The sequence below is a fragment of the Pezoporus wallicus genome, unplaced genomic scaffold (genome assembly GCF_028554395.1).
Source record: "Pezoporus wallicus isolate ANWC-B61680 ecotype Strahan unplaced genomic scaffold, APGP_CSIRO_Pwel_v1 contig_5261, whole genome shotgun sequence".
Lineage (NCBI taxonomy): Eukaryota > Metazoa > Chordata > Aves > Psittaciformes > Psittacidae > Pezoporus > Pezoporus wallicus.
The window spans coordinates 8710141-8782024 of record NW_026642423.1 but is presented as its reverse complement, the minus strand read 5'-3'; the positions used below and the strand labels follow the sequence as shown (position 1 = coordinate 8782024).

At 46.0% G+C, this 71884-nt stretch overlaps 1 protein-coding gene across 1 annotated transcript; it reads right to left on the bottom strand.

The window, feature by feature from the left end:
* Window positions 1–36939: 36939 nt before the first annotated feature.
* Window positions 36940–40860, bottom strand: EN1 (engrailed homeobox 1). Its single transcript, XM_057430243.1, has 2 exons — window positions 40090–40860; window positions 36940–37440 (listed from the first exon to the last, which is right to left on the bottom strand). Exons 1-2 carry the CDS (start codon window positions 40745–40747, stop codon window positions 37124–37126), a joined length of 975 nt encoding a protein of 324 aa, XP_057286226.1. The 5' UTR covers window positions 40748–40860; the 3' UTR covers window positions 36940–37123.
* Window positions 40861–71884: the final 31024 nt, after the last annotated feature.

Below are 71884 nucleotides of genomic sequence, written 5' to 3'. Positions count from 1 at the left end.
GTTTGATACCTGGTCTTGCTATGTGGGACAAAGATAGCAGTGTTTGTGAAATGGTCTAGAAGTTTTTATATTTCTTTCAGTCTCTCCATCCTAAACTGATTTTGTTCAAGCCCTAATACATATTATTCTTATCAGTAAAAATGCTGCTAAATAGCAGATAAAAAAGATGCATCAGATTCTTAGTATTTCAGACATTATACCATAAGCAATTTATGCACTACAGAAATTATTAGATGTATCTCATATCCTCTTGTTTATCTTGCCCTGCGATGTCTATTCCCATGTGTCCCATTGAAGGTTTTCAGCTAGTGTGACTCAAGTCCCATACACTTTTTGCCTCTCCAAATCAGATAGTCCGTACCAGATAGATTCCTATGGAAGCTCCTGAGGGCTGAGACACTCATTTCTCCCAGGACAGCAGACATTCATAGAGATCTCCTGCACCCCACAACTCCTACCTCTGCCAGTGAGCAAGGCAGACTGGACATGATTAACGGAGGTTATGCCTCAGCTGATTCTCCTGCATTCCCTCCCAGATATAAACTACATGCAACAGCAGCCCAAGAAGCAGCTCTTGGCCAGACATGTCATAAAACTCTAATTACTACACAAAACTCTTTGTCTAAGGTCATATAGGATTGGTTAATCTGCCTGAGGCTTTCTTAAGGAGAGCTCTTTCTAGTGCTGAGAATTATGCTTATTCTGAATGTTTTTCACCCTAGCATGGTTTCTTGGTAGCTTTCTATTTGAGACGGCTACAGCTTTTGCAGAGGTGAAGATGACATTCCCAGCTGATTCTAACCAAAATAGTTCAATAACAGATACGAAGCATTCATCTGGCTTTTACTTTGCCTCCAGTCATAGTGCTTTATGGTGGTTTAACTGCAACCCCAGAGATCCCACCATAGGTTTCATCTCCTTCCTTTTGTGAAGCATATCTTGAGGCAAGTGAACAGTCTTGGAGAATGCCTGGACACCTCCTCCGTTGTGGCCCATTAATACAGATCAGTACTATTTCTTCTTTGATCTGCTCTCTCTTTCAGCAACCAGATGTAGGCTCAAAAATAGCAAAAAAAAATGAGCATCATCCCATTTACTTCTTTCACCATGAAGTATTGTCTTTGGGAAAACCTTTGATTTGTCCATGGGTTCTGAGTCTGGCAATAGGTTCCATTCTGGGAATATGTTTTCTCTGTTCTTACTTTACCCTCTATCCTTCATAATTCTGTTTTCGTTGTCTGTAAATTTTGAAGACCCAAAGTATTTTTTTCCAGTTGACATGGGTGTTTTCTTATGACTTTCTCTGCTAATTGTTTTACAGATTCATACGACCTATTCTAATATCCACTTAGATACCTCTCAAAAACTTGTCTTAGTCAATGAAATTAGCGTCCTTAATTAGGCCGTTTGCTTTGGAAGGCATTAGTGACATTGGAACAGGGCATTTCTGACTGATTACATTAGTTAGATCAATATATAAAGCAAAAACAATGTGAAACCAAACCCTGCACTGGTGGGAGGGAGCCAGGGAGTAGGGGAACATCTACATTTACCTGGTAGCATTTCCATTGCTAGGCATGCTGATACACTCTGCTGCATGTATCTCACATTAGCAGTAGCTCTGCTCTGTAAAGAAACAGCTGTCATGGCTTTATTGATGCTTAATTAATAAAGCAATTTGAGGAATCTATCATCACATGGGAAGAGTCCAGTAACAGCTCTTCCTTCAACTAGGTGGCTGCAAATGAACCAGCTACTTTGCTCTTCCTTTCCACTGGCATTACAAAATCAGATATAGTGTACTTGGGCTGTCACCTTCCCCAGTGTACTATTTTGGATTTCTCAACAGTACTGTAATGTTTTTGGATGCTTCTGACACTGATGTTATTTTGCTAGATACACAGTCTCCTCTCTCCATCTTATGGCATGCACATCCTCTTATTCTGTATTTGTATCGTGTCTCTATGGCTTTTCATGACAAAGAAAGTCAGCGCACTTAAGTGCAGTAACACCGTGGTTTCCAGATCCATCCATCCTTTCAATACACTCCAGCAACGGTCTTTAAACACTGATTTTAGCAGTACGTCTTCCTAAACTTTAGTAAACGTGAACTACTTTGTTCACCTATGTCTCCTCTTTAAACACTGATTTTAGCAAAACTTTTTCATAATTTTAACATAAACTACTTTGTTCCAAGACATCTCAGCTTTCTGGTTTGTAAACTGTTCTCAAAGTCATCAGATTTGTCCAAACAGCCAGTTCCATATTATTCCATTCTCCCTGCTCACTGTATACTCCTTTAGCCAAAAGATCTCTCCTGAACACATCGCATAGGCAAATTTCTTCATACAGCCTAAGGATAAGAAAAGAGAGGACTGAGCTCAGTAGTCCTTGTCTTTCCAGCTGGGAGGTGCATCTCCCTACCTACCTATCTCTTCACTCATGCCACCCATGGCCAGACAAGTTCAGCAGCAGCTCATCTGGTGGTCACTTCTTGGTTACTCCTAGCGGTAGAAGCAACAGCACATTCTGAAGCATGGTGTCCAAACTGCCCAGAGGATCTAGGGAGCAGAAGTCAAGGTACCCTGCACCTTTGTACTGCTTTCCTATGCCAAATGCAACAAGCTGACAGAATCTTGGTGACAGCATCTGCTGCGGTTTCATTCATGTAAATCAGGCTGAAAACACATTTTCAGATCACTCAGTACCCAGGGAAATAAGTAAATAAATTCAGGTTAGGTTTTGGGGTTTTTTTTGGTTGGTTGGCTTTTGTTTTGTTGTTTGGTTTTTATTTTTACTGTAACTATAGAAGATAAAAGCCAAGCATTGGCTGTTGAAAGGGGGCAGAAACAAACACCCTATGTGTTATTGTACCAAGGAGGCTCACAAATGGTTATAAATTCTCTAGCAACCTGGCATAGTTTATTCTAAAGATTGAAAGCTCCACTATCCAGAGACCACTCTTCTGCGTTCCTTAAGAGGATTTCTTAAAAAAAAAAAAAAAAAAAAGCCTTGCCAAAAGCAGCTGTCGGCTAATGTAATACACAGCACCACTGTAAGAATGGATCCATGAGCCCTGGCAAAACCTCAGTCCTTGTCAGTACCCATGAATGAAACTGTCCCAGGGAATCTGCAGAGCAAGGCTGCATATTTAGGAAGCTCAAAAGAGAGTCAAAACAAAACCGAGTGGAGCAGGAAAAACAGCGCAGACATGTCAAAGGGCTGCCCACATGGTTCAACCAGAGACTGACCTAAAGCCACCGCCATGCAATTGTTTGTGAAACTCACAAAGGAGCCAGATGCTCCTGTCAAAATTATACCTTCCGCAAATCAACATGGGAAACCTGCCACCATCCTGCCTAAAAGGAGAACTGATACTATTTTCTTGACTGAAATAATATCTTTTCAGTGAATTAGCTAAAGAAAGAACACGAGCTGTTTGCATTGGACTAGTATATTTCCAAGCATGTCATCCCCACAAAAGATCTTTTTTTTTGCTCTACTTTCATGCAACCCTGAAAGCAAATATCTGATGGATATGATCAGGCTGCCTCCACATCTCCAAACAAGGCCAGGGAGCTGATGGCAAATGGGATTCTTCCGTTGCTCTGAGCCAATAGATATTAGGGAGAAAAATGCAGTTCTTGTCTTGGCTGGCTTTGAAATGTACTTAACTTCATTCACTATATTCTTCTTATACCCACAAAGCTCAACAAGGCAGCGAATATCATTGGCCTGTTTCAGAGACAAGAGGAAAATGCGCTGCCTGAGGTCTCACACCACAGCAACAGGGGTATGGACAACGAACCTGAATCTCAGCCTCCATGTCAGATGGCATGATCACATGGCCCCAGCCCTTTCCAGTCCTTTCCATGGTGTTTTAAACATTGATCAAAATTTAAGTTCGCAAAGAGCACGCCTGAATCAGCTCATAGTCTCACAGTTTGTCCTAGTTCTCAGGTTAATTGTTCTAATTAGCTGCTCCACAGGCAAATATATATTGACTCTTTCCACATCTCAAACTTGGGGCCAAGAACAATTCAGAAAGCTGTGACTTCCTCCCAGAATTTGCCACCCATCTAAATTGTAAACATCACACCTCAACTCCCAGTTCGTAATACAAAGAAGCAAACTCACTTAGTGTCATGGCATGGTTTTCTTCTCCATTTTTTTCATTTCAGAAGAAGACCGTCTTAATAAAGTATATAAAATCTCATGCATTACAGCATGCAAAACTGCATTTCTGCAGCCATGTTGAGTCTGTTCTAATCTCAGGACAAGATCAGGAGGGGAGGTTGCCAACCTTTCAGCCTCATCTTGGAGACAGGAATGTTGAATAAGGTGAAAACTGGCCTAGGAAATTTTGGTGGGACAAAAGGTTCCAAATACAAAACTCAGATTTGTATGCTCTCATTTACAACATAGGAAAGCGTATTTTGGCACAGCCTCATCTGAACTTTTTGTTATATTTTTAATGATTTTTCAAGATTAGCGTGAGAAAGTAAGTACTGTATCTCCCACATAGTGTGTGCTTTGTGTATGTGTTAACTATAGATTAGATTGCATGGGCAGTGCACATACCTATTCTTTGTTAGTAAAGTATATAGTTTAACAGATAACTAATGATAGTCATTTACTTAACTTTGCTACATGCTCTAGCAATTCCCATCTCCCAGTCGTGTTTATAACTTCTTGTGCTGCTACTAAGCTGTACCTTGCCTTCCAGTGGCTTTTGCTCTTGCCAGACCCTCCGTTAGTTCTCTAAATGGGAATGAGGCATTAACTGCCAAGTCCAGAAATAACCACGCAAAATGAAAATTATCCATCTCAAGAAAATTATGCATGTTCGATGAAGAAACAAAGACAGTCTGATGATACACACAGATGATGTAAAGAATTATGAAAACGTGAAAGAGCAAAGTAAATCGTATATGTCAATTCACCGTTGTTATTAATATACAGATCATGTTGGGCTTATTTTTATGGCTCCTTTGTACTCACACTATAGCGTTTTCTTGCAGTGGCAATAAAGAACTTGATATTTTAAAATCTAAATAAGTACTAAAATTTGAACTTGAGTAGAAATGCATTTGAGAAGTCAAATATGACCTCAAATGATGTTTATTTTGTAAATTATGAACACCTAAAAAAATTAACTCCTAAATTTACATTGAAATTTGCAATTGAAATTTAAGAGGGAATCTCTTACATCATTTCATTTAATTACTTTGAACTAGTAACCTTCTAATAATTTCAAAGACTGTTGCTGGAGCTCTTATGGACTGAAATTGTTTTATTTTTAAAAGAGTAGTGGAGAAACAGACTTGGAAAGGTATTGTGCAGCAAAACCAGTGTACGGGTATTCATAAAACCAAAAAGATTTCTGTCAAACTTTATATGCATTGGGAAGGATCTCTGTTAATTAAAAACAAATCCAGAAAATTACAGCTGAACTGAAGAGTCCTGCAAATGCTTTTCATTTCAAAATCTGTTGATAATTACAACACAACTGCAATTGAGTTAAGCTTGTAAGGGAAGGACAGACAAACAATGTAACTGTTGGATGGCAAATAAATAGGTAAACACCTAAAAATGAAAAAATTATTTCCAGCAGAGGTAAACAGCCCAGATTCGAATTGAAATATTTCTGCAGAAGTTAAGCATGTCCCTGCCAAATATATTTTTCTGATATTAACTCTGTACTGCCCAAACATAGTTTCTCAAATCCTGCACAATTTGCCCAAATAAGGTCTTCAAAACAACTTGTAAAAGATAGATGTAAGGGTATCTGGGCAAAAGTGTATCACTCCATCAGTTTAGCTTTTATACGCAGCTCCTATCTATGTTGCATCTGTCTTCTTTAGTAGTTGCAAATGATTTCCATAGAGAAATCTCATCATCTTGCTATTTCCTAAGCCATCCTGCACACTTAATGCAAAGAGAGGATGTTATAAGATTGTATTTTACTGTTTGGTTCTCTTTTTCTTGTGCTGTAGGAGTGTGAGTGTGCCTGTGCACATGGATGTTTGCATGTATGGCGGTGCATGTGTGACATTAGATGCTCCGAGGCTGGCTGGAAAAGGAGTCGGTGGTGGGACCAGCAGTAGTACCAGTGCCCACTTTCCCAAGTGTAGCACTGCTCGCTTGTTCTTGTTCCCACAGACATTATTTACCTATATCCACATAGTAATGCAAGTTTATGCACTTTCATAGGCTCCTTTGCACATTCTGCATTAACTTCGCATTTTATTGATCATTTGGGAGCAGAATGAATGCTAATCATTAAGTTTTATATGAATGTTTCTATTATGTGAAATCTTATAGCATATGTGCTGAGTTAAGGGATGCTGCCTATGTAAATGAAAGATAATTCCACATTAAAAAGTCATTTTCTGGAGCATCTTTATTCAGTTAGATTTCAGCTGATCTAAAGGGCTCCTATCAGCACTAACACAGAGGGGTGAGTCTTAGGAATGTAAGTGTAGATAATAGTTTGCTAGGCCAGGATACTATTTGTCTGCCATGGAATTCAAAAAGACTTACTGTACATACTGGTTCTGGCATTTGAAACTCCAGGCTCAGTTGGGGGATGGGAACAGACAGAGGGGAAAAAAGCATTTAATATGAACAAAACATTTTTTGTGAAAGGCAGATCCCTTTTTGTTTCCATGTGTTGTAAAGTCAGCATTTTTTAAGTCTTTACTGATGCTTACATACAAGCAAAGTGACTCTTGAAAATGCACCATTACAACTTAATATATCTGGTATGTAATTTGTACTAAACAGAAAGATATTTAGGACCATTTGCCTCAGCCATAAGACTTTCAGCTGCACAGTGGGAGGTAGTGCTTCAATGAAACCTTTGTTTTTAATCTTCTGGTGCAGTCACCAAGGCAGTTGGCTGGCTCTTCTTTTTCATCTAGGGTTTGCAAGCAGTAGTTAGCTTGGGGCATTCACCGAAACATATCATTTCATGGGCAGAACTACCACCCTTTTTTAACTGTTGTGTAAGGCACACCAAAATCGGTATCTAAAAAAAAAGAAGGAAAATGAAGAAGGAAAATGAAGAAGAAAGCTTCCTGGTGAGCACGCATATTCTGGGAGACACCGTCCCAGCCAGCATGTACAGTGCAGCACAGCTCAGTCACGTTTACTTTGCTTCCTTCTCTTCCTAAAATTAGATTATGATTCCCCGAGTGAGCACAATGATGCTGAAGCTGGACAACCTTGGGTCTGAATCACTTCAAAGCAGCCCCATTTCCACCGAACGTCACCCGTCTGCTGCAGTCCTGCAGAAAGCGCATTGCTCTGCATAGCAAGTTGGGTGGCAATGGGTCCATAATATAAAACTGTTGCCTAGTGTTCCTCTAAGCTCTGCCCTCCTCTGAAAAAAAAAAAAATCCCTCATAATTCAGGCAACAGCTGGAAAGCTTAGCTTAATGGTCTGTGCTTAAATGTGGAAGGTCACAGGGTGCTGATCTAAGGAGCGGAGAAGTCTTGCTCAGCCGACTGTTGACACTTAGTAAACGGAGGAGGAGGGGACTGTGTGTGCATCTGAGAAAGCCATACCCCAGCCGGCAAAGAATAGGAAGCAACTTCTATTCAAGATTTGCAGGGGTCCTGGACCCAGTAGGGAAAAGCAACAAGGCCCTTCACTGCCTCTAGGTTACCTTGTATTATAACAGGATTAAAGTACATTTAGCTTCTCTATTAGCATACTTTAGCCCCATTTAGGCTTACTTGATGTTTCCGATGGCCTTTGATCAGCCTTGCATGGTGCTGGTCAGCTTCAGGACACAGCAGTCAAAAAGCGAGACTGTGAAATTATCCTGATGTTGAATCTCACAGGAGATATTTCTGGCTGTTTTCATTCACTCATTCCTAATATTCGAGTTTCTTTCTCTCTCTCACTCCCCACCCCCCTTCACTCAAGAAAATAATTTACACATTGTTAAAAAAAGGGGAGAGGGGGGAGAGATAAAGAGAGAGATATTAAAAGGAAAAGGTAGCTTAGTGACCAGTAATAATTAGCTCCTTCTTTGAAATCGGTGCTGGCTTGTGTGCCAGTGCTGAAGCATCTATGAAAAATACTATAATTTCTACAGTGCCTGGCTTTTTATTGCTTACATTTGCATACAAATTAAATCCATATTGTAGCTTTAAGGCAAGCTAGGCTTAGAACGCCGTACAGCTCAGGGTCCTATTGTTTTACATCTACTTTCTATACTGTGGTTAAATGAAAAGGGAGGAGAAAGTAAAGGAGGGAGAAACTCAGCTTTGTAGTATTTTTAATTGCTTCTCTGACAGTTATGGCCAAATTAATATTTAAACTTTGTAGTGCTTTGAGAAATGGTTTACGAAATCCACTTTCTGGTGTTAGGTGTTCCCTGCACCCACAGCAATATCTATATTGGAATCTTTTGCTGAAAAAAAGCTAAAAATAATTAAAGATAAATTCTGTTCTCTTCTAAAACATTTTATGGGAAAAAATGCTGCTAATTGAACTGTAAATGTTTCAAATAAAGGCGTGATCCTTATTCCCAATAGCAGCCTGAAAAGCCATTACCAGCCAAAATTTTTTCACCTGATATTGTTTATGCGCATGAAAAGATCATTTACTTGGTACGATCTTATTTTTTATTCTTCTTTTGCTTTATGCTGCCATTTCTGCTCAACTGACTTAGGTTGGCCTTTCTGAGTTCCCATTTCAGCATGGCTCAGAAATCCACAGGCTGCTAACGCTAACACATCAGGACAGAGCCTGGGAAGACAAGAGATATTTGCAAAGATGAGTAACAAGAAGCAAATGGCGCCTCAAAGTCTCCCTTTAAGAATTCTTTAATGAGATACAGTACAATTTTTTTTCATTCTTTTCTTGGGCTAATGCCTAGTATGTACCAACCACTGGGCCACATTTTTAGGAAACATCTAAATCAAAAGTCAGAAGATTACACAGGGACATAAGAAAATCTTAAAATGGCAGGAGGCCAGGAAGCCCAGCTAGGCCTACCCTCTCCTCCGGTTAACTGTTGTTCTCCATAATATACTGGTTTTCTCCCCCTCTCTCTCCATATGCTTCTTGCTCTATTTGAAATCTGGTCAGTTCAGTCACTTCTAGAGCAGCATCTGGTACCTTACAATATATACCCTCTGGAAAAAAAAAAAATGTATTACATTTGTACAGTGCAAGACCTCACTGGAGCCGTGTCCCTCGTCCTCCTATTTGACATTAGCTCTAATAACTGCAGCATTGCTCTTTGCAGTTCCCCCCAGAGCCCTCTGCAGCTCAGTGAGGTCCCCTCTTAATCTTTTCTCTTTGAGAGGGATACAGACCTAGTTTCACTAACCATTTTGGAGCCTCCAATTTCAAAGTCATTATGGGACTTCATTGTACTATTTCCATTCCTGCAATATTCCTTCCATAATTAGGTAATCAAGACTGTGCATCTTTCCCATGTGGCCTTGTGAGGTGGATTTTATTTATCAGCTTATTTATCCCTTATTACTGATTTTAAAAATTCTGGTTGCAATACCATCAGCTGGGCACATCGCTAGTCTACACAGATGTCTGCTTGCTATTGTAATTTCCTTTTTCCTCTTTCGCATCACCCAATTGTTTGTTCTGTCTGAATTTTGCAGCTGTTCATATTAATAGAGGATTCACAAGTGCTTGCAGCCTAGTGAATCAAAAGTCTCCTATAGACACCAACAGGAGCATGGCAAGGAATGACCTGTGTGTGAAGGTTTTGGTGGGACTCATTTGGCATGAGTTCTTCTGGGCAGAGATAATCTCTGGTTATGTGATTAGATGATACCTTGTTCGAAGAAGTCCTGCTCCTGTTTACGTGTTTCAGCACTACCAGGCTGGCAACCACTCATAGCCGGTTTCACACACAAGAGCAGGGCTTGCCAAACCTACATTAGCACTATAAATATTCTTCCCCAGGCAATTGACTATAGCCTGGATTGTACTGCAACAATAAAAGTCTCACTTCTCATTTCCACCACAATAAAGTAATTGCCTTTGACTCATAGATACCCCTCTGTATGTTCAGAGCTTTCTTAGCAGCTATAAAACAACACTCCTAAAACCTTCTCTTCATTAATCTTTGGAGCAATACAATTGATAGCTGATATAAAGCTCCATTTACTCCCTCACCTATCATAATCTTGTACCTATCCTCATACTTTGGTTTTCTGTAGCCTCTGCCCATTGCTGGGTGAGTGTCTCCTTCTCTTCAGAGCACTTTGGGTCAAGCTTAAGCTCTATTTCTATAGCAAACTTCCTCACTATTGCTTTTCTGCTGTTCAAGACTGCCACTGTAAAAAACACAATGTTTTGGTTTCAGAGGTAGCTGCATGGTTACTAGTAACCCATGTTGTGATGACATTTCAGCACCCGCTCAATCTATGACACCCCCAACCCCTCCCATGCCCCTCCCATCATCAACCTGGCTATGGTTGCTAGCCTTAGGGTAAATGAAGATTGAAACTCTGCTAGGGTCCTTCTCCTGGAGATCCTGATACATTTCACTGACAAGACTCACAAAAACCTGAGGATCAGTAAGAAAATACAAGCGGTATCATTTTGCAGGTGAAGGAAAGCAAGAGAAACCTGCCCCTGGGGGGGGAAGGGTCCCTGTTCCCCCAGGCCACGGAAACTAAGGACAGCCCCATGCCTCACTGGACACATGGGGTGCAAACTTCATGTCCCATTCAGCCCAGGACCAATAAGCCTGGCTTCTTGAAGGGGACAAAATGTGCCCAGATTCAGGCTGTCTGAGCACTTCAATCTGTCAGACCTAATTTGCAGAAAGGCTTTTTCTTTGCCACCAAAAGCTGGCTGTTACAAGATTAATTCTCTAGCCCTGTATATTGTACTAATGGACCTTGAAAGACACGCCATCAAGCTTTAAGAACATACAGATTCTGTAGCTACATATTTAAAGATACTTAATCTACCTTTTGCCCATATCAACCTATTAGGTTTTTTGTTAATTCCTGGTCTTATGCTTGATATAATGCCCGTCCTACCAGTGCAAAGGTAACTGTGAAAACGGCATTTATTAAGCTTTTTTTGTGCATTGATGCCATTTTTAAATGTTATAATTTCGAGCCTCTCTCTCACTATTTCCAAAAAAGGGATAGTGAATAAGAGAGCAAGACTCTTGGCAACACTGTCCAAGGCTTCAACCATAACCAAACACAGCTTATTTTGAGGCTTAAAAAGGTTTGGTTCCTTGTTTGCCGTTATCTTTGTTCCTTTGTTGTTTCATGTTCCTGCTTCATGTTGGGCTGTATCAGAGACCCATGTTCTGCAATACGCCTGAAAGAGAGGTCACTCAAAATGTCCCATTCTGAAATTTTCAGTCTTCACTTGTTGACCTACTAGACTTAAACAACCCAGACAACTGCATTTAATAAGAGCAAAATAAATTGAGTCCAAACTTCACGGCATTTTATACTGCCCTATGAGCGGCTTCAGTGTTTGTTGGTCCTTCAGGTTTTAGCTTTGTGTGTTACAAACCCCATCTTCTGGCAGATTATCAGGTGTCTCCAGTATTGGTTTCAAAGCAGATATTAAATACTGCTCTCGCTCCTTGTAGCTGCAGTCATTTCCAAACGTATTGAACAGCTTTTCTGCTCCTCATCCATCAAAGATTATACACTGAGAATAAATTACTCAGCTGGATGCATTGTTTGCAGGCAAACCTGGGCAGTGACAGTATCAGTAGTCTCTGTGTTTAAAAGCATGTACAACACTTTCTCTTTTTCTCTGCTTTACATTGTGAGCCTGGAAACAGCAGCTCAGCTACATCTTCTGCACAAACAAGGATGCTGGCAAAGATGTCTCAAGGCATCACAGCTGTCAGCCCAGTCCCTCAGCCTTCGTGCTATGGATGAACCCCTGGCTTGGGAGTGAGAACCCTGAGGGAGTAGGGTGCTACAAAGGACATGGTGGCATCCAGCTGCCACCCCAGGCAAAGGAACTGTCCCCATATCATTCCTCCCAACCCTTGGTGACTGCTAAGCTTTGTTGCTCTCTGGTTTTAGTCTCGATCCTCACAGAAAACAATCCACAAAATTACCAGTGATCTCCTTTCACTCATCACACCTTGGATTCTCTTTAAATTTTTCTTAAAATAATCATAATAATACTAATAATGTGCTTACTGAGTACAAATTAATGTTTAAAACATCAGACAGCTTTCTGAGGTTTCCCTTAATTTTTTTCACTTTTGTAATTTCTTATTACAAGACGCACATTATCTGCTGCATCAGTGTATCGCTCTGCTGTCCTTCAATGACAATATCATATTTCCTTTGAATTGCTGAATAATTATGAAAGACTGTATTCACAAACCTGGTACCAGACTAGAAACCAGGCCAGAAGTTGTTTTATTGATCTTCTTTCCTTTCCACAACCCATGCTTCCTAGGGTGTTTTCATACAAATGCTCACAAACAGTGAACTTTGCCTTAAAGTTGAAAACAATTTAGTCAAGATTTGAAATTTGTCTGAGACAGCAGCAGCAACAGGTCATAAATGCTACATGAGTTTTTTGAAGATGAAAAATGGTGTCTGAGTTAACATAAACAGTCACAAAATATCTCAGATACCTTTAACCAAATTTTAAGCCCCAGATCTGCAAGAATTTTTTTCCAGAGGGAACAGAAAGAGGTAGGTACAACCAAAGGGAATTCATTCCTTCCTCATCCTCAATAGAATGAAACACCTTTTTAGGACACCAGGTTTTCTCCCTTCAATAGCAAAAGGCACTTGGAAGACAAGTTTAGGTGTGTCCTTAATTTTCAGCTGGCTACCTCAAATATCTTGCTATGGACAGATAATCACAATGACAAATAATCCATAATTCAAATATGTTCTCAGAAACAATTTGCCTAACCATTTTCACATAGCAAACTTGAAGAGAAAAAGAATTCTGCTTGCTGTCAAACTGCAAGCGTAAAAAAAGATTACTAAACTCCTGCAATTAAAAAATCAGAGTAAATACTGCTGTTGCTGATATTAACTATGTTTGTGAATGAGGAATAGTTTAAATCAAACCTTACATATAATAAATACAGGAACAGGCTTCTCACTGTGCATATGATGCCTTCATTATCGCTAAATATAAATCTGATTTATTCATCATTGACTACTAAGGACTGGAGAGCTATTAGGGGGTTTTGTTATTTTGGTTTTGTGAGTTTTTTTAATACACCCTAAAGTCAAGAAACAGGCATTTTCTTCTCCTGTTTTGCTTTACTTTCTTCATATTTCATGTGTCCTTTGGATATTCTTGATTCTGCCTGATACACAAGACAACCTTCCAGGTTAAAAGAGGGAGTGATGTTGCATGCTTATTTGCTCATGTGCTTTCTTATAATAGCTGTGATCTCCCTGTTACTTCAACATCTGCAGAAGATCATGAGAAAAGACTGTCTGACATGATGTGCTGCACCTTGTCCAATAGATCAGGAATATAAACAAGAAAATTCCTTCAGAGAAAGTTTCCCATTTGTAGGTGTTTTCTAACGTTCCTGAAAACAAACTCTTCTTCCAGGTCTTTTATGTCTGCATTGCTCAGTGTTAACAGCTTCTTGGAGAAGGGTCAGAACACTTTCAGGGAAAGAAATGCAAATATCCACAGGTAGTTTGCCCTTTTCTAGTCCTTGCTCTTGCAGCTCAGCCTAATCAGATATCCAGTGTTCCATCACTGTCACGCAAATGTCTTAACTTGTCTCAAATTTAAAGCAAAAGGACCCATTAAAGGTTTGTAGCTCTGGCATTCAGTATCAGTTTGTTCTGGTTAATATGAATATTGGAGACGTGAGGAGAGAAATCCCTTGAAATAAAGACAGTCAGGAAGAGAGAGTCCCAAAAGATGTTTCAAAAATAGATGCCGCCATTTTTATTAGTAAAGTACAGAAGCAAAAGTGGGGAAAACTTTAGAAAAATCACTTGATTACTCAAATACTATTGAGAAATTTGCTAAGATAGTCCTAAGCTTAAATTACACAGCAGACTTTAAGATATTTTGAATTCTTACATGGCAGAACAAATTCTCTTTCCCATACTAATGGCTGTCTCTGTCTGTCTGTCAGCTTAGAGTTCAATCAGGTATTCACAATAAAGTATGGGTCAAGTCCTAGAATGTCTGTATCTTATAGTCTTACTCTTGGCTGACAAGTGCTACATCTAAATCAGTGTATGGCATTAAGTTATAGCCTGAAAGCAGGCTAGACTGGTAAGACCAGTTCAGATGATGAACGCTTCTTGTTCCCCCCAGCCCTCAACCTTGCCGAGACCACTGTTGCTCAAAGACACAACTTCCAGCATCATTTATCTAATTGTAATTCTACAAAGTGAAAGCAGAGCTCAATAATAATGCTGTATGGGTCTTGTTTGGGGGAGTTCCTATCTGGCATGAGTCAAAAGATTACACACCAGTAACAGAAATTTATTCAGAGCAAAGATATCCTAGCATAATAAGACCATCTTGCTTCATGCAATCATAATTCATACATCCAGAGACAGCTGTCCATCAGATATATTGTAATAGCTGTCTTTGATTCTTATAATGAGTTTTATTAGTATATTTATGAGGAAGAACAGTGGCATATAAAGAAATTATGAATAAGTTATTATGTGTGCAGAACCAATATTTGGGATCTTCTATGTCTTGCAGAGAAGCCAAAGTCTGAATGGATACAGACACTGATATACTCCCCAGTACATAATCCATGTAGACCTATTTCATAACACACAGCATCAGCACTACCGATTGCTTTGTTTCGTATCCATTAAATGGTTGGATATATGTAAAAGAGAAGTCTAAATGGGGTCTGAAAAAAAAACCAAAAAAAAACAGTGAACAAGAATGCCAAGGTTTAATTTATCTTTTCTAATAGATTGCTGTGGTATAAAAGGATCCTTCTTCGAATACAAGAACTAGCACTATTTGCCTCCATTTCCCACGTGAAGCACATTCAGGCGATGCTAGATGAGATACTTTGAATTTAGAGAGTTTCAAGAGAAGATGATTGATTCTTCTGCCAAAAATGGTGAAAAGTGATGGAAATGTGGGACCAAAGTGAAAGCCACTGAAATAAATGTTAATGAAGACCAAGAGAAAACAACAGTCATGGAAGTGGTTAAGTGATACAGAGCAAGGTAAAAGGAGTAAGCACTAAGTCTTGACAGCTCTGTAGATATATACCATTGGAGACAATTTTCTATAGGCCAAATACATATATGTAAAAGTCATTACAAAATCTATTCAATAGTTAACTACACTTAATGGTTTTGAAGCCTGAAGTGAGACAGCTGATTTTGAAAATGTTTCTCCTTCAACAGGACAGCCTTTAGGGCTGTACTCACTGATATCTGTAACCCTGCCTGCTCCTCCTCAAAGGTTTCAGAGAGATGCCTTCTGGAATGATAAACTGTCCACCTCCCTGTCCTCCAGGTCTTCAAGCCATGTCCAGACCATCCCTCCCATGCTGGCAGACTGGGAGACATCAGACAACTGAAAGCAGCTGTGCAAGATCTGAGGGAAAATTAACCCCCATTCCAACATACCCTGGTAAAGAGTGTCCTGTTGCCCAAGTGTACCTCATTAAAGCAGTTTGTACAAATACTTCAGGTTTCCTCAGCTACCAGACAAAAGACCAGATCCCTCATGTAGCTGAAGTCCAGACCACACACCATTGTCCTTCAGCTTTTCAAAATGCACCACCAACAGCTGGTGCAGTATTTTCTGCATGAAACATTAATAGGTAGGGCTAACACACACTCTTCACAAACCCCAGAGATCTATAAGTGATCCTTATATAAAATGTCTGTTTCTAAGGGGAGAACTACAAGAGTAATCAAGGCAAGGTCTGATTAATAACAGGGTATGTACACAAGGGAAAAGGATGCAGCATGCTTGCACAAATAACAAGAATAGCCGGGTACTGCAAAAAGCCCAAAACGTCATCTGTGCCCCCTAGATAGTCCACCAAAGCAAGAAAAGAGATCAGATAAAAGTCCTCAATTGAACTACAAAACTGGGCAGCCTCTCCTCTAGGAGTCACGAGCAAGTCTATCAACATCCATTATCCGAGTCTACCTATCCAACATCATGCTTTGCTGGCATTAGCTGATCACATTCGCTGTGGCAGTAACTGAGGGTGAGGTGGCCAGTCTGATGTTTAGATTCCAGAACAGACTTCTGCTTTCCTGATCAAAAATGCTACATTGACAAAAAAAGAGTTCAGCACGCAAGACCAGCTTGATGTCACCACTCAACTTCAACTTCACCTACTGCCTAGCTACCAGGTTAACCTGTGAGTTTCAGTAAGAAACCAAGCAATCCAAATATTTTGGATCTTCCATAAAGCTGAGACTTTCCAAGGAGGCAGTAAAAGGTTATTAGAAAGACTTTAGCAACTGCTTATTTGACAAAGAAGATAAATTGCTGGTAAGCAGTGGGTCCTGTGTGACACCTCACAGGACTCAGATGGGATGTAGCCTCAGTATCCTAAGTATTGCCTGAAGGAATAACCTCCAGGAAGACCTATGGTCCAAAATTGTAGTAAAGATTGTATCTGACTGTCAAGAACTTATTTCATCTTCAGAAATAAAGAAAAAAACTGTGTGATGCTGAATAATCTTATCAGGACAGTAATTGGAAAGATCCCCACAGTAAGAGATGCTCAACTGTCACCATGTGCAGAGCCTTGATTAGCCAGGTTGTTTACTGCTCACAACCACTGAGCTATTCACAACTTTACTGGCATTATGGTGAAGGGCATGGCAGCAGTTCTTGGCCTCATTCCTAAACACAACGTATTGTTTCCATAACCCTTTATGCTACCATCACTCCAATTAGGAGCTAGAGTGCCTTCACAAATGTTCTGTCCTCCCACTTTGTCAGAGAGAGATGATCTGAATACCACAGAAGCCTTTGAGATGGGAAAATGACAGAAGAGGGTATTTAGGGATGATAATGGCAATGAGCTGCAAGAACAGATGATTACAGAACTTCATAAATTTTAATCAAAATATCAAAAGAGTATATTGTCAATGCAGAGATATCCTTCTGCTAACAGGAGGACAAACTAAAGCAGTAGCTTTATAACATCCTTTGATTCCCTAGGATAGCAAGACCCCAGGAGCAGAATGTTGAATCCCACAATAGTTCGTTAGTATTGAAATTCCTAATTCCTTTTATTGGATCTGACTTTTGGCTTTTAAGATCTGAACACCGAAGAGCCAGAAACTTCAGAGTGCTTTTTGCTACACAATTACTTAGTTTGGGAATTTAACTCCACAGTTTTAGAAACAACATTTGTCTTTGCCACAGAAAAGAGAAAGGAATAACCATGTTATCTCTTAGCAAAATATTATTAGCATCACTCAGGCAAAGACCTCTACCACCAAATCATCTTTCATATTGCTGTTCTTTTCTAACTGTGGGGAAAATACATCTATATTAGAGCTGAAAATTAGAGATAGTAGGATGGAGGTTACATCTTCTGCTTCTGGCTATGCATTTTACTCAAAATAGAATTTTGTGACTCACTCTCTTCTAGTAGTGACTCCTGCACAGAGAGGCATTTTCCACAAGTGAATCTGAAGGAAGCATCCACTGAGTTAGAAAAAATAAGTAACTCCATTGTCTTACGTATTAGATTAAAAGGAAAATAAATAAATAATAGTGCTCTGACTACGGAGAGCTGCCAAGCACGTTATCTAGAAACAAGTATCGGTAACAGCCTACCAGTCCGACCCTTCAGTCTTTGCACGCTGTTTACTTTTGCCTCACATTTCTCACTTCATTGTCCCATAGAAACTCCCATAGAAACCCACTCACTTAAAAAACGCTGAAAAAAGTATTAATTTGCCTTCCTTTTTTATTTTTCCCCAGTTCCCAGTCCCCAGACAACGAGGGAATGAAGGACCAGACTCATGTCCCTTAAAACCAGGACAAAGTAATGTACTTTGATGATGATGAGAAAGGGAAGAGTTAACAAGGTTTATAATTGTTTCCAGAGAGTAATTATTCAGTCCCTAAAAATGCTGGTAGAAGAACAAAGTGGAAAATTAAGATGGTCCTAGCAAATTACTAATATTTAGGAAAGGACTATAGTAGATTTTTATCCAAAAGAAAGGGAAAAGAGCATTTTCACAAGATTGGTACTCACACTGTGCAAACTCATTAGATTTTGGGATTACCATCTTGCATAAAAAAATGAATGACATTCTATATCCACTTGTTTTGAAGACAGAGGTTTATGTTTGCATTTGCTTTACCAGCGTCTGTGTTCATGAAGAGGGGCACACACAAGTATCATGAGCCCTGGCAGCCTTGTGGTACCAAAGCAGAAACACAACCTGGAGCAAGAGCCAGGCAAATAACCAAGAACAAAACATGCAGCTGATTAACACTGACAGAGAATTTTTATACAGAATGCTGTTTTTCTTTAATTTTCCCTTCCCTCCGCAGCTTTCCTCAGAGCAATATCAGTGAATAATCCCCCCTCTCCAGCTGATTGGGGTGCAGCTTCCTGCACGCAGCTAATATTGGCACGGTGACATTTTAGCTGTTTTCGGTGGACATGAGCAGGTGCAAAGCATGACCCTCGGGAGCAGCACTGCCCATCCCTGTGAGAACATGGAGGTGCCGGGAAGGGAGTCTGGCAACGTTGCTGCCTGCCTTCAGCCGGGACTGATAGTTCCTGCCTGTGCCTTGTACATCAGCTTTCATGTTTAATAAAGTTGTGGCCTCTTGGCTTTCACCACAACACAGTTTCCAGTTTTATTTCCCAAGGGTTCATAGCAACAGCAACACACAGTAGTTATAATGTGTCATAAAATAAATATTAGCAAAAGCACATGCGAATCTCCGCCGGTTTGGAATTTGGTTGGCATCACACATCTCCTAATGCATGCCTCTAAAAGCAAAAGTTATCTGCTGGCAGAGGATGTTTGTTTGTTTGCCTTAGTTTTGTTTTTTCCTCAGTCGGCTGGGCTTACACTACTGTCACAGCTAATAAAGGTAAGCACTGCTACAGCACTACCTTACACATTGCCCTAATCACATTGCTCTTGAATTTAAGTCTGTCATCGCTTCGACTGTAAACCCGTATTGCGAGACCTTAATAACGCCAGTGTGAACAAAACAAAATTACTTCTAGACTTAAATCTGGTGTGCAAAACTTCTGCCCATGGGGCCACATTTTATTTGTTGCAGGGAATATAAAGAGCATGCCCCAAATGGTTTAACAAATGGAATACATGAACAGAGAGACACAGTGTATGTGTGTATACATGCACACACTGACATATATGTGCACACACATGCAAGTAACCTCGTGGTATATTTTATAACCCTATCTACACTGCTTGTACAGGAAGGAAGTAAATTGATCAGGATCTTCTGACTCCTTCCTGTTAATTTTGTCAGGTTTTAGACTAATTTCAATTTCTACTTTTCTGAGTGTTTTTTTCTTTTCCCATGAATAATAAATTTAACTCACCCACCACAAATTACACTGGCCTGAACCTGAGGCAGCCGAGGCAAAACTCCATCCTAGAGAAGAAGCAGTTGCTTTCTGTATCAAAATGTCCCATCTTTGAAGATGAGTCTTAATAATGTCTTGCAGGAAAGCCCCAGGGCAAAGCCTTTCTCTGCCACAGACTTTTTGTACAAATTTGGGCAAATCATTTAGATCTCTACTCTTCAGCTCCACCAATGAAAAATTAGAATAATTAAATTGCCCTACTTCATCAAACAACAGTAATAATAAATACACTACAAAATGCTCTGAAATGTCTGTGTTGAAGAGTATCTGCTGTATGGAATGATACAGAGCTAGAAAGGTAAGCCTTCTTACTATTCTAATTTTTTGGCATTTTTAAGTCTAGAAGTGTTGTTCTAAACCAGTTTCAAAATTTATTTTCTTAAGAAGATATGATCAAATAGGTTTTTCTATAAAAACATTATACTTTTTTTTAATTATGAAATAATAATGTAGATTGCATGTGTGGTATGACAGAGATTTGCCCACACAGCTTGAGATGGCAATGCTGGAGCTGATGGGGCACATGTGATAGATCTGAAGAGCACCAATGAAGCTGGTTTGCTCTCGTCAACATTGCCCTTCCTTAATACCTGCTCTTGTAACTCAGATGACTAGTCACAGGAAATTTGTCTGCCCTCAGAAGGAAGGGCAGAAAATAACTGTGCCTGGGGCTCATGGTACCCCAAAACCAGAGTGTCCCCTTTCATCCTCATCATGATCTCACCAGAGAGTCTCTGGACCCAGAGCAGGAGGAAGGGGAGGCATCATGCAATGGCTCTGGGGCACAGTCCTGGAAGTTCATGCTGTCACTTGGATGGCTCATGCACCAGAAGATGACCCCCTCAATGATCACAACTGTGGGAGTGGAGCTGTAGCTGCAAAAGAGCCTGGGGAAACGGGTGCTGCCAAAGGCAGAGGACTTCTCTGCAGAAAGGACAGGTGAAGTTGGATAATGCTGCAGCTGATGATATGGACAAAGGGAGGGAAAACGGCCAGTGTTGAGTTAAAAAGAAATTAAACACAGACTCAACACATGGCATAGTTATGTTCGAAGGAGTGACCAACACAAAGGGATGAGCTGTCCTAGCAACATGCAGAAGTTGGCTCAGATTTTTGCCATCAAACCCTCCAAGCCCTCATTTTCCTTTTGCCTTGCCTCCTTTTTTCTGAGGTCTCTACCCAAGTTCTGAGTTTGAGAAAAGCTCACAGCATGTATCTTCCCATCACTCTGTACAAACGCTACCTCCCTTAATCATCAGGTCCCTTGCAACCCCTTGCAATAAGTAAAACATTGGGACCAACCCAAAAGGGTTTCCACAGATCCATTTTGGACACAGATGGCCACAGCAAAGCAGCACGGTCAGACAGTGCCCATGGACAGACGTGTTTATTTGCCATGCTAGCCATGTACGGGGCACCAGCTGGGAAAGCCTGGGGTGCCAGGGCAGGGTCTCCAGGGTGCTGGCTCCTATAAGTCCTCCACCCATCAATCTTAGAACAGTATGCCGTCATGGTTAAATAGCAGCTGTTGCAGTAAGCTCATCGGATAACAGGCACATATATTAAAGTACCTTTAGCACACTTACTAAAACATATATTTAGCTAGGGAAAACAATCTTGCCCTGCCTATAAAAGTCAAAGTTTGCCTTTATAAATAACTCCAGGAACCCTGCACACATCTCAGGAAATGGTGATGGTGTGCATGCTCAGACTCCTTCCCCAGAAAGATCTCTGAATAAAATATAAACACACTGAAATATAAAGAACAGTTTGGTGAAGATAATGAAATCTAGTGAAGCCAGTAATTTACTCTGCAAATCATATAGCTATTTCTTCCTTGCAGTTGCCTGCCCTGATTTACATCATGAACCTTATTTCCGAGCTTCTCCCCGCCTTATTGCAAGCACGGGAGCACTGACTATAGCTTCTGCATGTCTTTGTGGCTGATAAAAAACATCTATTTATACACGTGAAATGTTCCACTCTAAATATGCCACATTAGCTCAATACACTTGTTCTTTTTTTCTAGTCTTCTTTCAGGTCTTCCTGAGAAGGGAAGGAAATGCAAGAATCCAAAAATGCCTGTTTTGCAACCATTCTTGTTATCACAGTAGCTGGAAATGGGAGCAGTCCAAGTGCTGTGTTGGTGCTGGCTTCAGGGAGCTGCATGTGGCACCCCCAGCCTCCCCAGTGTCCCCAGTGACTCCCCAGTCTCCAGCGTTGCATGGCCCTTTCCCATTTTATTCATGGTATCAAACCTCTTCACATTAGCATACAAAGACTTTGAACTCTTGAGCTTTCCTATATTGTACACAATATCTTAAGAAGGGTCTGGAACTAATTGGGTGCTATTGCCTCAATAATGCCGCTGTGTACACTTGCGTATATGGAAATCCGAAGTAGCACCAGACACTCAGGGGTAAGTGGTGAGCACTGTGTACCACGGATCTGCTGCATAGGGCTTAGCCCCAGCCTCATTTTTTATTCACGCCTCTCCTTTAAGTCTAACCACTCTTAGGTGAGGCTGTATCTCTATGAATTCAAGTACATTTGTCTCCTGGTGTATGCATGAACATTAGGCAGGCATATTGTGCACACATATTGCTCTGCCTGCATCTATGCCGGAATAGAGACTGCAGGGAAAAAAATATATCTAGACAATTCTTTATGATGTGTGTTCCTTCAGTATTAAGATCTCTTTAGGCTTTGTATATCTGATAATATTGCTCTCATTTTAAATTCTGCTAGTAATAACTTAAACCTGGTGTGCAAAACTAAATTGTTTCAACTGCTGTTGATTTAAAGCTAATGTTTAGCCAGTAACGGGTAATTGTATTAGACTAAAAACAGCTTCTGTAAAGTTAACCCCAGTCTGATTTTTAATTTACTTCATCATCAGCTACTTTTATGATACCATTTAATCTGCTAAAGTAAAACTATTGCTCTATGAGTATCTCTAACATTGAAGAAAGATTGTTTTTAGCTATTCTGCTCTTGGGGCTGAAGGGTTGTTATTACATGAATAATTCCTGTGAATAAATTTATTTGTATTTGTTTCAATTACCACAATACTCAGAGAAATAACGTGTTATATTTCACTATGAACTCGCTTTTAACCCTGAAACTAGGAAGGGCAAAATGCCCATCACAACTTCGCACACATATCAAGTTCATAAAATGCATCCTGCATTTCCATGGGGGAAAAAAAATAATGCCAAAACAATTTCCCTTTCTTTTTTTTATCCCCTGTAAGGACCTGCATTGTGCTCAGCCAGGCTGGTCGTGTTCACAGCTGCACACAGCACAGCAACTGCAAAGCTGCAAGAGCAACTAGCACTGCTTTTGACAGGAGCCTGGTTTACATTCCCAGGACCCTTTTTCAAGTGTGAAGCAGCATGGAGGCCTGATCCTGCTCTGTCCTCCCTGTATTCCTGATAAATGCAGGGAGACCATAATGGTAGGTTTGCCCCCTTGAGTATTAAGAAATCAGCCCCAGAGCAGTTGTTTCAGTCCCACCAGCATTGATAGAAAGACCCCTCCTGAATTGAGTGGGCTTTAGATGGGTCCCCATTGCCTCTGCATGGGTATATTCATGCATGGAGAAAAGGCTTCTGAATTACCTTCATATAAGCCACAGCAACCAATGTTACAAATAGACATTTTTATGCTTGTCTTGTTTATTAACTTCCTGCAGAAAATAACATGCATCAAGGTCATGCAAAGTATCTTTATGTCTCTGCCTATACCTAGCATCAGTCACCTTCCCAAAACAGTACACTACTAAATTAAAACAGCATCAAAAACATGTTGCTGCTCCTTTGTGGATGAAAAAGAAATCTTCATTAGGGAAAAAAAACAAATAAAAATCTATCACAAGAAATAATCTTCACCCACCTAGTAAAAAAAGAGGGCTGTTCTCTTTGCTACTCCTTCTGATAAACAGCAGGCTCTCTTAAAGATTACCTGGGAGATAAGTGTGTCTGTTGGAAGAAAAAAGACTCAGGGTGTGACCAAAAATGTATATTTGTGGCATGTGAGTTGCTGATTTTTAATGCTCCTAATAAATTTATAATGTAGCTTTAGGTTTATTTACCCTGATAAATACTTGATTACCTGCCTGCGACTACTAGGGGAGAAGGCTGTTGTCAAATCTATTATAATATGATCAAGCAATAGTTACAAGATAAAGTAAGGTAAAACAACTCATTCTTAATGCTGTGCAACCACCTATTATTTTACCCAAACAACTTCTGGTTTTGTTACCTCCTTATGGTGAAATGCTTATTCCCTGGAAAGAGCAAAGTCTCTTTTTACCTCAGTAATTAGTTTGTTTAAAAGCTCCCACAAATTCTTCCTATCATAAATTTTGCATTGCTCTATGAACAATAATGCACATAAAATTAAATAAACAATTTAATTAATTTAATTAAAATTAAATATTAAACATATTGTGTATAAGAAGCCCGTGTCTTTGATTTAATTGGGCAGGAGTACCCAAAGCAGTTTGGGCAACAGTGAAAAATAATTAAAAACAACAAGTACGGTAGCCTCTGGGTACGAAGAGTAGTTGGGGGCTTTCTCCTGAGAAAGGTTTATTTAATTAAAACTAAACTAATCTTTGGAAAACACTTGATAAGCATTTCATAATACAAATCATAATCCAAAAATGAAGCTTATACTTCGACTACACGATACTGGAAAATAATATTAAATAATTCAATTCTGCCATGAGCTGCTTTCCCAGCACTCATAGAATAATTCAGCAGACGGCATGTTTACCACCTTTAAATTTTCTGTAACATTTAGTTCATCTAGATGAATATTATAAAATTATATGAAGGCATAATGGATCCATAAGTGATAAGGCTGAGAATTAATGCTTTATTTTGTCTGTTTATGACTTCTTGTCGATATAAAACCAGACAAGAAAAGCACAGCTAACTTACTTACAAGGCTAGCTGTGCCTGCATTGGCAGGTAAGCCTTTTGGCTGTGTTCACATTTTCTAACCTATTCTTCAACACCTTTCATTCACAATAGGGAATATTATTTCCAGGATATCATACCACTGGAGAAGGAATAGATCCTTATAGGGTGGTGCCTCTATCAATACTTCATGTTGCCAAACGCTAGTATTTCTGTAGCGCCTGGTGATAATTTCAGCTCCCTGAAAAACTTGGATCCTGCCCAAAGTGGCAAACTATCTGCCTGGACATCAAACAGACTGCCTTGCACAACCTCTCACAAGCTGGATTGCAAATGCTGACAGGCTTTATAGGTCATTTCAAAAACAAATGCTTCATTTTAGCACCTTAGACTGCAGCAGCTACTACAACAAGCTGCTGATGCCAACTGGCTTTTTCAAAAGTGAATATATCCAAAGAGATCCTAATTGACACTTTCAGGCAAGTGCCCAGCATAACTAAATATTACTGAGGTTTCTGGAGCGTGGTTTTAAAGTGACCATATAATTTAAGTGAACTTTGGATATCATTTCAAAGGCTACCATAGAGCCCAATTCCTCTCCCACTGAATGGGCTTCATCAGTGGGGAAACTCCCATGGATGTTAATGAGGGCAGGAATGGGCACTTCCCTACTTACTCCCCCAAATTATCCAGGTTGCTTTATTCGTAGGTGCCTTATTTTTTTACATTTTTGGGACGATCCTGTTAACTGACTTGTTACTTTGGTTCATATCACACCACAGCTTTTTAGCAGAGAATTGTGTGATTTAGCAGAGATTTCTGTTGAACAGAGGTATAATAGGGCCCTCGACAGGGTGTGAGAATTTCCTGCATGTTGATTAACCTCATACTGTAAAAGACCATAGGCCAAATCCTTCAGTCCTCATGCAGGCAGAAGTCCACATTGACTTATCCAAAACCTCACTGCAAACCCTTGTTAAAGTCAACAACACTTTGCCTCGGTAAGAGCCGGGGATTTGGCCCAGCAGTTGTCTTTGTGATGGGGCATCACCAGGAGAAGGGAATTACCACAACCAAGCCCACATTAGGGACTGACTTTCCCCAGACTTCATGCCCTAGCTGCCCTCCAGACACAAAACCCCACAGTAATATCACACTGTTGATGACAGCCCTGTGCTCCAGTGTCCAGTGCTGAGTGATGCTCAACATCACCCCTTGGGCCACCACCCTGATACCCCCACGGTGCCACCCCAGGGAGCCCTGCCACCCAGCTTGCCCCACAGAGCAGGCATAAAGCAGGCAGGGTGTTAGCCACCAAACCACAAGTCTCCTATCCTCCTCACTGTAACTGCTATCAAACAAAAATCAGGTTTACATCCCCTCCGAGACAAGATAGACAGTAATTTAGAACTACTTTAGAGAAGGGTACATCTATCCAGAAAATAATAGAAATATAACAAAAAAAGTGGGCTACTTTCTGTTTGTTTGTTTTAGCCGTATCATAGCTCAGACCTTCCTTGCCATTGTGGTTCAATATTTACTGATCAAAAATATAGACTAGCTGTGAGTCACAGCATTTGCCAGAAAGAAACATTATCATCAGAAAGAAATGGGCATTAAAAGAATAGCTCTTCCATTTCCAGAATATAAAACAGACATTCAGAAGAACAAACAGAGCAGAGAAGAAATGATGGTCATTTGCAAGTAAAATATTACTGAACAATATAACATTGGATTAACTGTTTCATGTATTTATTGTGAAAGAATATATAGAACTTTACATGAGAAACTACCAGTACAAGCAAGAAACAATGCAGCCTTTTACACAGCTTGCTTTTAAGTATAATGCTTCTGCACGTAGACTACATGAGCTTGTTTCCACTGAAGCCTATGCAACACTTCCTGTTAAGTTCAAAGGGGTCAGGATCAGGCCCCAAGGTTTTTAACTTTCAGTAATATTGCAAAACCCCGGGTCTCAGTAACATTAATGTTACAATATTAAATGTAACAATATTAATGTTACAATATTAAAATTAATATTGGGACATATTTATGTGCAATAAAGCAAAGAGACACCATAAGATGCATAAGGGTGGGGGGTGAGGGGATCTGGACCCGAAAACTGTGGAGCAACTTTTTCCTTCTACATACATTTAAAATGAAAAGCAAGGGGTGGACAGGCAGAATGAAGGAGGGAAAAAATAAATAAATGAAAAATGCAGGCACATATTGAGTCCAGTCCAGCATTCGTGTGAACAAGCCACTGAGCACAGCAGAGAGGGCTTGACTGGACTGGACAAAACCTGACTCCATTTACTGCCTTTTGTTGTGGTGTGCCAGGAATGCAGGAGCTGTAGCTTTTCTGGGGCTGGCTATGGGGATGGTTTTGTGCTCCCAGGACCTGTCGATCGATGAAAATTGGTGCAGCTCTGATCTCTGGCTTCAGAGATTTTTCTTCTTTCATGGCTGTGTAATAATTTCAGTAACTCTATGCAAATAATTCATTATGTGAATTTGTAAGTAGTTTTCTACTTAAAACTGGATTAGGTTTATATTCTTTTACCCAAAATACAGAAATCAAAAAAAGGATTTCTAACAAATTTGATATACAAGTCTATTCTAGCACTTGTCTTGGCTTACTCAGAAATCATTCTAAAACATTCGCCATTCAGTGAATGGTTTAACACTGACAAAAATTAGAACCGAGTTAATTCTATTATGTAACTAAATATTAAAAAGTTACTGAGATTACTACACAACTATATTTTTAAGTTATTTATTTAACTGACCAGAAAACCCATTTAACACAAACATTTTCCTGGGTCTTATTCTGAATGAAAGAACCTTTGCAGAAACAGAAACACAGAAAGAATTGCAGTGGCACAGCTGATCACTGCTTTCCTGGTAAACACAGTAACTGCTTATTGAGATAATTAAAGCACCAGTAGAGATGCATAAGATAAGAATGGAGAAATTTAGGGCTGGATTAATGCAACCTTTACTCTGTTTGATGCAAAGGGTTGGGCCAGATGACTCAAGAAGTTGTCTCCACACCTGTCTTCATTCTATGCATAGGGAAGAGTCATATTCCTTTTTAGTGCTTGAACTCTCCCTGCAAGTGCACTCACTCCATCCAAATTAAATAAACTCTTAAGACTCTTTAGAATTGCATGGAAACAGATCCTGAAGCCCTGATTTACTTTCAGCTTCACACACACAAAATTCCTAGTGATTTCAAGGATGATTTTGCCAGACTTACAGAAATTGTGAATTCATTTCTCAGAATCTCTTTTGCTGTAAGAATGGATATATGAAGAACCCAAAATAAAGGAGTCCCTGAAAAAAATATAAATAAAATAAAACACACACAGGATTTGGCCCCTAATATGTATTAATAACAATAATGCTGTCATTCATGTTCAGTCATGAACATGCTTTCATAAATCATTTTTAATAATTTATTGGATATAAAGAAGAGCTTGAAGTGTGACAAGCTTCTGTAATTTAAAATAAAGCTTTCAAGTAACTTTTCAAGTTCAGGGTGGTGAAACCCACTGAGTAATGTGTATCTAAGCACAACAATCCACAGCAGAGGTGTAAGCCTTCTTGAAAGGCAGAAGCAGGGGACGTGTGCTCTGTCCTCCTCTTCACTCAGCATCACCACTGCAGGGACTTACCCAGAGCCGGTGTAAACCAGCATACGAAGGAAGGGAGCTCGAGCTGCCTGCATTCACTTTGCTGCAGAGCTAAACAACTCTAAATCAGTTCTCCAGTTAAGACACTTCCTTCAAAACCAATTCTGTGATGGATCTCAGGGGCAGCGAGGGGAGCACCGAGAAACTTCAGGCAGTGATTAAAAATTAGTGAATTAAAAAGAATCTGAAAGATCCTGAAGATTTCTATAGCACACTGGGTTTCACTTTTTTGGTGAAAAAATCTTTCAGCTTTGCTACTAAACTCCCTGGGAAGTTGGAGCTTGCCCCTGCCCTACTACCAACCACACCGCATCTCAGCCAGCTTACAGAGGCTCAGCATTCCCACCAGACTCAGACCTCAGGTGGGAAGATTAGGTGCTTGGCTGTACTGTACAGGCTATGAACTGTAATTGTGCCTTCACCTGGACACTCAGAAAGGTACAATATGCAAGGCAAAGAAGAATGCTCTGCTTTCTCTTGGCACTGATACATGCCTGTAGTTTTTGCCAAGATTTATCCTATCTACAGCAATATTCAAGCCACTAATCTATTGTTGTAGCTCAGGCTAAGCTGCTGCTCATTTTTAAATTCAACCTCAGGAAAGCTGACAAATCCGCATTTGTGTATCGTTTGTCTCTGCTTGCAATCTTGCATGCACACACACTAGCACAGGGCAACTCCCCTGACCTCTGTCTGGTGGGGTTTTATTCCTGACAGGCTAGATGTGAATAAAATCATATGGAGCTGTGTTTTTACAGCTCAGCCTTCTGAGTCCCATCCTCCTGCCATTGAAATCAATGGCAAAACTCCCAACTTCACTAGTCATATCAGATTAGCTTTGTTCCACAGGCTGAAACAATCTAATAGATACCAGGTGTCCTCAACAGAGCCTGTGTGGTCTTACAAGTAAGTGGAACATATTTTAAAAAGTCAAATATGAAACATCTACATCACAGAACCTGTAATAACCCCAGACTGATACTGTTGTCTATGGAGGACATGATCAGTATCTGAAATGTGACTCAATATATATTTATATGATGCATCCTATAACAGATGTGTTCTGGGGCAAACTCAGTTGCATGGTAAACCACTACAGAGATGGATCCATATTTATGCTCATTTCCACAAGAGAGTGTGGCCCTCGTGTGTTTTTACTTAAGAAAGAGAGCCAAAAAAAACCCTAAATTTATCCAAAAATCCACTTTAATTATATAACCCTGCATGTAAAAAAAAAACCTATGGAAGTTAAAGGCTGCATGTGAAACCTCTAGGCTACTGCTCTAACATTTATCATCCTTCATGTTCCAAGCTGCAGACTTCTATCGTGAAATTCCCTACCTGCTTTTCTACAGCCATGGAGCCTCACCAGCAACTCCAGTAACATGGACTGGAGGAGACGACACAGTGCTACAAATGTCCAGACCTGGGCTGCATCAAGACAACCATTGCTGTGCAGTGGGTATAGCTGGAAGATCTGTAAGGAATTCTCTTGTTCTGCCTCCTGGTGCGTATTGTGGCCCAGGAGCATTACCTGGCTCAGGCGAAACTCTCAATGCCCTGCTCTGCATCAACATGAACAGAAATTGCGCTGCCCACTCCAGGGCCTGATCCTGATTCACAGCACCTCTAGACTGGGCCTTCAGCGCAGCTTCAGCTTGTTTTGCCCAAGGGAGGAACTGAGTTTTCAGCCCAAGACCCATCATACAAGTACAGCCAGGTCAATAACCTAGGACACACAAATGGGGAATTCCCAAGGGAAAATTCAGCCCTTCCTGGAGAACAACAAAAGATACTCATCATTTTTCTAATCCAATTAAAGGTTCTCAAATGTGGCAAGGTCGAGCCTGGTTACTAGCCAGGGTATCTCCTTGGGCCAGTTTGCATGCAAGTCCTCCAGTCTTCTCTATTCTTGCCCTGCTATGTTCTTGGAGGCAGATTCGACTGATGCTCCTGACTACAAAGTTAGCCTAGGGCTCTTGTGACAGCCCTAGCATCTGACGGATGGGGAGCTGCCGTCAGGAAACTTCAAAACTCTTTTTCCCCTCTTTCTGCTAGGGAAGCAGGAGCAACCTTCATACTGAGCCTCCGTCAACCATCCCAGGCACTGACTATTGTCTCCTGCCGCTGATGGGCAGCATGTGCTTGCCCCAGCCTGGCTTTTTGGGAAGCATCTTCTCAGCTGGGATCCAGGTGTCGCTGCAACAGTCCCACAGGAGGGGACCACAGCAGTATCCAAGATGTGGCAGACACTCCCAGGCAACGTTTTAGGCAACAGAAGCTGCCAATGGAAAGGGCGAAGTTGACGGCTCTCTGCAGCAAAACTGCTGCTAGAGTCAGTGCCCAGCCCCTGGTACTGAAGCCGAAGGGTATACATTTAAGTATTTTTGTTTAAACCTTCACCAGGGCATCAATAAAGCACCAAGCCCCATGAAAAGGCCATGATACAATTGGTATTTAACTTTGTATCTGAAAATCTAGTTTTATCTCTAGTCTTATCTTTTACCAGCCACCCTCCTTCACTGTAGAATAGTCTCCTTAAGAGGCTGAAATAATTGTACTTTTCCAATAAATATCTTGCAAAGTATGTTCAAGGGTAGCTTATTTTACCATTCATCACATTTAACAAGGCTTTTACCAGAGCAGAGAGAACGTGTAACTAATTGTTGGAAGATACGGTCAAGTTTATTGTGACGGGTAACTGTCGGGCAATTATGATTTATTTATTCAGAGGGAGATAAGGCATGCATTGTTCTCTGGGAGAAGAAAAAAAAAAAATAAGGCTGATCTTAAAGTTAATGTTATTTCCCATGCCTTCTTCAGTCTTTTCATAAACTGAGGAGACGCACCAAAGCACAACCCTCATTGGCTCCGTCCATTCAAAATTTGGGGGTTTAAGCTTAACCTCTCCCCATCCTGCCTCCTGGGCCCGGCAAGGCCATGCAGACGCATCTCCTCCTCCACCTAGTTCTTAAAAGGTTTGTGTCATGAGGAGGCACCTGAGCGCGCCGGTATCCCCCACAAGGTCGCCGAGCCTCGGTCCCCGCCGGAGGACTGGGTGCCCTGCCGGAGGCACAGCGGGGAGCCAGCTGCCGCCCGGGGAGGGAGGCAGGGGTAGGAGGTGGGGGCTTTTTAATCTGGCAATCAAAGAAAGGAAGACGGACAGATAATGAAAGTGCCCCATTGCTGCCACCGTTCCTCGGGGCCCTGCGTTGCCCTCGCAAACGGAGACCCCGACGAGCTGGCGGGGAGCGTCTCCATCGACACCGGAGGCGGCGGGACGCACGGCTCGGCCCCGTGGCCAGCGTAGCCCTTTCCTACACCCCACGCGCGCAAACATATCCCGGCAGCTGCTGGCGACGGCTGAGGTGGGTGGGAGGCGGCCGCCCTCCACCGATGCCAATGGGGACCCCGAGCCGGCGCCCCGGGGTGCTCCTGCCCCTCTTTGTCTGTCCCTGTCTGCTCTCCCTCCCCTCGCCCGTGCTGTGCCCGGGTGACCGATGCCAGGTGACTCTGCCTGGCCCCGGGGAAGCCTGGGGCTTCGCTGACCGGGGAGGGCTCTTCCTACGTGCCGAGGGAGGCTCGGCTGCAGCCCCGAGGGGGAGCAGAGCCCCGCGGTACCCCGGCAGCGCCTGACGTCGGGGCTGCCTTCAGTTCTGCCGAACGCTTACTGTTCCCTAGTCCGGCAGCTCCAGGCAGCCCAACCGAGGACGGGAAAGGAAGGAGGGGCAATAAAAAATAAAGAAAAGGTGCCCGGGCTCGCCTGGCTCGCCTGTGCTCCCGCACTGCCCTGGTGTGGCGGTTCCTTGCCGTGCTCCGCCAAGTCCCTCAGCAGCAGTCTGGGGCAGAACGGAGCTGCCACCAGTGTGTGCTCCCAAGAGCCCCTCGGAGCCCCCCACGACCATTACGGCGTCGCCCTGGCCAAGGGCCACAGCGGGTTCGGCTCTCCATCCCCTTGCCCCTTACCCTCTACCCGCTCCAACCCTCCCCACCCCCCCCACCCCCCCCCCCCGACGGCTGTGCTGCTGCCGTTGCTAACAAAAGTTTTTATTCTCATCCTCGTTATCTCCAAACTGGCAAAGTGACCAAGAACAAACAAAAAACTTGTTTTAATGTAAGGGTTGCTCACCTGGTGCAGTAAAGGTCAGTTCTCAGAGCAAAGGACTTCCACTTCCAGCAAAGTCTGGTTTCCCGGCTTACTCAACCGGAAGAAAGAGCTCCATTAGCTATTTTACATACACTCTTCTAAATCTGTTTCAAAGGCATTTGATGTAGGGTATAAAGATGCACCTTGCACTGCTGTCAACACCCAGCCAGAGGCTGGGGCTCGGGCGCTACGTGTCTAACTCCCCCACAGAGGCAAAGTAGCAGATTTTTTTTTTTTTTAAGTCAAAATTTATAACCCTTTTCACCAAATTTCAGCCCTTGGACACTCGGCAAAGCTTTTTCCAAAAGGTTTTGGATTTAATCGGAAACCATTTGAGGTGTGTTTTGATCCGACCACTGCTTTGCCTTCATTTGTTGTAAGACAAAAGTAAAATCGAACCGGTTTCACAGACAAGAAGCCGGAGCCCGGGGTTTGGGGTGTGCTCAGGGCCGAGCCTCCGTTGCCAGGACCCTCCCGGGGCGCGGCGGAAAGGGGTGAGCTCCCTGCCGGGACCGCCGACCTCAGATCCCCCGGGATGCCGCCGGCGGCTTCGGACGCTGCTCGACGGTTCGAGGTGGGGGGCGCAGCTGGGGAAAGGCCGGTCCCTATAACCCCCCACCCCCCGCCCCTACTCCGGACCACCGCCTCTTTGGAGAGCAGAGCTCCTACCTCAGCCTAGTCACTGATTAGTGCTCCCTCGGACCTGACGGGGCAGGAGAGGTGCAATTCTTGGCAATAGGCAATATTCACCGTAAACCACTGTGATGTTCAACCGCTTAATTCTGGCGTGGCCTTGAGCACCGCAGGAGGGTACAGAGGGAGCCAGGGGTTGGGGCCGGGCCCCTGAGGCCCCCCCCTGGGGCCGCCATTCGGTTGCCAGCGCCTTTCGGTGGGACAGGCGCGGCACTCGGTGCACAGGGGAGCGCATCCCCCCCGGCTGGGGCCGAGGCGAGGCCCCGCCGCACCCACAGCTCTCCGAGCAGAGGGGAGGGAAGTGGAGCCCTCTTGTAAAGCTCCCAGCGGTGGAGCCCGCAAGATAAACACCATTAGAAATCATTGTAATTGGGATTGTGAAATCTGACCTCTGACCCGCCGGGCTACGTGTCACAACCGTGTCTGCTTTGATTCCTCGAAAGGCGGCACAAAGGAACAAGCTCCGTGACAGGAGGCAGCGGGATCTGAGCCCCGGCCCGAGAGGACCGACAGGGGGGACACGCGTGGCCTCCTCCTTCTTCCCCGAACCTCATTTGCATATGCAAAGCAGCAGGCTGCCGGCCAGCCCCTCCCGGAGGGTGGTCGTCGGCCCGGGGCCGGGATTCTGGAAGCGGTTGTACCCGGCTCTCCGGGTGCTTTAGAGGGAGAAATGAGCGTCCAGCGGAGGGAGGGGGGCAGGGGGTCATCTGTTGGGTGTTGGCTGAGATTCACACCGCATAAACGTGCTGCTGCCTCGGGAATCGGGGGAGGGGGAAGGGAGAAGGGGAGCTAACCCCTTAACAAGAAGGGACGGGGAGTTACCACTTCTCTCCCAGGACTTTTCCGCCTGACTTTGTGGGTCCCCCTCCCGAAGCTGGGGCTCCCTCGTCCCATCCGCCCCATCCAGTCCCCAGCTATCTGACCGGTGGCCCCAGCGTGTGTCCCACACCTCCCTGTTCTGCTGTGCTCACACCTGGTCCCGCTCCAACGGGGAGGGTGCTGCGGCCCCTGCTTTTACCTCTGAGGTCCTCGCAGTCTCCCGCGGGGCTGGTGCTGAGCCAGGGGCGAGGGCCCCCACGACTACTGGCCGAAGGGCATCCCCCGAGGGGCTGCGTGTTTCGGCAACCCGCGGGGGACAGAGGCCTCTCAGGGAACCAGCGAGAGCAGACCTGGACCAGGCTCGCCTGCACCAGTCCCCTCATATTCCCTGCTCAGCTGCTCTCGACGAGAAATCCTAAAAGCATAATTACATTAAAACCCCTGATTTGTTTAAATAATCCTCTTTAGGCTCCTCTTAATCTGCCCTGTATTTCCCTGGTCGTCTTTATTCCCGACTTGTCCGCCTCAGCTGAGCTTGGCCGGACACCCCGAGCCTGAGGAACCCCCTTTTCATTCCCTCTTCTTCCGGAGCCCCCCATCCTGAGGGCGATCCCCGCGCCCGGCAGCCTGCCCCTGGCTGAGGTAGACAGCGGGCCCGGGGCCCTAGCTGCGGGTGGTGGAAGGCAGGGGGCCTGACAACCCCGCTCGGCCCAGCTTTGAAAACCAGCCTGAGCACCACCCGTGTCCCACAGGCCGGTGTCTTGTCCCCTCTGCATGGCCCGGCTGTGTCCGGCCGGGGAACGTTCTCGGGGAGCGTCGTTACCCGATTTTTAAGAATTTACATTTTTTCTCCTGTACAGCTCCGGGGGACTGCTAGGCGAAGTGTATGTGAGAAGGCAGAGAACTGAACTGAGATTAGAGCGGGGCGGGGCGATGACCTCTCTGCGTTCCCCCGACAGCAGGGAAGGGTAGGGGGACGGGGGTGTGTCTTAACGCGCACCCCGAAACCTGTAGCTTCCCCAGCGGGGACCCCAGCAAGCACTTCCTCCCCCCCCCCCCAGCTCTCACTTTGAAGGACGGTTTGTTTTCCTCAGTGAGGAAGATTTAAATTCATGTTTCAAACTCAACAAAAAAAATAGGAGAAAGAAATGCAGAACTTTAGATGGCGCTGTACAACATTTATTTAAGCCCTCCAAGTATTCCCAGCTGCTCGGCCTGCAGAGAGGAGCACAGGCCTCTGCGAGCAGAGGAGGGCTGAGCTGGGCGGGGATGCATGGGGATGCGCTGGAGTGGGATGCGCTGCGGTGGTATGGGGTGAGATGGCGTTAAGTAGGGGCTCTGCTCAGCTGGCAGCGAGGGCGGACGGCAGGGGACTCCTGCGCCTCCGTTCTCGGTTGTTGTCAACTGACGGCAGCCCTAAGGAGAAACAGTTAAAAAGCACAGAAAAATGAGAGGCCATCTCTGTTCCCCTTATCCTCGAACAGACGGAAACCCCCTAGTGCCTACGACGGGGCAAGGAGGGGCGAAGCTGCAGATTTGATGGGAGCTGCAGGCTGTGCCGGCCGCGGGTGCTGCTGCTCGCTCACCTCCGCGCCCCAGCCCACCCTGTCCCTCTCCCCCGGGCATGGCCTCGACTTCGCCCCCGTCCTCCAGAAGTGGTGCAGAATAAGGTCGCACCCCTGCTCTAGCTCTGTCTTCTTCTACCCTCCGCTCCGCCTGCTGCGGCACCCGGGAAGGAGTTCAGAGGAGGTGAAAGAAAAAGAAGGGAGAATAAAACCCGACAGACACCCCTGTCGGGCGCCTGGCAGCTCTCCGCCGCCCCGGGAGCCCGGCTTCTGTAGGGACCGAAAGAAGCGGACCCCCAACTCCTGCGGCTCCGCGGGGCTCCACGCAAAGCACGCGTGGCCGTAAGGCCCCCGCACGGCGGCCCTCGACGGCTCGAGGCCAAAGCCACGGGCTCGTCGGTGTTCTGGACGAGGAGCAGAGCGTCCCCGAATTTACCTGGCATGGGTGAAAAAGCAGAGCAGGGGCCGCAGCTGGGAGTCCCGCCGCGCCGCCGGCCCTCCGCGACCCCGCGCTTCCCACGGGCAAACGTGAGCCCTAGCACCGCTCCGATAGGGGAGCGGTGGGCAGCGCCGGGAAGCGGGAGCGCTCCCGGGCAGCGGTGGCGAAGCTACCGTTGCCGAGCGGCAATCGCTCCGGCAGCGTCTCCTCTCCTCGCCCCGGCTCTGCCCTACCCGGGTAAATATCCTCGCTGGAAACTCAGTCGGGGAGCAGACAGACCCCCTCGGTGCGAGGCAAGGAGCTTCCAGGCAAATAAATCCCTTTTCATCGTATCCCGGAGTTCTAACCATCCAGACGGATTCAGGCTTTTTTTTTCCTGCAGGAGCTGGTGATACATTATTACCATTATTACAGGGTGGGTTTTATTTCTTGTTAAAAAGGGAGATGGCGGGAGGTGAGGCAAGACCGCAACAGCAAAAGAATTCATTTTTTAAGAAGGTAGGAAAATAAAAATATTAAAAAAAAAACAACAAACGAAGGTCTCAAGGTTTTAAGCAAAGGATGAGCAGTTTAAAAATTGCCGCACTGTTCTATCGAAAACAAAACCTAAACACGCCTCTGCAATGGCACTATATACACAGCATATCGTGTATATATATATATTTATTTTTTATATTTTTGTATATATATACATATATACAAACGTCCACACACTAAAACAAAGAATTACAGGCACTCTGGATCCTGAACACAGTCTACACTTTATTTCAGACTACAGATTTCTGAACATAATAAAATCTTTGGCTTGTAGCGGCGGGTTCAGTCTCGCAGTCTGTGGATCAGAACATTTTTATTTTTTTTTCCTCAGGAAAAATAAAAAGACAGAAATTCACACACGCACACAAAAGAAATGAGATCAAACGAAAGATCGGAAAAGTCGGACAATTGCTGTAAAACAAGAGCGACGGACATCGAGAGAAAAAAATAAAAATAAAAGAAAGCAAACAAAATGAACAAACAAAAGAGGGGGGAAGAGATAGAAGGGGAAACTTTCCAGCAAATAGAGATCGCTACACATATTTCTTACCTGAAATTAAATATATACAAGGTCATATGCTGTTTGGCTATATATTTTTTTTTTAAGTGTTCATATTTTTTTTCGTGATTGGAGTCCTTATACTATGGATAGACAATAGATCTGCTTTTAAATAACACCTGTCTGCCTCCCGGCCGGCGGGCCGGCGCCGCGGCTCTGGGCTGGGGGGGTCATTCGCTCTCCTCTTTGTCCTGCACGGTAGTGGTGGAGTGGTTGTAGAGTCCCTGGGCCATGAGGTGCAGCGCCAGTCCGTTCTTGATGCCCGTCGCTTTTTTGATCTTAGCTCGTTTGTTCTGGAACCAGATCTTGATCTGGGACTCGTTGAGGCTGAGCTCCTGGGCCAGACTCTGCCGCCGCTGCTCCGTGATGTATCGGTTCGCCTGGAACTCCGCCTTCAGCCGCTGTAGCTGCTCGGCTGTGAACGCCGTCCGCGGCCGCTTGTCCTCCTTCTCCGTCTTCTTCTTCTTAAGCTTCCTGGTGCGGGGGCCTGCGGGCAGGGTACACACATGCCGCTGGGCAGGGCAGGGCCGCGCCGCCGAGCGACCGACCAACCGACCGCCGCCCCCCCCCCCCCCCCCCCCCCCCCCCCCCCCATCCACCGCCGGCCGCCGGAAAAATGGCCGACGGCGAATTTATGCCGGTCCCGTGTACCCCGTCCTCCACATATCCCTAATCCCGGCACCGCAGTCCCCATTACAGCGGAGAGAAGGATGGGGAAGGAGAGGCAAGGTCGGGGCCGAGAGCGTCGCACCAACCGCGTACCCCCCACCGAGCCGGCCCCGCCGGTACCTGCAGTGCTCCTATCGCCCCCCGCCCCGACACAAGTCGGGAAGCCGCTCCCCCGCCTCGGCAGGACGAGCCGCTCTCCCCTCTGTACGGCCCGACACCGGAGTCCGCCGGCCGGGCACTCCGCCGGGCAGCGCAGGGGGCGAGGGCCCCGCAAGCCGGCACCGCGGAGCCGCCGGGAGCAGCAGCCTGGCCGGGGGCTGCGCCAGTCTCTTTGGGGTGGGGCGGGGGGGAACAACCCCCACCGCATGGGCGGCCCAGTCCCGGGGGAGCCTGCTCCTCCACCACTCCAGAGTCCAGACGATGCCCGGTCCGGGATGGCCAGCGGCCGATCTTTGCCAAGGAGCCCCGGCTCCGCCTGCGACTCCCTCCACGAACCTCAGTCTAAAGCAGTGCCACCCCCGCCCCAGGCCTGGATGGGGCCGTGCGAAGTGTCACAGAGCTCGCCGGGAAGCAGCCCGGCTCCGGGCCGCATTCTGATGGCAGTCCCCGGCCGGGGGAGGGAGGTACCCCAGGTGCTCTGCACGCCAACCCGGCCCGGCCAGGGGGGAGCAGAAAAGGGTCGGAGCCCTTAAGAGGAGGAGAGAATGATCTACAAAAATCACCCGACAGATGCCTGGCTCGGCGGGCGGTCCCGGGTCCTCAGCCCCCCGCCAGCAGCAGCCGCAGCCGGCAAGGCCTTCTGGCCGCCGAGTAGGCCGAAAGCTTCTCTCCTCCTCTCCCGGCGCAGACCTTCCCCAGGAGGGGAGTTCCCCGCGTCTCGGTGGTGTCTGCTGGCAGGGAGAGGGAAGGGGCCCGGCGGGATGCTCCCGGGCTTGGCCGGCGGAGGGGCAGAGGATGAGGGGAGGGAGTCGCTGTGCTCCAGTACCTTGCAGCGGGGTGCCGGCGCCTCCGACTACTGCAGCCCGCTGGTCGCCGAAGCAGGGAGAAGCGGCTGGGACCAGCGGACAGCTCTGAGCACAACAAAGAGGGCGACTGAGCAAAGCCGAGCCGCACCAACCTGCCCTCGCCCTTCTTTCTCCTCTCCGGACTGGGGCAAGGAGAAACCTTCAATGAGGATATAGAGGAATAATCCTATGTCCGAAGAAAGGGAAGGAGAGGAAACGAAGGCGCAAGTGCAAAACGCCTGGCGCACGGAGGCCCTGGGAATCTGTAGCAAAACAGCCGTGGCCGGGCCGGCCGGGAGCGACGGCCACGCTGTCTGACAGCTCTATCACTCCATCAATCACAGGGGTCAATCAAAGTGGCTTTTCTGAGTTTCAAGTCGCTGGACGTGTCAATAACAGGGGATGGAGATGGCTAGGTAGGAAGCGCCGCATTGACCGCAACCAGCAAGCCGCAAAGCCGAGCTGGGGCCGGCCATAGCCGCCTTCTCCGCGTCCTGAAACGACCCCGGGGAAGCCGGCCCCGTGTCCCAGGCGAGGCACAGGGGAGCCGAACCCGGCCCCGGCTAGCGGATCCCTGGCTGCTGGCCTCAGGAGTCAAAGGGGAGCCCTCTCTCCTCGCCTTCTGCTTCTTTCAAAAAAAAAAAAAAAAAAAAAAAAATTGGAAACAGAAACTAACGGTGATGAAACAAGGGGCTGCCGGGGCATGTGGGGGAGTTTTAAGTTCCTTGAAGGGGCGACAGAACGGGCTGAGGCCGGAGAGCCGGGCAGGCGGCTCCCACCGGGGCAGCCCCAGGCAGAGGCACGTCCCCTCCCGAGAGCCGGGCCTCATACCACGGCCGGGAGCACCGGCTCCCGCGGCAAAGCGCGGCCTAAGGGCCTCAGACTCGTTGCAGAGGGCCCGGTAAACAGCCTCTCCGCCACCTTCCTAAAAAAAACCCACTAAATATTTTTCTTCTCTTTCTGAGCAAACAGATCTCGGCACGTACCTCCAGCAGCCACTCAACATGTGGCTCAGGACTCGCCCCCGCCGCCACCCCTGAAAGGCCACTAGCACCCAGGGAAAAAATAAAAGGGGACAAATAGCCCCCAGACACGGAAGCAGCCGAATCCGCGGCCGTTTTTCGCAGCGCTCCCGCCCCACGCCGCCGCGCTGCGAAAGAACCCAGGCTGCGGGGTTGAAGGGGTCGCTCCCCGCCGGGTCTCCGCATGAAAACGCGGCCGAATCGGAGCCCCGGCGTCACATTCAAATTTGGGAGATTCGGAGGAGGAAGGAGGGGTGGTTGGGGGGAGCACGCGTTTCCTCTCTCCCCGGGTGACCCAAGACCATCCCCCCTCCCCGCGCCGCCCCACGCGAGGTCTTTAGCAGGCCGGGAGCCAAAGCAAAGGGGAAGAGGGAAGGGAGGGGGGGGGGACACGACCTTGTCACGATTTTAACAGCTCCCAGATGCGCCGCGGTTCCTTACCCGAGGACGGTCTGTCTGAATACCTAGTGCAGTAGACCCAGGCAGGCCACACCAGCGGCTGTTGCGAGTCGGGCTTTATAACAGGTCCTCCATTATTAGAGCCCATGAGGAGGATGGCGGGGCTGCCGTGCTCCCCGTACTTCGCCGGGTGAGTCTCGCCCCCGTCAGCGGGGGGCTTGACCGTCCCCGACGCCCCCGCCGCCGCTGTCGCCGCGGCGGGGCTGGCTTTGGCGGCTGCTGGCGGCGGTGGCGGCGCGGGGCCGTCAGGACGGCAGTTCGAGTCCGGGCACAGGAGGGAGGGCGGGTTGGGCGGCCGGGCCAGCAGCGGGTTGACGTTTTCTCTACCTGAGCTCTGCCCCCGGTCTCCGTCCCGCTCCCGGCTGCCTCCTCCGCCGCCGGCCGGCGCGGGCGGCTCCTTCTTGCAGCCGAAGTCCGGCCTCAGGATGTTGTCGATGAAGAAGTTGGTGGTTCGGTGGGGCGGCGGTGGGGGGGGCGGCGGGTGGCGGCGACGGGGCAGGGGCAGGGAGCAGGGCGCGGCGGGGGAGGCGGGCGCGGGGCTCGGGGACACAGGCACGCTCTCTCCATCGCTGCCGCTGCCGCTGCTCGCCGGGCCAGGCGCCGCTTCTCGGTGGCCGTGCCCCTCCGGCGGCTCTTCCATGCTCAGCCCCCGCCACGGAGCTCGCTGCCTCCTTTCCCCCCCACCCACCCGCTTTACACCCACCCCACTTTGCCGGTGGGTGGCGGGGTGGAAAAGGGGGAAGAAAAATATGAGAAAAATATATCTATTAAAAAGAAAAAGAAAGAATGAGGGAGAGAAAAAAAGAAAAAAAGAAAAAAAAAATCCACTTGTTGGGCTGGAGCTGAGATGTTTTTTCTCCCCCTTGCACGGATGGATCCAAAACCGGGGAGACACTCGAGAGCTTCTCTCCCCCTTCTCCCGATCAGCTTATATTTCCATCAAAAAAAAAAAAAAAAGTGAAAAAAGAAACCCCCCTACACTGACCCCACAAAAGTGTGCGGCGGCAGCTCCGCTCGGGCCCCAAAAAACCCGCCCCAACAAAAGCCGTCAAAATCTGCCCATCGCCCCGCCGCCGCGGCTGCTCCGCGCTCCCCGCTGTCACGCTCCGCTCTGCCCACGCCGCGGCTGCTGGGGCCCGTCCCTGCCAGCGCCCTGCTGCCCGCCGACCGGGCCGGGATATTAGTAATTAATTTTTTATATATATATTTTCCCTTTTTTTTTGGTGGTTTGGGTATTTTTTTTGCCTTGAAAAAAAAATTAAAATTAAAAAAAAAAAAAAGCCCAAATCTCTGACAGCTCCGGTCCGTGCAACAAACTCTCCCTAAAAAATCCCTCAGCCACACTTTTTTCACTCGCACCGGAAGCACGTGAGGTGGCCCCGCACGTGGGGACGGCCAATGGCGCGGCGCCGCCGCCGCTGACACCCCGCGCAGCCGCCAATGGGCGCCCGTCGGGCCGCCGAGATAAATACCGCGTGGGGACGGACCGGACGGGACGGGACAGGGCGCGACGGGGCGGAGGCACCGGCACCGGGCCCCGCCGACAACGGTGTACAGGCACCCCCCAACCCCCGCCCAGCCCTGTAAACAACTTCTTCCAGCCGCGTCGTGTCTTGCGCTGAAGTTGGTCATCGGCCGCTTCCCTATCGCCCCCCCCAAATAATACCCCCCTCCCCCGAAATCTCTTGAGTCCTCTTTTCGTCTTTTGCGCTTCTTTTTCTACTCCCCCGCAGCCGGGTTTGGCAGCGAGGAGAGGTGGCGAGCGCGATGAGGGTTGCGAGGCATCAAAACTTCTTTTTGAGGAATGAAAATTATTATTAATAGCAATAGTAATAACAATAAATAAAGGCAGGAGCCGCTGCCGGGGTGAGCTGGTCTTAACAGCTGCAGCCGCTCGACTGGTTTGTTCCTCTGTTGGGATTTTGGGTTGTCTTTTTTTCATTCTTCGGAATATGAAGCAAATTAGCTGACAGGTCACAGCTCAGTTCGTATCGTCTGTTTGGGTTAGGTTTGCTGCTTTCTTTTTCATGTTTTCTTGTTTCTTTGTTTTGTTTTTTTTTGTTGTTGTGTTTTTGGGGGGGGTTGGGGGGATTTTTTTTTTCCCTGGATGTTTCTGGGGGGTGGGGTTGGGTGGGGTTTTTTTGTATTTGTTTTGGGTGGTTGTTTTTTTTTTTTGCCCGGCAAAGAGTGAGCACCTCGCCTCACGTGTAGAGCCAGAAGGGAAATTCAAAGGATTTTAGAAGCTGGAAGCAAAAAGCCACTCTTTGGGGACTGATGAAGCTCTTATAGAAAATAATTTGCAGAAAAGAAAAAGTACAAATGCCCTGAGCCCAGTTTGGATTTTGCTGGACTGCCAGGGCCGAGCTAGGCGCCATAGGAAGGGTGGCTCTGCCGCCGTCGGTACCTCCAAACCGGCTGCTCCCTGCGTGGAGGTTCTGCTGCCCTGGAGAGGGAAAATGTCGGTGTCCCCACGAACGGACACGAGGGGGTGGGGCTCCCACGACATCTCAAGTTTTACACGACAGCGTGTCCCAACGGGCCGGGGGCTCCGAGGCCCGGTCGCTTCCCGGACGACCGCAGACACCTGCTCCGGGCCGGAGACGCTCCCCGGCCCGCGGCTGCTTCCCGGGTATGCGGAAAGAGCAACTCCCGGCGTTTTCTCCTTCTGACGTAACAGAAAATCCCCATCTTCTTCCCCTCCTCAAAACGGCGGCCGGGCAGCAGGGTTGAGGAGGCCGCGGTGTCCCGCGCTCTGCTCTGCGCCGCTCCGCGCCCTTCCGTGGGCCGGTCCGCGTCACTCGCCGCCGCCTATGTATTCTGTGTGTGCACGAGTGCGTGCTCAACCCCCCATACCAGCATGTGTCTGTGTCCCGGCGCTCCCCGGCAGGCTGAGACGCAGTGCCTGCAGCGGCCGGTCCCCTCCTCGCCCCGCCGGCCCAGCCCGGCTCTTCCTTCCTCGGAAGCCGCTCGGGAGGCGGCCCGGCACGGGGTTCCGCTTTCGGGAGATAACCGGCACCGGGAGCTGGAGGAGACACCTCCGGGGCCCGGCAGCAGCTCCCCCGGTTACCGGGCAGCGTGTGTGTGCTCCTATCTCCGAAGCACGATAGTTGTTTTCCCCACCGGGAAAACGTTACCGAATTGTTACTTCCAGTCATACAATAATCCCCTAAAATAATAGCTGGCGAAACACAATCAGCCCCAGAATCAAGAGCTTCATCCGCAATTAAATGAATGTTAGCCCCCCCCCCCCCGCATTCACAATATCATATCATTTACTCGCACCGAAATTGGGTTTATTTATATTTAAGTTAGCAAAATTGAAATCTTTATCCCAAAAGCGAGCGTGGGTACTTAATTAAATTCTAATTAGGACACTATCAATATCCCATTTAGCCACGTAGCCTTTGTGAGCCGCGGTCCCTTTCAGAGCTGTAAATGGGGGCTCGCTGCCTTATCTCTCCTGCAAGAGACGCCTTGAGAAGGGCTGCAAAAGATAATTTATAGGTTTTAATTACTCTTCATTCCGCCTGATCAGCTTGGCGTTCATCACAGGACGGCGAATAAAACCTGGTCAAAAGCACTGTCACTATTCCCTGGCAAGACGCTTAATCAAAGTAAGCAGGGCCATATTACACGCTGCGAGCTTCTTCACGTAATTTCCCAGCTGCTGATAAAGCTAGTTGAATAATGCTGCAGTCCTTCGGAGACACCATTTACAGAAATGACTTTATTGACGGCTTAACGTCGGTAATTCATTTTACCTTTCATGTATTGGGAGCCCGGATTTGTTACAGTAATAGGATGATAAATGTCCTGGCGGCCCTATAGCTTTTATTATTGAATACAATACACACACCCATCCTTAAATGTTCCAAAATTGGGTAACAAAAGGGAGAGAGAGAGAAATCGAAGCCTTTAACTATCTAATTTGCCTTCCCGAGGGCGGGGGGGGGGGGGGGGGGGGAGGAGGGAAGGAAGGGGGGGGGGGGGGGGGGGGTGCGAAGTGTGTGCGTGTATGTATGTGTGGGTGTATGTAGGGGGGGATTATTTCATCTGGAATCCTCCCTTCTTCTAGAAACTGGTCTGGATTTTAAAGGCTTCTCTATAAATCGAGTAGGTTTGTGTACGGAAGGGGTGGGGGATCGCCTCAATGAATAAGGAGGGGTTAAAGGAAAAGACGATATACATTTCCAGGATGGATATTTTTTCCACCGCGACTCTTCCTATCGAAATAGATAAATATTACTCTCCGGTTTGCAGATACAGTAATCGGAGTAGTATGTCTGCACCGTGCCGTAAAGACGGAGGCTTAAAACAAATAATACTCCCTTCTCAGAAAAAAGTTCACTCTGTGACTTGTGGGCGCCGCCGGGTTTCGGAGTGCCCGTCAAAGGGATCCGGCCCCGCGGAGCCCCACGCCCTCTGCCGTCGTGGGGCTTAGCGTACGGAGCAGTCTCCCGCACGGGAACCGGGAGCTGGGCTTCGGGGCTCGCTGCCCCTCGGAAGTGCCCTGGTGCGGTCTGAGCCTCTTGCAGGACGATGTCCCCACCGGCTCCCAGCTGCGGCGCTTGGGTCTGTCGTCCCCCCGTCCCCCCCCCTGGCGTAGATAGAGAAGATGAAATCCAGGAGGGTGAAAGCAGCCGAGGGGCGGCGGGGCCGGGGACCCGGGCCCTGGTGCCAGCCGCCGGGTTGCGGGGAGGAAGCCCGCACTGCTCCCGTCTCTGCGGCGACCTCAGCCTCTTCGGAAACTGGCCGGAATGATTTCTCCGATTTCGTTGCATTTACTTTCTTTTCTTCTTGTTATTCTTTTCTTTTTATTCTGTTTGAGAGAGGCCACCAAAGGGAGGAGATTTTAAAATTTAAATTAAAAATAAAATTAAAAGAGTATCAGAATTCCTTCGCACCATTTTTTTTTTTTTCCGGCGCCCTTATAGGAAGGAGGAAGTATAGAAACGTGGTTAATATACGCTGTGGTAATCCTATTTCTAGGTCTAGATCAGATCTCATTGGGGCCTTTGCTGAAGGACATAAATGAGTTGTTCTAATACAATAGATTTCATCCTTCCTACAGGGACTGGCTGACCAGAGGTTTTGTTAAAAGTGAATACGAATAGATTTCTGCTACAAGTGCAGCATTATTATTATGAGCTGTAAGGTCAGACTATACATTCCGGGTCCCCAAAGCCTATAGACCCTGGGAAAGGCGCGGGATATACCACGTCATTGTACCTGACAGTCTCTTCAATAGACTAATTCAATTATCGCTTGGGGATTCAGTCTTCATTGAAAGCAATAATAGCAGTATAATTCGTTGGTAAATAGGTATTGGAAGCAGCCTCGCTCGAAACATTTTTGGGGGGGCACAGGTTTATATCTCTTGGGTACCCAAATCACACCCGTACACACGCAGGGAAGGAAGAAGTGGTAGGTTTTAGGGGCAAGGAGGGCCGGGCTGTGGGGAGACGCGGTGTCGCCGCAGCCCCGCAGTTCCGACCCGGGCGGATAGGACCGCCACCCCGCTCCCCCGAGAAGTTCCCGGGGCGCCGAGAACGTGGTGCCCTGGAGTCCTGGTGTACGGTTATGAATCAATTACTATCCGGGACCACCCCTGCCCCAGCAATGCAGACCGGATCTCAAGTCACAGGGAACTGTAGGAAAGTTTTTTTATTTACTTCATTGTCTCTCCCAGCTTCCCAAGGGGGACGGAGACGAAAACATCCCACAGAAGTTTCTGGGAAGAGGAGGGAAAACTGTCTTTTTCATTCTCAGAGATATTATTGGTCTGTTTCACCTTTTACAAAGGGGAAAAAAAAAAAGAAAAAAAAAAAAAGGAAGGAAGAAAGAAAAAAGAAATATAAAAAGCAAAAGGGGAAAGAAAAATGAAAAGAAAAAGGGAAAGGGTGAGAACAACAAAAAAAGGGAAAAGAAAAGAAAAGAAAGAAAAAAAGTAAAAGAAAAAGAAAAGAAAAGAAAAGAAAAGAAAAGAAAAGAGAAAAGAAAAGAAAAGAAAAAAGACATAAACCAGAAAAGACAAGGAAAAAAGAGAAGAAGCATGGAAAACAGGAAAATAAAAACGAGAGAGGAGAGGAGAGGAGAGGAGAGGAGAGGAGAGGAGAGGAGAGGAGAGGAGAGGAGAGGAGAGGAGAGGAGAGGAGAGGAGAGGAGAGGAGAGAAGAAGGGAAGAGAAGAGAAGAGAAGAGAAGAGAAGAGAAGAGAAGAGAAGAGAAGAGAAGAGAAGAGAAGAGAAGAGAAGAGAAGAGAAGAGAAGGAAAAGGAATGAGAGAAGGAAAAGGAATGAGAAAAGGAAAAGGAATGAGAAAAGGGAAAGGAAAGGAAAGGAAAGGAAAGGAAAGGAAAGGAAAGGAAAGGAAAGGAAAGGAAAGGAAAGGAAAGGAAAGGAAAGGAAAGGAAGAAAATGAAAGGAAGGAAAGGAAGAAAATGAAAGGAAGAAAAAAAAACAAAAAAGAAAAGAAGGAAATAAAAGAAAAGAGAAAAGAAAGAAAAGAAAAGAAAAGAAAAGAAAAGAGAAAAGAAAAGAGAAAAAAGAAAAAGAAAAGAAAAGAAAAGAAAAGAAAAGGGAAAGAAAAGAAAGGAAAAAAAAAAGAGAAAAGGACAAGATAGGAGAGAGAAGAGCCCGCTGCTTTCCAGTGGCCGGGCTGCAACCCCCTTCCCATCTGCTTCCCGAGCCCCCTCCCGCCTCCCACCCACATCTGCAGCCCACCCTACCTCGCTGCGAGCAGCACAAGTCACCTGGATCGGCCTCAAGAAGCCCCAGCGTCGCAGGCGCTTGTCGCAGGCAACGCTAGAGTCGGGCGGGCAGCGACATCCCTCCGGCGGGCGAGCTGTCCGAGCGGCAACCTCCAGCCTGGCCGCCTCCCTGCAGCCTGGCTTAAGCTACTCTGGATGTTCCTGAGCGCTGCTCTACCCCGCTCCAGGGCAGATCCCTCCGTCCCCTCGCTAAATACATTACGGAGAGGGGCTGAAAGTTGTTGTGCAGGGTTTGGGTCCGCAGCCGGGCCGATCTCGCCTTGCGCCTTCTCTCCCCCCTCTCACAGTGTCCTGCTGGCTCCAATCCATTTACATTTTTAAATGTGTTTCCAATTTCCTCCTGCTCTCGCTACTACCTATGTCTCTCCCTGTTTCTGTCTCTACTCGGGCCGTGTAGCCCGAGGAAGAGCCGGGGACACTTTCGCCTCCGGGGCAGCGGGGCCAGGGTCGGGGCTGCTCCGCTGGGCTGCAGGGGGGTGGGGAGGGTCGCTGCCCGAGCCGGGTGCCGGGGCTCGGTGTTGGGAACAGCCCCTTACGACTTTCTGCACCTCGAGTGATAGCGGGATTCTTCGTGGCAGTAAAGACTTCCCCTGCTTCTGGAACTTGGGCTGACAAAGAGGCACAGGGAACAGCCGTGTCTCCCAGCCCGCGCGGGCAGCGCTCCTGGGCGTGCATTTGCGTGTGAGGATTTGCGCTTACATTTGGGCATCTGAACGTGGGTACAACGGGTGTGCAGAGAAGTATCCTCTTGCACATCAATGTGTGCAAATAGGTGAGGCTGTTAGCTCGGAGGGTGCACAAGGACACTACTCCCCCTCCACCCCCGGCTTCCTCACAGCCCCGAGGGGCTCTCCCTGACCGCCCAGCTCCCTGGAGCCGGGTGGCAGCGCTCGTAGGAAGTTTGGTCCACTCTCCCACTGACGGATGGATGCTCCCGGTTCCTCTCCCGTCCCTCAGGCACACGTCTTCTGCAGCCCGCTGAGGGTGCCTGCTTTACGGGGCGGCCCGGGCTGCCCACCACCGACTTGAGCAGATCCAGTCTTGGTTTGTTATTTTTAAATTTTATTTTAATTTTATTTTTTATTTAATTTTATTCTATTTAATTATATATGTATTTACTAGCCCGAGGTCAAAACAACAGCACCAATGCTGGGGGACATGGGTGTCCTCATTTCTCCCCTCCCAACCCAGGGCTATCTCCCAATACCAATGCTTTGAACGAGAACCGAGTCCTGTGCCCCTCACCACAGCCAGTCTTCCCCGTTCTATTTCACACACTCCCATCACCAAGGCTGCAGGCAGGGTCTGGGCCTGGGAGGCGATTTCGGGGGGTGGGGTTGTCCCGGCCTTCGCCGGTCTGGGGTGCAGGCACCAGGGAGGTGTGAGGAGGAGAGAGCGGGGAGAAAGGGGGAAGTAGGGGTGAAGGGGTGGGGGGGGAGAAATGCTTTGTGTTTCTGTCCTCCTTTGTTCCGGAATTAACTTGACCAGTGGGGTTGGCAGGCAGCTCGATTTCGATTTGAAAAACTAGGGGAGAGGGGGGCTCTTTTGATTCTCATTGAGAAAATGATATTCGGGGAAGTGGCTGCAGGCGCTGGTACTGGTGCCGGGGTCTCTATGCGGCGGCTTACAGCAACATTTCGTTGAAGGCACTATTTCTACCTTGGATGGAAACTTTCGGGTTTAATTATCCATGTTGCTCCGACTAGCCGGGATTGCTTCTCTCTGCTCATCCGTTCCCAGGGAGAGGAAACTGTGTGTAGGGCTAAAATGCAGCAAGACAAAATAATCAGCTTTAAAACTCCGCGTTGGGTTGGGGGGGGGGGGGGGGGGGGGGGGGGGGGGGGGAGGGGGGAAGAGAAAAAAGGGGGGAAGCAACAGGGAAAAGGACAGAGAGTAAAGCAAAATGTGTCTATTGCCTGGAGAAATGATGCAATGTTGCTGCTGCCCAGTGGCAGTAACCGGAATTGGGTCATTTTAGGGACAAACGCCGGCAAAATTCAAGTCACGTTCACTTTTGATATAAGGATGTGTCCTCTTTAAAAATTGTTATGCAAAAGACTCTCGTACGTGATCTTCCTGCGATAAAAAACAGCAAGCCAAATATTGGAGCCCGAGTCAATAATGTATGAGCAGATTAAGCAACCTTTCTCCCAGGCAATTATTTCAACAATTGAAAAACCTCGCTCGTTCCAAATTTCAAAAATAATGATAGCAATAATAGCAAAAGTAAATAAAGCCCAGCATAAGTGCCATAGTCTTTTGCTCTTTGTCCCTTGCTCGGGGAGGGTGGTCGGCTTCGCTTTTTCTTCTTTCTAGTCGGGGAGAGTGTCTGAGAAGATGTTTAAAACAGCAGCAGTCTGAAAATCACAACAATTCATAATAATCTACTGATTGCGGGAGCAAATAGGCATATCGCGGGGATACCGGCCTGCCTGTGTTTATTTGTCTTTAAAGCTCCGGGTAAATTAAGTTTCCGGCTGTGTAATTCTAACAAAAGGTGATAGAAAAAGCACTGGGGGAGTAATAGATGGTGGCACCAGGGATCGGAGGGGGGAATGGGTCTAATGCTGATTTATGTGCCGAAGGCCGGTGGGCTCCGCCGCCGCGGGAGCAAGGCGCGCCGTTGCGCGGGTGCGGGGCTCCGAGGGGACTGCGCGGGGGGCGGCCGGGCCGAGCGGAGCCCTGTGCACCGCCCGGAGCAGTGGCTCCTCGGGAGGCTGCTGCCCTGCATGGGGAGATACACGCATCTTTTCCCCCGGGCCGAGATCCCCTGGACATCACGGCGGGGGGGAGGATAAATTCGGCTGCAGAAGGGCAGCTGGTGCGGGCAGGGACTGGCGGAAGGAACCTCGGTGCCTCTGCCCTCCCTGCCAGGGTCAGGGGGCAAAGAGCTGTCGGTATCTAAAATAGCTGCAAAGCTTTGAGAGAGAAAACCGTCAGTCCCCCACTGCAGACTGCTTCCCCCACACACCGTTTTTATTTTTGGTCCCTTGCTCTGTGGCTGCTGGGCAGTGCTGACCCTGCAGTGGGTAGCATTTCCTTCATGTGCTTAGCTCTGGCTCCCCAATAAAAGCTTTCCCCCTTCTTCACCAGTTCTGTCTTGGTCTTGAATTTGGTCAATGGCATTTGTTTTGGTTGCAAAAGCAGAGAACAGGTCACAAGCAAAGAAATAGAACTTTCTGGAAATTGGGGTCTGCATGCACCAAGAGAAACTGCAACCAAGTTTGAAGTGAGGGACAGGACTTTGGACCCATTTGGGGCCTGGAAGGGAGAAAGATGGCAAAAAATTATTTGGGACCAAGGATTCCTGCCTGTGCATCCAACAGAAGGGGTCGTGTGGGAGTGCTGAGATATGGAGCACCCCACTGACTTGCTATAGCTGAGAGCCTTTTCCAAGACACACCGGAGGAGTACAATAGAAATACTCCTAGCATGGCACCTCACCTGCACACCCAGCCCTGCAGCCACATCCCACATCCCTCTCCAGACAGCAGCCTTACATTCCTGAGCTAGACAAATGATGAAAAAGTTCCAGTTACTGTCTAATGAAAGGCCTCCATCTCCCTTCCCCCAGAGGTTTCCGATGCACATATAATTAGCTCTCAATATTTCATGAATATGGGGTTTTACTAATTCCTTTTCACTCAGGAGATTTCGCATTTGCCGTTTTACCCTCTCTGTCATTTTGCACAAAGCCCTGGCTGCGGGAAGGGGTGGTTGCGGCTTGAGGTGGGTTCTTCTAGCTGGATACACGACATGCCTCAGCTTCCCCAAGCCTCAGCCCAGACATCCTGAGAGGCACAGATCCCAAATGAAGGACCACAGCATTTTTATTTTTTTATTATTATTTTTTTTTAATCCATGCAGAAAATTAAATGTGCTGTGGGAGTTTGGTTCTTTGGGGAAAGCAATTCAGCAATTCAGGAATAGGTCTTCTTAGTTACTGCGTGTTTTAGGGCAAAATTGATACTTTCTGACCAAAAAGAATAGTCATCTCAGACAAAAGAGGAGGTAGAAGTCAAGCTGAATCTCATCAAGAAATGTCCCACTAGATCTTGGTGACTGTTCACAGTATCAGCCTCAAATTGTCTCATTACTACACAGTTGTACTGGTAAGAACTCTAAGCTCCCTATCTGTGTAACAAAAGCAAAAACTATCCCAGCAACTTCTTTTATATATGTATATATAATTTCCCATCTGGTTCACTGGGAAGCAGGGATTTAAAAGTTCCCGTGTTCATAGTCTACATGGAAAAAATCTGGGGAGCCTTACCTCCCTTCCCCAGCACCAGATCTGTGGATGTGGGGAGGCTCAGGGCACAGACACTGAGGATGCCCTTCATGTACAGGCCTGAAGCACAGTTGATCAGGTGCCACCAAGCCACCATGTCCATTGTGATTCCCCTGATAGAGCTGCCTGGGTGCTGCAGAGGGTCTGACCCTGTCACCCACATGGCACTCTCAGGTCACCCCAGCATCCAGCATCTTCTTTTCTCAGTCTGCAGAAAGTTGCACTAGGCAGAAATCTGCTGGTCTCTGTGGAAAAAAGGCTCTAAACTTGTTCTTGCAAGGCCAAGGAGGACCTTCAACTGCTGCAAGGCAGGCTTTGCTGGGCTGGTTGTGCAGCGATAGCCATCCTTCCTCCAATCATGCTACAGACACCAACTACATCTTTTTTTTTTTCATCCTGCTCTTTCCGAATGCATGTGCCTCAAGTAAAGTGATGTAAAGATAGCTCAGTCCTTGTTGAGTTTTCCTAAACACACTGCAAGAACAAAGTTTAGTCCTTTTGTTCAGGCAGAATTAGACTAATGGGCTTTTTGACACATAGCCTTCATGCTAAACACTGGCATTTGCAATGCAGTAGATGGGCTTCTGTGAAGACAACCCCCCAACCAGAAACAGCTCATTAAAAATACCATTATCCCCATAACTTGCTTATTATTAATTTAAATGACTGTCTTATGATTTGTGAGAAGGAAAACAAATCCTAAAACAAACGATGCTTGGAATCACTGAGCCTGGTGGGCAATGGATTTTATTTGCCACACATTTGCAGTTGGATGTTACAGAGGTTTTTCAGTTTACAGTAATTGCTGTCTCTCTATGTGGTTCATTGAAGGATAGCTTTGTTTTCTCACATTAAACTTTGTGAGTCACTAGTTACTGTGCTTTGCCGATTTCTTAATAACAACTTTACACTTATATGGGCCTTTTCCACCCTGCAATTCTCTAGTTGTTTACTAGGAAGCCAAGAGGAGCTGGTGAAAGGGAGAGGAGTTCCCTGAGTGACTGACATGGATGCAGGATCAGGATGTGCAGGCACTCTGCTGAGCTCTGAGTCATGTTCAGCAGGATTTTTCCCTGTGTCAGGGACAGACAGTTCATTCCCATAAAGTCTGTCTGTGGGTGTGCCACAGCAGGATTTTTCAGTACTCATCAGTCCCTGGGGGTGACTGTGCAGGTAATGAAATCCATAGGAATTAGCACATTTGGAGGTTGTAAACCCAGGCCTATGCTGCCTACAGGGAACATTTTAGAACCTGAAAATATCTCCTTTAGTTCTCTCAGGAGTGACCTGCAGCAGGAGCAGGAGCCTAAGGGAGAAAGTGGTTATGCGCAATTGCTCTGGGCTGAGGTGGCCAATGCCAAGACCCTGACTCACTTCAGGCACTGCTGTGCTGCACCCCACAGTGGCCATGGACCCTGAGGGACTCAAAGCTGGCTGACACCGCTGTGGTGTGCAGGGAACATATGGCAGAAGGGCTCAAAGAGACGACTTCTCCTGTTTTTACTATTTCCTGCTGCACTGTGATTATTCTTTAACCGTGCACTCCTTGCTGTTAGTTCCGTGACTTCAGAAGTCAATATAGCTTTTAACCCTACTGTGAGTTACTGATCCGCAATTCTCATCTGTGCACTGAGGAAACGCCATGGGTACCGCCTCAAGGGCCAAATTCTCACCTGAAGTAAATGGTGATGGGGAGGGGGCTTCAGTGAGTGGGGCTGTCCCAGCCCCAGTGCTCCAAGCCCAGGCTCGCTGGAGCGCACACCGCTGGGGCTCAGCGCTCACTACGGATGGAAACAGCCCGCCCCCTTTCCCGGGATTATTAATGCCTTTTTAGTCCAAATGCTGGTTTCTAGAGACATCTTGCGGCTCTCGCCAGCTATCACAGCTGAGCTGCTCCACACCCCAAGGCGCTGCTCCTCCTGCTGTGCTGGATAACCAAGCTGCTCCACAAGCTGGTTGCTGTTTGAACCCCGAATTAAATTTATCTATCTATCTATATCTATCTATCTATCATCTATCTATCTATCATCTATCTATCTATCTATCTATCTATCTATCTATCTATCTATCTATCTATCTATCTATCTATCTATCTATCATCTATCTATCTATCTATCTATCTATCATCTATCTATCTATCATCTATTTTACCTATCGATGTGTATTTTTTGCTTTGTGGGATTCCTCTCTCACATGCAGCTCAGGCTAGGGAATGGGTGTAAGCATCAGTCCTGCAGGAGAGAAAACACTCTGCAGAAGTGTCACCGGTGTCAGCCCTCCCAGGCTGATGTCATTGCAGGAGATCAGTGTTTGCTCCCTATACAACACCCAGCACTGCTGCCTTAGCAACTAATGCAACACCGCAGGGTTTTTTTTTCATTAGCTCCTCTGGTGATAGTTCTCCAAAGAAAACATAAACCAAAAGTACTTTTGTGAGAAGCAGGGCAAAGGCAGTGTTGGTGCAGAGGCAGAAGCTGCATCCCTGTGCTGTAAGCAGGAGGGTCATCTCCAGCCTTTGCAGCAGAGACTTGCAGGAGCAAATTCTCAGCTGAAGTGGGTAGGACATATCCCCACTGGGGTGTGAAAGATGAACCATTTTCTAAAGAGGATGGTAGGAAGCAAATAGCAGGACCATGAAGGTCCCATCCACTCCCATGTTGGCTGTACAGGTGGTCATGCAAAATCAAAGTGCTCCCACACTGCAGAGAACAGGGAGCTGCTGGGCTTTTAAAATCTTTTCAGAAGTAATGAATTAGTGGTAGTTGTTCAGTAGATAAAGAAAGAGCATTTAAACCACTCGGTGTCAACAGATCTTTTCTTGTAAACCTCTTGGTTAGACAGCAAACCCATCATTTTACCTACCAGGATGGCTTGTACCAGCATGCACAGGCAGTCCTGCACCCCGGAGCACATTCAGCACTGCCAGCCAGCTCCTCACTCATGGCCACACAGCACAGAAGGGAGCTGCCGGGTTCAGGCAGGGAAACGAAGGCTGTTCATCAAGCCTCAAGGCACTCCAAGGATTGCCACTGTGCCACGCAATGCAGGAGCTGTTTATCCAACACCCAGTTAGTTTTCCTTCCTTTCGATGGGGAGATAGCAGCTCCAACTATGGTGTCTGAGCTGGCCAATCACTTGTTTCCATACAGCTATGGATTCCCTTCTGATTGCAAAAAGAAAGCTTCATAGATGGGAGGTGATGTTAAATGTGTATCCCATAGCCACACAGACTCTTGCTGAGCCCAAGCCATCCATGAAATCCATACTTTCCCACTGGTGTATAATTTTCTTGGCACTTTCCTTGCAACAGGTGGGCTGCAATGTGAGGAAACGTAATGTGACTGCTTCACTATTGCCTAAGAAAAAAGATTTACTGCAGAAGACACATTGCTTACAGTTTTATGGAGATTTCTTACCTAAAGCCATGTAACACCCTATGGTGGGGATCCACAGCCTCAAGAAAGCCTCAGAACATCCAAACAAATATTTTCAAGCAGGAAAGGAGCCAAGTTACCATGTCTGAGCCCAACATCAGGATGCTAGGCTGGGAAATGTAGCTGAAATCACATGGCGCTGTAACCCCATTTTGCCTGTCTGGGGTCCAAGGAACACTATGTAATTCATCCAGCCCTGGGGAAGAGAAGATATCGGGGATGACAAATTACTTCCCAGGTGCTCTGGACAATGTGTTGGCCGTGCTGGCTCAAACAGCTTGCTGTGTACTCTCCTCAAACTAATTGTCAATGTCTCCATCCAAGAGCTGTTCAAGCATATAACATGGTCTTGGTAATGGCAGCTATGGACCTGATCACAGTAGTGGACGAAGATATCTGTCTTCTGTCTTCTTACTGATGTGAACCACCATGTAGAAAGGATGAGCAGCCTAACAGAGGCACAGATAAGGTGGTGTCTGTGTGTTGCTGCTTGGGGCAGTTTTCCTGCATGGGGCTGTATTTTGGTACAATGTCCACATCGAGATCCAGCATCTCTGTCACAGGCATCGGTGCAACAGCAGTACTGTAACGCAAAGAGCACGTCATGAATTACGACCACTAAACAGCAAGGCAACATCAATAAATCTTAATCTGAAGGCTGATAAACTGTAAAACACAACATAAAATATGATGCATGGGTTGGTGTTGAGCCTGTGAGCCTCTGATCTGTTCCCACGGGAGCAAATTCTGGCTCATTTTTACTGATGGAGCTCAAATCCAGCCAGCTGCAATCACCCAAGCTAAAGCTGGTCTCATGGCTCTTATCTAAATAATTCCAGGTTATTAATAACTTTTATAGTTGATACGTGGGACTGAATGGTGTGCGCTTTTTCAGTGAAGATAAACCATTCAATCACGTAAAGCCTTGCCTAAGAGATGTTGCTAGATGAATCATTTAGGTTGATTGAGGGCTGTGTAAGTGATATATTAAAGATGTGCCAAGCAACATTCCTTGATGGGGAAAATTATGTGCTTTCTGGCAGATTCATAAGCTAAGGAATTCATCTGTGTGTTGTTAAGGAGACTATTGTTTGGTATGTGTGTATATACATGGGAATGGGAATACCAGTCGGTCTAGTTTAATAGATATCCAAAATAATCTGGTTTTGTTGAAATGAAACTGTCAACCCATGCTGACGCTGGATAAACTTTTGACTCATCATATCAAGCTGATTCTTTCTCTAACTCTTACGTCAAGGAAGAATTTGGTCCATGGTCTTCAGAGGCAGAAGCTGGGGCACGATCAACGGAGTTGACTCTCTGAACATAGTTCACCTTTATGCCAAGAATATTGCTTGGTAGGACCACTGAAAGAATGGCTAAATTTTTCTGTAACCATAGCTAAGTTTAGGATCAAGTGAAAAGTGCAATAGTTATTGCAGCCAGTTCAATTCCTCTTATTTTGATCGATACATAAAAAAAAAGCCACGGCAACCCTCTTTCATTTAAGGTGGTCCAAGCTGGGACTTAACACCAGCAAATACCAAGGAAGAAAAATAATTTTTAACCTCATAAGAAAATTTTGATGCCTGTAATGTGACCCCAGGGCAAGCCAAGATGCCTCCAGCTTCTCAACCACTCTTTCAGGAAGGTGTCCATTCAGTTTGGCAGGGCTGGGGACAGGGTCTGGTCAGGGGTGATGCCCATCTTCATACTGCCAGTGAAACAGCAGCTTCCCAGGGAAAACAAAAGACACCTGAACTGGTGGTGTCAATTTGACATTCAGCAACATTCATGTCAAGGGCACCTCAAAGGAGAAAAAGCATGATCAGAGATTGTATTTTTAAACCTTTTTTGTTTTTCTTTTCTTAAACCTTTTTTCTTTGCTGGAAATGGAGTGTGTCCCCCTGCCCCTTGCACTCTCACACTTCCTCCTTTCAGCTGAATTCTTTCTTTTTCCATATGTTCAGTATGGTCTTAGTTTGGATTGCCACTCACTTCTTCAGGCTATCTTTTAAAAAATATTTGTTTCAGTTTATGCAAATCTGTATCTCTGATCCTGAATTTCACACTTGAAATATTAAGACAACACTGAAAACAGGGGTTTGAAAATAATTTGAGCTTTGTATTGTCACTGTCATCAGTGATGCAACTTCATATCACTTTCAAAGCAGGGCTGAATTATTGTCTCAAGATCTGTTTTGTAGAATTTCCTAGTTTATTGTTCTTCTTTTCCATGCCTTCATATCATATTGGACTGTAATTTTATCATCCTCCAGTAAAAGATTTTAAATCACTACTTAGTTTCTATCCTGTATCCTTCATCCAAGGGCACACAGCACTCGCCTGCAAAAGGAGGGAAACCCCACCTTGGCATGTTTCTCCCTAATATTTCACCTCCCCTGTTTTACTCTGCTTCTGTGCTGTGCCCTGGCTGCAGCTGGTGACTGGAGGGGCTTCCCTTTGCTCTCACTCAGAGAGCACTGCTTTCCCCAGAGACAAGAGAGAAAATAATATTATTAACTGTGTGTCATGGACAAACCCAGCTTAGGAAGAGCCCAGAGAGCTTGCAGATGGGGAGCTTATGGTCTCATCAATCAGCTGAATAAGCAAATGAGAGAGGCAGGCTCTTAAGCAGTGTTTTTTTTTACTCACTGGTTCACTACTCCTCAGTACTCAAGTACTTTGGCTGTCTGTCTGTGTGCTTTATAAGGTTATTGTGGTCATTATATATCTCAGCTTCACATTACCCATTAGGGCTTTGAGAGACGTTTAAAGTGAACTTCAAAAAAAAGCTTAGAGTTGCTTCTGAGGGAACTTTAATAGCCAGTAGTTTGGGTGAGGTTTAATCCACAGGGAAGCAGGCTGCATTTGGGTATGACTCTCAAACCAGGCTGCAGGCCTCTCACCGTGCATCACAAGGATGGGCATGGCTTGATATTGCTGCACAGGAAAACAAGCCCTGGTATGGATGCAGCCATGGCCACTGAAGGGATATTTTTCTGGCTTATACCATAGAGGGGATGCAAGGTGCAGATAACATTAGATCTGTCTGTGCAGGGGGCTCTGGCAGCTGAAAGTGGGCAAGCCTTAGGTGATGGGTATTTCTTTACGGTGATGTATAAACATACTGATTAAGGGCCTCATGTCTGAAAGGCTATGACTACCTTTATGGCTTCCCAAGCGTTACTTAGTGCTTTTCCACCACCATGAGGGTGATAATGCTGAGAATCAATCCTCACACCTCTCTTCCCAGCAGAACATAGCCCAAAGGAAAATCAGGTTCAATTAAACAAATCAATCTGCCCAGCATTCATCTGGATCAATAAACTAGTTATACACTCCCACCTAGTCTCCAATAAGCCTTTGCTGATCTAAGGAGCCTGAAGTCCTCAGCTGCCTGAACCAGATAATATCTTTCAGCTACTTGTTGGGAGCACGCATTCCTTAGGAAAGCTATGATAAACCCAGTACTTAACAAGGCTTGCAAACCAACTAAACAGCTGTGGGAGACATTTGGTGTGTTCGACAGTAAAGAGAGGAATGCTTTGAAGACTGAGCTTGTAAGGCAGAGCTCTGTCAGCTAGCTCCGGAGCAACCCGGCAAGAGGCTTATAGAGCAAGCTCAGCCTTTATGGCTCTGCAGCCCTGCAACTCCCATCCCGGAGAGTGTGCCCATGATTTATCCAGCCCACAGCTCTGGGCTGCGTTGCTGTTCTCACTCCCTGCATTTTCCAGGGCTCTGTTTGACATTAGCTCATCAGCAGGTTGCAAAGTTAGTGTGCCCAGGGAGAAGCTTTTTAAGAGAGACCCTGCAGATCGTCATCTCTTTGCACAGAAGGAAGTGGTTGGGAGGAGGTCACCACTTGCTCCTGCTAGCCATCGGTTCCTCCACTAAGTAGATGTAAATAGTCTTCACTCTTTGATACACAAAGAAGAAACACAAGAAAGGGGTTCTGGGCTAGTCAAAGTCACCAATGGCTTTAAGATTTTATAAATCATTGCTGTCCAAAGAGTGCTGATCATTACTGAATTATCCAAAGAATGCTGAAAAGCACTGGAGAAAATGCAGTGCAGCCCTTGGGTACCAGACATCTACCTGGACCTGTCACAGTCAGTGTGTGCAGAAATAACACAATTTTGATTTTCTATTTCTTTTTCCTTACAAGATGCAATATTCCGTCACCTTCCCTCAAAGAACAAGGACTGAAGCTGCTTCATCCCCACATAGGACTGGAAGGTTCCAGGTTTCCATCTGTGCTGCTGTGCCATGCTGAGAGCTCGCAGCATCAGATCTGGGAGGAGAGAGGTTGTTCTCAAGTTATCCTCCTGCAGATGCTCTCAGAGGCTGAAGAACATCCAGGTCTTTGAGAAAAATGTCTGGTTTACACTGAATTGTTACCCCTAAAAGAGATGTATCACCTCATCATGGATGATGGATTATTTCACTCATCTGAGTGAATCAGTGGAGTTTAGAAGTATCTGTTTTTTTCTGAAGACCAGTGACTACTCACAGCACTAACTGAGGAATCACAAATGGCTATGCCTTTTTTATTTGCAAAATATGCTTTCAGTAAAGCTTACAGATCACCTCTGAGACGCTTTCTTGGGAAAAAGGTGGCACTGGCCAGCTGTGTAAAACTTTTGGGAAGTCTTTAGCAGTATTTTGAATTTCCATAGTACATATTTATGCATCAGAACCACAAGTTTCATCTTTCCAGAAGGAAAGATGGAAGCAACATCACATTAAAAAAAAACAAACAAAAACAACAACAACAACAACAACAAAAAACAACAAAATCCACCAAACCTATCCTTGTTTATCCAGGAATTTTTTTCATACCCTTTAAAGCCTGTCTAGAAGAAGAGGGAGAGCACATGCTAATGTATGTGCTTGCAATGAACATGCAGTCAGGGTTTGAGGCTGAAGGCTGATGGCCTAGTGTCCCTGAAGGTCTGGGGGACGCTTTGTTTGGCACGGCTGGGCAGCATGAAGGCAGTCCAGCGCCGCACCACAAGGTGGGGATGCTACAATGTTGAACGGCAGGCTGCTCCCGGCAGGGCTGCACAGAGACGGTTGCATTAATCTTTGCATGATACAAGGTTTCTAATTGCCCAAATGTATGTTGTGGATGTCCCATCCCTGGGAGTGTTCCAGGCCAGGTTGGATGGGCCTTTGAGCAACCTGGTCTAGTGTGAGTCTAGTGACAGAAAGGTTGGAACTGGATGATCTTTAATGTCACTTTTGACCCAAACCATTCTATGATTCCATGAAAAGTCTAGCTATCACTTCATCACTTAGCCCTGCATACCTTGCATTGCACCCTGGGATGTTACCCTGCATTGCATCTCCTGCATAATGACAGCATGAATGGTTTTGAAAGTATTGGTGCAACTGAAATTTGGTCATAGGAGCCCCAGAGCTTTTTCTATCCCCTGAAGAGCCAGCACCAAGGCTGCTTCTGGAGCTGGGGTGAGCTGAGAAGACACAGAAAGGCTCAGGGAAGAGAAGGAAAATCAGATATGCTTTTATTATTATTATTATTATTTTCTTTATTTTTCCAAGAGCAAGGTACACCACCGTCAGAGAAAGAGAGAAAGGTGATGGATTTCAAGCAATTAAGGGAACCTCTTCCTCTAGAGGCTCAGCTGGGCTAGAAAACTCAGCAGTTCATGCTCCTGATCAGTTTTACTTGGCTTCCAAAGAGGTAGATGCCACAGAGAGAGCAGTTCCTGCACAGAGGCAGGGGATGATAGCTTCTTAAAAACTGTAAAACAAGCCATCAAGCCTTCCCCTTCAGGGCATCATGCAGTCATCGGGCAACACAGAGGCATTTCCCTTGTGTATATTGATCATCACTGCCTGCTCCAAAACACCCTCTGCTTGGCGTGCCAAGCAGAGGTGCGGCAGGCTCAGGACTGTGCCTGTCGTTTCCCTTGGCAGCGATGGGATTCTGCTCTGCCTACACCCCACAGGCACCATGGGCTCCCATACATTTCAGGCCGGGTGAGTGTTACCCTTCCTACTAGCCAGGAATGGGATGTCTTACAAAATGAATGTGGGCAAACAATAGCTGTGATACTTCCCAAATTTAACAAAGTATTCTAGAGAAGACAAATGGGAACTTGATTATAGTCTTCAAATATGCAAGAGGTTATTATGAAGAGGGCAGCAGGGTCAATTGTTCTCCATAGCTACCAAGGGGAGGCCAAAAAGGAAGGAGCTCAATGTTTAGTGACAGAGTTTAGTAGCAGGCATTCATGGGAAAAACATATCCTTTCCAACTGTGAATGAAATCACACATTAGGCCAGGTTATCTATAGAAAGCTGGAAGTCTTTGAGTTTTATGAGCAGGTTGCATAAACATATATCAGGAATCATCTTAAGACCCTCCCAGACCAATACTTATTTGCTTTTGTGAAAGTAGTTGCTGGTGTCATTTATGGGGGAGGATTTATGCTATGAAGTCACCTTTTTTGGTTTTGGTTTTTGTTTTTTTTTTTGTTTGTTTATAAGAGAACTTCAATAAGACAAAAACCAGACTTCTTCAACAACTTCACCACCACCACTGCAGTGGTGGGAGCCTGGAGGAGGTCTGGAAGAGGACTCCTGTGCTCTCAGCTCACGCCTTGGACACTCATTGAAACTTCATAAAACATTAGTCTCTGGCATCAGTGGATGTGAAGAAGCACAGAAGGAAGACAAATTTTATTGCTTCAAGCAACCAAAGCACTGCAGTGAAGCTCAGGGAAGCAACTTACCCGGAGGTAGCACATCCAGGTGCCACCCCCAACCCAATCCCCAAAAGGAGAACTGCCACTGGGAAAAGAAACTGTGTTTTCTGGTTTTTAATTCTTCTTACTTCTCACTATCTCTTTTTTTCTGACAAAAGAACAAGACCCACCAACGACTTCTGCTCCTCTCAGCAATTTTTCTTCCTCACGTGGGGCCTGGGGCTGCTCAGGACAGTGATCACAGAGAGTTTCCTCCTTTATCAAAACTCTCAGCAGCTAAAGGAGAGAGCTAGGAACACAGGCAAAATGGAAATGTTACTTATTTCTTTGTATCCTAAATGCTTACCTTTTCTGTAGCTCCAGTAGAAATGTTTCTTTCCTACTGCCTTATTGATTAACTCCAGATGATTGAGTGATACCCAAACCTGAGTCACACTCGCCCAGCCAGCATCCGAATCTTGCTGTCCAGTGTTGACAGAAATACCCATCAGACAGACCTTGGTATTAGAAATTCAATAGAACTTGCTTTTAATTTGCTGAAAATTGGATTATAAGGTAGACCCCTTCATAGCCAGATTTTTCAAGCTGTGTCTGTAAAGGTGCATCTTCATCCATTAACCTCTTTGTGCCCTTTGCACCTAACTATAATGTGTTTCAAGGAGTTTCTCTATTCTGATGTTATTTTAGAGCAAAAGGGGTCTTAGCAGGGCAGACAGTATAAAAATATAATGGTGTATTAATGACGAGTGGGAGGGAAGGTCATTTGCCTGTTATTTGTAGCACAATACCTGATAAGAGGTCATTAGTCATTCAAAGCTGCTGAATGAGTTTAATTAAAATTTGAACTGAGAGATGGGAACAGCCTGCTGAACAGACTTTCAGGGCAGAAAGACACAGAGAGAGAGAAGGAGAGCAGGAGTTGATCAAAATGACAATGAGCTTAATTAAAGCCAGGATGAACACTGGTAAAGTCTCATTTCCAGGCTTTCTGGTTGGGTTTTTATCCTGGTCCTCCAGACCTGCATCTTCCCCAGGTCTTCCTGGCACAGTGGCCATGGCTCTGGGTACCATGGCCCATGGCCTTGAGGGGCCACATTCCTAGGCTTTTCCCTGTGGGACTGTGTGATTCAGCAGTCTGTGCAAGACTTTTTTTTTTCCTACAAATATTCCATAATTTTAAAAATAGTTGACTTTTGCAAAAACTGTTTGCACTTTGGAGATTTTCTGCTCTGTCCCCAGCCTAGGACAGAGCTGGGAGGTATAACTGAGCCTTTCACCAGGGAAAATAAAGACAGGAGAAGAGGAACATATGCTTGGGATGCTCAAGACCGGACTTCCCAGAGGTGTTGAAGTTTCTTGGCATTTTTCCCCTCACTGTCCATATAATCCTGCCTGGTGGCAATGCAGCAGCTGGTCCTCCTTACACTTGGTCCAGGATGGTGACAGGGAAGAATTGGTGCAGAGGCAGAAGGGCAGCTGGTGCTGTAAGGATAAAAACCTTATGAAGAACTATAACCAAATTTGCATTTAAAGAGAAGGAAATCAGCCTGTGAAAGGAAGAAGATGGTTCTGCACTGTTTAAGGGTAAAATCAGGACTTCTCTGTCACAGCTTCTCTCTCCAGTGTTGCATCTCCAGCACCTCCATTTGCACTGGGATGCTGAGATGTGTTGATATATATGCTCTGAACAGCTGCAAGGCAGACACCGCCATGCTAGACTGTGAGAATAAAGGAGGGGGCTTGTTCCCTGCTATTTGGTGTATGCAACATATCATAAGTAATGTGAGCTTGCTGCCAGACGGGCACTGCCACAGGACTGGGATGTGTTTATTTCCTAAGACAGGAGATATTTCCACATGAGGATTTTTTTGGTAGTTCTCCAATTATTTTTTTTTTTTCTTTTTGTGTGACAAATGAACCTCAAATGTACTCACTGGAACTCTGAGAACCTGAAATTTGAGTGGAGGTTACACAAACACCTACCATAAACTGCTGACAGTTGTCCACTTCCTGTGCTGGTGTGCCAGAGAGCTTTCCAGGATATGATTCATATGCCAACAAGCATTAGGACTTACCCTAACTGAGGGTTTTGTCTATGCCAAATCAGATAAAAGACCCCATCCCTTGCCCAAGTGCCTGTGTTAGTACCAGGGAACAGAGCTAGAGACAGGTACAATGCAGGTCCTCCCACCTCCTGCCCCAGCTCCTCAGGCACATCCTCAGCTAGAGGCTCATCCCCATGCTTGTTGACATGACATAACTGCTCCTGGTAAGACCATGCCACTGGAGACATCACATCAGACATTTGCATGTACCAATTTAGGATTTTTCTTGCCAGCAGAGCTATATTATCTCCACTAACAGCATTGCTAGGCTGATAAAACACTATCTAAACCAAAAAATTTCTTGGCTTAGCTTTCTGTGAGATGTGATGTTTTTTTTCCTCTCCAGACAGCATACCTCCACCAGAAACATAGACAAAGCCCTACTGCTATTGCACAAGGCAGCCAACTTAGACCAGTGCCTAACTTTCCATCTGCTTGTCATTAGTCTGGATCTTCATGCTTTCAAGCTGGAGAATGAAATCTATGACCTTGATCCACTTTCTTTTCATTTTGCTTTAGGATTTTGCTATTCTTCTTGTTGGGCCAGGGAAAAATGTTGCGACTAATTCCTAAAGGCCACTTCTAATCCAGGGCTTCAGGTTGCCCATGTAGGGAGAGCAGTGGACAGTTAAAGAAAAATGTACACCCAAATTTCTATGTAGAGTTGAGATCCCCCCTGGATCTTATCCGTCAAATATCCGGCCTTTGACTGGTTGAGGTAATGAACTCTGAAGGTGAGATGACATTTGGAAACTTGAGCTCATTTCTGCTTTGATCATTTTTTTTCCTTAATGATGTGAGCTACCAGCCTGTCTCTCTCCATAAAAGAACACCTTTCTTTAGCTTGCTCTGACGGACTAACATATAATGTATTTATTTCTGGCACACACATTTATTGGCATGTTGACATCTTTTTAAATATTCTTCCCACTTCAGGCCACTCCATCAATCCACAGTCCTTAGGCAGGGACTTTTCAATGCATCACAAAAGAGAAGTCAGGTTTATTATCTTTTTTTTTTGTTACCTAAAGTGGGGCCATCTCTTCCAGGTTTTCTTAGCCCAATACAAAGGCTCATGCCAAGGCAATTTGAATTCCCTTTCAAAACTCAAACTGTGTTTAATGGGAAAGGTATGATTTCATAAGCAGATCTGTGCAAGACTGATGTTGTGCAGACAAAATCCCATAATGACTAACATGTGGCACCTTGGTCCAATTCACTCAGCTATGCACTTACATCACAGTGAAAACTGCTTACCAGCTTGCTTGCTTACTGCAATTTAATTAAAGAAATTAGGGTAGCCAAAACCCCACTGCAATTGTCATATGCTTTATTGACACTGGGATCTCTAATTTTTCATGTCTTTCTAATATTTTTGGAGAGGAGAGAGTCTCAAAGCCTCATCCTGAGGTCTCTGCAAATCTCTTTCAGATGTGGCTGAGAGGGGAGCAGGAGCCAGGCTGCCTGGCTCAGCCTTCCACTGGTTGGGCTGACCTCCCTTATCAACCCTCACTCAGCACAGTGCTGGCAATCCTGCCAAGCCCCACACATGTGCCCAGCCACTTTATCTGAGTCCTGAAACATGGTTGGGTGGTCAGCCAGGGCTTCTGCTGGAGCTTCACCAAGAAGGAACGGGATCCTGACGTACCAGTGGTGTCCTTCAGTGGCCCCAGTGTTGTTGAGGAGGTGGCATTGAGGAACACCAAGGAGTGCTCTGGGAACCACCACAGCTCCAGAGATCTTCTAGCCAATGTCTTCCAGTTGTTCTGTCCCATCGTCCTCAACAGCAGGCACAGAAAAGCTTTGTTTCGAGACTGTGACTGCAGCTCCTCTCATGGCCTTCCATGACCCTGCCTGACCTGAAACCTACTGGCAAGTCCCAAAAGCTGCTGTTTGATCCTGACACCATCTGAGTAAGACCCTGAACCTGCACACACCTTGGGAATATTAAACAACCTACAGTGCGAACATTTTCACCAGCTCAGCTCATTTGAATACAACACTGAATGTAGATCAGGGGCTTCCACGCAGAATTTCTTGATGCCATCAGGAATGTTGTATTGAATTAAAGATATCTGACTCATTAATAAAGGCAAATAATGACAAGCTCGTCTTACTATTTTATTGAGCTAGAGTTAAATATTTGACTAATAATGAAAACCTATTTCTAACTGATTTCTTCCCTCTCTCTTCACTCTATTTCTTTTAAAGTATATATACATGTGTGGTTTTGGTGTTTGTTTTTGCTTAAATTGTGCCTTCTGCCAGGTTACCTGGTGGTAAGAACAGAGGGAATTTATTAAGAATCATACTTTTTTATTTCAGTGATTACCATTTCTGTATTCCACAGCACTTGGTTATTCTTTGCTCTACCACTACTACCCTCCACCATTTCCATATGGGCCTATCTTCCTAGGCAACACGTATGGGACACACAGAGGCTGAGGCATCTGAATCCCTTTTGAGCAGGTTTCTGTCAAAACTCTCCTCAGCACATAGGCATGCAAGAACAGCAGTACTTATGAATTAATGGTGTTGAAGTCTCCAGCTGCTCTGCCCAAGCCTTTTGGGTTTTTAACTCTTACACAAAGGTGAGAATCCTAGAGACCCACTGCTTCCAGATACCTTTTTTTTTTCGGGGGGGGGGGAGGGGGGGGTGAAGGGGTGGGGAAGTAAATAGCAGTTTCATAGGAAAGGCTGGAACTAGGCAAGGGTCAGGACCATGGGGCAAAGTCCAGTTTTATTAAGCAAAAAGCTTCAGCTCTGCTAGATCTGGCATTACCAGTGTAGCAGGAGGAAGGGAATTCCCAGCTAGTTCCCAAAAGAAAACGTCTGTTGATTACAGAAAGCTGCACAAAAACCTGAAGGTCAGTACAGAAGATTTTTTGTTTTTCCCTAGAAGGACTTGCCTATGCCTCAGGCAAGTTAGCCATTGGCAAGATCTGAGCATCATGTAATTCTCCAGGCATTTGAATACTTGCACTCAGATTCTGGGAAATAAAGCATCTGAAAAAATGCAAAGAAAAAGTAATTTGCTTTGCTCTTTTGATACCAGCTTCAGTCACTCCTACTAGCAGTAGCCCATTTTGTGAGATGCTTAGAGGAGAGCATCAAACCAGGGCTTTGCTTTTGTTTCTGCATGGAAAAGAAGAGGTGATGACACTTGATTCATGCACGGTAGCAAACGTGAACTATGAGGAGCACCAGCCTGCCACTGGCAGGTAAGAAAACAAGTCCAAATATTTCACAAACTCTAACACACCAGCTGTGTTGCAGGGCAAGCCTGCCTGATGGCCCCAGACACACCAACCCCTTCCCAGCCAGTAACACCCACTGCTCTGTCCTCTCCTAGTCCGTCACCACTTTGACAAGGGTCCCTACTCTGTCCAGATGGATGCTTCACCCCACTCTTGCCATCCCTCACTGGCATGTTCTTGTTCCCTTTCCCTGGGATACTTCCTGAGGTAAACACCTTCAACTTTGAGAAATAGTAGAGAATCAAAAGAGTGAAGTTAGAATTGGTTATCATTGCTGAAGACCGTAAGGGAGAAGCAGGAGTTAATTATTGGCCCTAATAAAGGGAAAACAACCCATACTGATCTCAGTTTGCACTGATTGCGAGCTGGTTATGGTTTCTTGTAGGTGCCGTGCTTGGAGGAAGGCAATAAGGCTTTCAATAAGGGTATCTTTTCCTTTCTGTCACTTTTTCCCCCATGTGCTGATGCTGGGGGTTTCACACTTGAGCTTATAATTTCCTAGCAGGAGATTGAGCAAGCTCAGACACACGTGGCTGTCACTGGTAAGCAGGAAAGTCACTGAAAGGAAATTAAGTATTTTTGCAGAGCTGTCATGTCAGCACCCAGAAGAGCTGCACAGGACAGCAAAGGGACGTGAGAAAATAGGGCAGGCATGAAGGAAGGAAATTCACAGGAAAAAGGCATGCCTTTGGGTATCTGAAACACCCAGTGTCACCACAGCAATTCCAGGAGATTATTTGAACAGCAGGGCTGGTTGTTGCTCTCTAGGGACAGCAGAACACCAAGAGAAAGGGGATTCTGAGGCATTTTCAGGGGCTGAGGTCCAATACCTAGCACTGCACACATGTTTTAGAGAGCAGTTGCTTTGAGTTAATTCTGTATGGACTGCTGTCAGTGATGGTTTCAAGTCTGTGTGTATAACTGCTCACACACATGTTTGCACTCTGCATTCAATGAATAAGGGGCAGGGGGTGGTTACAAGTTAATGGATTTTCAAGCTGAAGTGTTTGCCAGTAGCATTCAGGACATGGAAATTTGGGCCAGAAACCTTATCAGAGACAAACCATCCTGTGGCATCCTTCAGTGGAAGCCCAAGTACTAGCTCCTTAATTTGTTTACCCTGAGATAAATCCAGAGTAACACATTGATGTGCAGGTGATTAATTGGGATGTGCGGTAGTGCAAGGACAATATTCAGTAATAAAACTCTGAATGACTTGCCCATTACCTGCCTAGCTTAATACCTAAAACTACAATGACCCTGAACCTCTCATAATCCCAGAAGTTTTCTTGAGGACGGGTTAAGGACACTCTTGTCTAGATGGGCTGTTTGTTGTGGGGCAGAGGGGACCACAGAAGCACTTGCAGCGTCATTTGATGGGCCTGATAGCTGCTTAGCAAATATAAAATGATCCTGGAATTTTAAAAGTCCAAGGGATGGAGAAATGTAGGGACACGACTTTACTGTGAGCTGTGCTTAAAGAAGTATTTTTGGCCCTGTTAAATGTGTAGGATGAACCAAAGGATTCTGATAGAGAGGAGCATTAGAAAGCAGCGGATTTCTCACTTACAGCACCAAGCTGTTATATGCAATACGAGCCCGGGAGATGACTCCCTTCAACTGTAATTGCACTGTTTATAGCAGACCATTAACAGATCTAACCTGGTTTTGCACATCTCACTATCCCTTCTGTTTCTAAGCTGGTTTGGGATACATCTAATCTCTGGGATCAGGTCTTACCTGAATAGGAACAACTGTCTGAGGTGAGGAGCAAGACACTGTACAAGGACCTTGAGAACAGAGCTCCCTGTCAGGAGCAGCTGCCTTGCAGAACATATTTTTCAGCTTTGAGGGTGGCCCGTTTAACCAAGACTGACTATTTCAACATGCTGTGGAGGCTGCCCTGGTATTAATTCACCTCAAAGAGCAGGTTGAAGTCATTAAAATATTTTGCAGGTGGTTCCTTGAATTCATGGTGCAGCTGGGTTCAGCCTAAAGGGGGAAAAGAAGAAAAGGAGAAGAAGAGGCAAGTTCTGATGAAACACAAATTAACATAACTCATAGAAGGAAAAGAAAATCTGTTTTCAATCTCTACAACAAAGCCAAGCAACACATCAAGCTAGAAAGGAGAAATGTCAGCCAGGCAGTTTAGGGGGTTTTACTGCTTTAGCACAAGTGCTTTTCCACTGTCCCAGGAGTGCCTAGGTGCTACTGTAGCAGATGGACCCCCTGAGCACAGCTCTGGGCATGCAGGGACACAGGGGGCTTCAGGACAAGGCTCCAGCTCCCATATGGGACCTGGCTTACGCTTTGTTTAAATGCCCTGGCACAAATCACGGTTATTTAGATCTTGTGTGTTTGCCTCTGTCTCTCTTCTGCATGGAAACTCTCCACATACAACATTATTTCTTGCTCTTAAACAGCTGGATCTACTTTTTTCAGGGTGTGCTGACCAGGGCTGAGCCGAGCAGTCAGTGGGACACTCACAAGGGAGAACCAAAATCTGGCATCTCTTCCAACAGTGCTTCCCAATGTCCATGAGTATCAAAGTCCTTGGTCCTGCTTTAGGGAGAGCACGGCATTTCAGCATAAATGTTGTCATACTGGAGAGCTGTACTGAGTCTGACTGGGATAGGAGTAATGTTCTCCACATCAGCCCAAGACAGTATAGTGCTGTGCTTCGGATGTGTGGCTAAAACAGCTTTGTGCTGTGCTTTGGATGTGTGGCTAAAACAGTGTTGGTTACACACCAGTGTTTTGGCTATTGGTGAGCAGTGTTTGCACAGATGAGAGCAGGAAAAAGGCTGGGAGGGGACGCAGCTGACCCAAACAGGTCACAGGGACACTCCACACCATATGACGTTGAGCTCAACAATAGAAGTTCAAGGGAAGAAGGAGGAAGGGGAGATGCTTGCGGTTAGTGCATTTGTCCTCCCAAACAATCATCATGCATGCTGAGGCCCTGCTTCCCAGTAAGTGGTTGCCTATCTGCCTGCCAGTGGGAAGTAAAGTATTAATTCCTCTTTCTGCTTTGCTTGCAAGTGCAGCTTTTGCTTTCCCTATTAAACTGTCTTTATATTGACCTGTGGGTCTAGTCACCTTCCTTCTATTTTCTCCCCATCCTGTGGGAGAGGGAACTGAGTGAACAAACATCCACCCAAACTGGGGGGGGGTGTTTGGCCGGTGGTCAGGGTGAATCTACCACAAGAACTGACTGGTGTGTTAAAATTCACCAACCTTGTTCATTCCCAAAGGAGAAAAGACTGAAAAATCAAGTAAAATAAATGAAAACCAAGACAGTTTACAAACAAACCTACCACTGCAGAGGCAATTGTACAGCTCTGGTCACTGCTGGCTTTGAGATGTGCATCTATGGGCTGTGTCCCAGGTCAAACCACAGCTAATTGTTTATGTGAGAGAGCAGTGTGGTCTGTGGGTAGGGTTACTCTTTGGTTTTTGAAGCCCATCTGCAGAAAAAAATTGTGCAGGCGTTGGAATAAGGGGTAGACCGTCATCTTTTCTGGCTGTCACTCTCATTTCCGTCTAGAGGGGACAGCAGAAACGGTGGAGGTTGCTGCCCTGGCTTACCTGACATGACACCTGTTTGTGCTGTTACATCTTCTTTTCCTCATGCTTGGTGGGGCAGGAAAGCCCCCACAATTCTGCCCATTTATTCCTAAAACAGTCTGCAATCAAATAGATGATTTTGGAAAAATTACCGTCTTGTGGATAAATGGAGAAACAGCTCTGAGCTAGGATATCTTCTTAGGAAAAAAAAAATCTTTAAAACATCTCAAGCTCAGTTCTTTCAGGGTAAATGCTTATCCTGAGGAGGCTAATACATGTTCAAGTTCCCTGGAAGTATCACTGCTGGGAACTGTTGTGTTTAACTAATGCTAGGTTGGAGTTTGGTGTTGTCTCTGCTCTGCCATGAGCTTTTTGTGGTAGCAAACACCTGCAGCTGACAACAGTGGTGAAAGGACATGAGAAAGGCAGTGGGAATGACCAGGGACAAGGCTCTCTCTTTTGCTTTCACCAGAAGTTAAACCCAGGCCTGTGCCATTGAGACACTTGTGATCTGTTTATAAAACTTGCTTCAGATGTAGTGCATCTTTGCAATAAAAGCACCCTCTTCCCAGCACAAGCCACTTATGTCCAAGTGTAGGAAGGGAAAGGACGAGCCGGAGAACTTCAGATTCTTCCCCAAGACGTAATCAGAGTATTTCAGGGGAGGCAGAATTAGCAGCAGGACAGAGAGGGACCAGAACTTCCTAGCAGAGAGCCTGGAGGGTGAGGCTGATGGCTCACCAAACATGACCTGTAATGTGATGGAAACTGTTATTCTATTAATAATCCCATTTCAGCAAGCCCTCAACCTAGGAAGACTGCTCTGAATCAGCAGTTTCTTTTATTTTGTTCGTTCCTGATTTAGTAACCCCAATTGCACAATCAGAGCCAATCTATTGCGGCAGTCAGTGATGGTGCAGCAAGAAATGAAAGACAGCAGAAAGCAGGGTGGAAGGAGTAAGCACACGCAATGGCTAAGCAAGCATGTTGGTACATGATCTCCAATGTCTGTGGTATGGCCAAGCCCCCCAGCACCACGTGCACAGGGAAATCTGCCACATATTTATGGAGGCTGATATCCAGATAGAAACACACCATAACTATCCCAGGCAGCCAGATGCTCACTTGACTGATAGGAATGTGGCAGCACACAGAGCTGCATGGGGCTACATCAACTGGAAATAAGCAGAAAATGAAGTTTGACCAGCTGTGTAGGCAACCACAACTGGTGGGCAAAGTTGGGTTCAATCATGACTTTGCTATGGATCCTCCTGAAATAGCTAAGTGGAGAACTGGATTTTGAACCCTGAAGCAGTGCAGATCAGGACTGTCAAAATTGAGGGTCTCTACCCTTGCTTTTGCACCCATGCTACCTGGGGCATTGAGAATGGCATGGTCACAGCATGATCATGAGAGATGGGAAAGCATACCCCCTGAACTTCTTTCTCAGGGAGGAGGGCACAAAGTTCTCATTGCACCTTTTGCCTTTTAGAATAGTTTCTGAAAACTTCTTTTTAATACTTTTGAAGTAGAATGGATTTGCCTAGAAGTGTTTTTAAAAGCCTCTCTACTGTAAATCTGCTCCCTGTGTGCACCTGAATCACATCCATCCCTAAATATC

Excerpts from the sequence above, each read along its gene's own strand:
- EN1 (XM_057430243.1), bottom strand. The coding sequence starts at position 40,747 with ATGGAAGAGCCGCCGGAGGGGCACGGCCACCGAGAAGCGGCGCCTGGC. Across the intron at positions 37,441-40,089 it reads TTCAGACAGACCGTCCTCGG|GCCCCCGCACCAGGAAGCTT; the intron begins GTAAGGAACCGC and ends CCCTGCCCGCAG.